Raw genomic sequence first — 72,089 nt, 5'->3', positions numbered from 1 at the left:
ACCCCAGGTCCCAGCCTGAATAATTTTAATGCTTCAAGCATAAGTCTCACTAGAAGGTCTTAAGCCAAACCTAATTATTAGTTTCAGGATATGTTTTAGTAACTTATCTTTTAAAATATTTTTCTGATAATAAAAAAATACACATTTATTGCCAAAATTAAGCCCACATAGGCACATCTGACTGGAGATAAAATTATGAATTCCTTATATTTTTCCCATAGTTGGCCCCATTTTCTGAAATATAAAAGAGGGTAGAGTTTGTAGCCTGAGAGACTTAGGCCCAAAATCTGTCTCTATCTTTTTACCCTTGAACTTCTTACTATCTTTTATTTGTTTATTCACCTAATAAAGCATTATGGAGTGCCCTCTGTGCCAGCATGGTGCTAAGCTCAGGAATACAAAGATGAATAAAACACAGTCCCTAACTTCTGGATTCATAGACCGGGGGCAGAGGACACTACAATGTACTCAGTAAGTGTGCTGACAAGGAGTGTGTAGGATACGTTGGGAATCTACCTGAGGGGATTTAAAAATGGGTCCCGGGACAGGTAATCACAAGATGAGTCTTTTAGGATGAATAGATGTCAGCTAGTTACACCATGGGTTTGGAGAGGAGGCATTTCAGGTATACAGAGCTGCAGAAGCAAAGTCATAAAGGAGGAAAAACACAGGAACTACAATTAGAGCTAACTTTTGAATCCATGCTTGTCTGGTGCCAAAGCTAGAAGATTTTTTTTTTTTTTAATGACAGGTGCTTCAAGACCTTATAACAGTGTTTTATAAGGTTACGAAATTTTTATCCAGGTTAATTAGGAAGATAATAGATGTTTTATAGACAGATAACAATATCTAAAATTTATAATTATATCAACCATTATTATATCCAATTACAAATACTCTTATAGAGATAATATGTGTAGGTATATTCATTTTATATAAATTATTTTTTAAAGAGATAAAAATTTCCATAATCTCTCAAACACACAATAACTTCACAGCACAAAAATACATAAATGTCTCACCAGGTTACATCTTTCTGCATAGACTTTTGAGAAAATTTGGCTATCCTTTACATAATTATTATAATTATGTCATTTATTAGGAAAATATGTTAAAATTCTACTTTTTTAAAGATAAGTAATATCTTCCTTTGTCAAGTTCTCTGTGTGTAGTGCCTTAACATCTACTGAGTGAGCATCACAATAGCACATACTAATAAAATGACCAGGGATGATGCTAAAAGTGTATGTTTGTAGACTGTTTTTGTGTGTGTGGCCAAAATATACTAGGCAGGGTCTTCCATCTAATATTCAACAGACTCATGAGGTAAGTAACATTATTATTTCATTTTGTACAAGAGTAAACAAGTGTTTGGGGTTCTGAAGTAACTCTGTCTGAATAACTGATAACTCCTCCCCAGTAGTAACCAGGGTTGAAAACACTACTTTACACATCATGTTGTAAAACTGTTGACTGAAAAACACATTTTTTATTAATAAACACATTTTTTTAGTTTATCACATTAGTTATTGCTTATCTGATTTAGGCATTTACCAAGAGGAATAACTGCCATTGATAAATCATTGAGTGGCTTATCTTTAAGCTCCTATGTCTATTTAACTTATAAATATGCTGAGAAAATTTAAATTTGTGTGAATTGACGATGTCTACTTCCTGGGAAAGGTCAAAGACAGAAACAGATGCAATGCTGATGTGACTCACAACAGAACGAGCCTCAATGGAATGAGCCAGGTGGAATGTCAGAACAGCATAAATTCACTGACAGCTTAGAGACTTAAAGATAGAATTTTAGGAAAAGAAGGGATGTGGAAAAAAATTTGAAGACATGTCAAAGACAAGTTTACTTTCTTTGAAAATTTCTTTCAGTTGGTTACATACTCAATGAGCTTTGTAAAATGCATATATATCACTTTTAAAAATACAAAAAGCAGAGCTGAGAATGTAGCTTGGTAGCAGAGTACTTTCCTAGCAAGTACGAGGCTCTTGGTTCAAACCCCAATACCACACACACACACACACACACACACACACACACACACAGACACACACACATATATACACACACACACAAAATCAATCAATTGATTAAATTATAATTTAAAAACAAAGCAAAAAGCAAAATAAAATTTCACTCTGATTCTTACAGCATGTTGATTATTTCAGTGTTGGTACTCTTGTAGCCTGTTAAATTTATAAACACAAATCATTCTTTATATATCCTTCCACATTTAATACCCAAGCTCTTTGTGATAGTGTACAAATAAACAGAAACTGTGGCTTATCAGAATCTACAGTGATTAAGAAATATTTGCAGAAAATTGATAACTGAATTCTGACTTCAAGGACCAAGTTTAAATTCATAATGGAACTTCCAGTCTAATGATCTCCAAAGATAGCATTAATATTTATAGTAAGTCATTTCCAACAAACTTCTTTGCTAGCGCATTTTTGTTTTGTCCCATCTAGAGTAGAAATTTGTATGGATATTCTCTTTGATTGGAGAGTGGAAAATGAGACTGTTCTAATTAGAAGATGTCTTGACTGAGAGAAAAAGTATCATGTATCATGTTGTTGCAATAGTTTTATTGGTATTTACTATATTCTCGTACATTAAATTAAGGTCCTTTTCATAGATACAACCAAAAACCATTCATAGAATTCTGTCTGGGTCTTGGAATCCATGAAGGTTGGGTAACTCACTTTGGAAATGGGCAGGCAGGTAGGCAGCTCTAAAGTTTGGGAAGCCAGAACTGTATCAATATACCAAGAGCAATCTGACCATGACCTTACCATGATCTTACCACTTGGAAGGAATGGAAGTTTTCCATGTTTTCAGCTAATGGTTCTGTAAAAGATTACTGTCTTTTTCTGTTTGCTAAACATTAAATTCTGGAGAAAGACCTGAAAATTTTAACTGGGGTTATCCATTCATGCATTTAAAGGAAAAGGAAGGAGGCCAGTCTCTTGATTATAGTTCCAGCAGACTCTAGTCTGTGGGAATGAGAAATTTCCCTAAAGCTTATTGGATTCCAGTTGGGAAATGGACTCTGGATGACCAAAAGATCCAAACAGCTTCTGCCTGAGGAAACACAAGTTATGGTAAAGTAGGAAATATGGACAGAAAAAGCCAACCTTTCTGCATGCTTTGATGAAAGTTTTGGTTATTTCTTACTATGAGCATTAAAAATAGAGCCTACAGGGCTGGGGATATAGCTCAGCTGGTAGAGTATTTGCGTCGAAAGCACAAGGCCGTGGGTTCAACCCCCAGCACCACAAAACAAAACAATAATAGAGCTTACAAAAAAAGAATGGCAGTAAGGGCTCTATTCATACTAAACAAACAATATAGAATTACCTGGGTCATGATCTTGTTCCAAGAAAAACATAAAATCTATTAAAGCTTGAGTAATTTAAAAGAAGTGTAGGATAAAGATGACTCTTTTATCACCATTATCAGAATTGCTCTAGAAATTCTGATTAGTAGAGCATAGTAAGGAATATGCATAAGAATCATTATTAAATCATTATTATTTCAAAGGAGATAAAACTTAGTATTATAGATAACATCAATATCTATAATGAAAACCTAAACAAGTCAACTGGAAAGTTAAAATAAACTTTATTATATACCAGCAATAATGTTTACATAAAAACAAAATGATTTCAGAAATTTATTCAACATTTAGAAATAATCCTAGAGGAATATGTTGGAGCAAATGAACCTCATTTGCTGTAAAGGATAAAAATCTCTCAAAGTGCTTTTTTTACTTTAAAATTTTGACACATTGGTCTCACAGGTAAATAAATTCAAGGTAGTGTTTTAAAAAGAAGTGATTATAGGCAACTTGTCTTACCACATACTAAATTAGAAGGTCACTCATAAACTTTTTGTATGTATTAGAAAAACAGTCTAGCCAGATCAATGAGACAAAATATAGTTCGGAAACAGAGTATAATAGATGAAAAGATTTAATATATCCCCAGAAGATCATCAGATTTGTGAACAGACAGATATAGGTAGGAGTGTGCATTTTAGTTTCATTTAAAATTGGCCACCTTGCCCTAACTCACTTGAGCAAAAATTGCTATTATTGAATAAATTCAAATTGATGATACTTAACCTGAAACAAACCACGTAAAGTCTATGTAAGAAATAGTTCAATTGCAGATCAATGTATATAATTTAGAATGTTTCCCATTTCCTATTAAGGCACATTTTTGGAAACCACTATTTGTTTCTTTTTTTTTTCTTTTTGTAGATACTGTTTTAGTAGGCATGGTATGTATATTCTGACCTTAAAATAAGTGACCTTGTTTTATTCTGGATATATTTTGAGTCCACCATGCAAGATATAACCTTAAAATATGGTTAAATCCTTTCAGACATTTCCATGGCCTCAGTAGCAAGTAACAGACAGAACATAATTTAACTGTTATTATTTAAGAAATTAGAAACATCTGAAATAGTAGATGATAGGGAAATGGTTATAAAAATCCTTATACACAAAAAAGACACATGCAGTTGTCCCTCAGTATCCTTGTGGTATTTGTTTCAGGATCTTCAGCAGATACAAAAATCCATGGATGTGACATCTCCTATATAAAATAGCATATCATTTGCTTATTATCTGTGACATCCTCCCATATACTTCAAATCATCTGTAGATAACTTGCAATAGCTAATACTGTGTAAATGTCATGTAAATGGTTACTATATTGACAACTATAATAATGAAAAACCAAAAACATCTATAAGTGTTCTCTATAGGCACAAAGTTCTTTTTCCACAAAATTTTTGATCTAAGATTACTTAAATCTGCAGATGCAGAACCTGAATATATGGAGGGCCAACTGTACATATATGACAAATTTCTATATGCAAATGTGACAAAATCATTCCAATTTGTATCCCCAAATATAGTCTTATAGTTTCCACTACTGAACCACTTAGTAAGGTACCACTGTAAACTTATGTAAGTTCATCTAAGAGCAGGAGAAGTTCTTCAGAAGAAGAATTATCCTCCACCTCCTCCTCCTCCTTCTCCTCCTCACCACTACCCGCCTTTCATGTTGCTGGAGATCAAACTGGAGCCTTGTACATGCTAACCAAGCACTTTTCCACTGAGCTACAACCTAGTCCTAGGAAATGTTCTTTAAAATGTAGGTCCTTAAATACTAGGTTTTCAAAATTTGTGTATGTAACATAAGAAGGGCTAAGATTGCATCTACCATGTTCCATATAAGAGATGAAAAGCATAACTTGGCTCACCATAAGTATTTTGACTCAAATAACAAATGAAAGATCCATGTAGTTAGTGCATTCGGTTGTAATGTTGTGTTCATGAACTGGATCACTAACCATTTTGCAATAATAAAATTATTGTGGATTTAATTCTAAAAATAACTTACACCTAAATGAATCTCTTTGAAAAATTTTACCAAGTAGAATTGTCTTCAATGCTCTTCTGAACCAGGGATAGAAAAATGCATAAACCATTGGATTAAAAGTAGAGTTCAAGTAGCCAAACCAAATGAATGTATCATTCAAAGGAGGTAGAATTGTGTAGTTCAGGAAAGGATCCATGACTGTGCACACAAAGAAAGGGCTCCAGCATATCAGGAAAACACCCATCATGATCCCTAAAGTCTTCGCAGCTTTTCTTTTTTTGTTTTGTGAAATTCCATTTTTCTCTTCTAATCCAAAGTGAAGCTTCTGATTTGTATGATTAATTGATCTTGCTTGCCCTTTAGCTATGAAATATATTCTGTAGTAGACACACAACATAACAGAACCAGGTATATAGAAAGAAGTTAGAAAGGCCAATACCCCAGATGTTTTGCTAAAGACAATCGAACAGCCCCCTGTGCAGTGAAAATGTTTATAATATATCTCTTCAATTCCTTTGAAGTTTAGCTCCAGAAAGATCATTCCAAATGCAAAAATAGCAGGAATGCTCCAACTAATGAAGATCATCACAAGAATTACCAAGATATTGATCCTGGCTTTGTATCTCAATGGATCACACACTGCATAGTAGCGGTCAATGGAAATGAAGGACAAGTGAAAAATGGAGGCTGAACTCAGCATAATGTCAGTGCTAGTGTGAATTTTACAGAAGAACTCTCCAAAATACCAGCAGTGCTCAACTGACCTCACCATGCTATAAGGCATCACCAGGCACCCCAGCAGGAAGTCCACAATGGCCATGGAATGAATGAGCCAATTAGTGGGGGTGTGAAGTTGCTTGAAATGTGGTATGGAAATAATGACTATCAGATTGCCAACCAGAGTGATCAGAATTATCAGTACCATTAAGCTGTACAATGAAGCACGAACATGGCTTGACCAGTTGCTTTTCACACAGGAGATATTAATTATATTGTTGCAAAGGGGCAGCATGCCTGACAATTCTCCACCAAGTTTATTTTTCCCTTTGTGTGTCGCATAATCTTTTTCCAGATCCATGGTCAGTTTATAGTTCCTTCTCCTTTTATTTGCACATACCTATCCCAGAAAGATGGGAGGGGGGAAAAAAGAGAGAAAGGGTAAATCAGCAATTTGATTCCTTGCATTTTTAACACACTTGCCCATAGCTTCCTATTGATTGTTCCTACTGAAGAATAATCATTATGGAAGAAGCTTTATTTCCAAGTTCATTTCAATTCAATGATTTTTTTTGAAACTGCTAGTTGGATTTGGACATTTTGCTAAAGCAGAAAGCTGAATTATTAGGTTTAACTACATGAAACCTTCATGTTTACAGATCAGAGGTCAAATAATGATTATCATCATACACTTTGATATAGACCCCCCACACTCACTATTTCCCTTTTTTTTCTTCTTTCTTTTACTTATGCTATTTGTCTAAAAAGCCAGAACCTAGTTGTGATGCTTACATTCTAAAGGGAAGATACAAATTGCCAGAAAACTTACAAGTAAAATATATTAGCAAAAAGAAACAAATGTTTTAAACGTGTCTGTTATGTAGAATTAAGACCCACTAGTGCTGGCTTTTTGTGTTTAGTCATATATAAGATTCTTCTGATAACTGATTATAATGAAAGAAGCTTGCATAACTTTGTTTCCAGTTTGCAAAGCAATTCTACATATATTCCAGTCATTATTTCATTTAACATCTTGTTTACTTATCTGTAATATCAACATCATTCCTTGTGAGAAAGACATGGTATGTTTTGTTAGCCTTATTTCCTTGGCAGGAAATTGAGGTCTAGTTCATAAAATCATAAAAACCGGAATGAGATCTGAGGTCTTATCTCCTAGTTCGACTTCTTTTTTCAACCTGTAGAGTTTTTCTTTGCATTGTAGAAGGGATCAACTAAAAATAAACTAAAGAATATTGGGATGTAAATTTTCATATGAGAATTTATGTCTTAAATAACAACACTAATAATTAAGTAATTTTGTGGTCCTACCTATTAAGGAATGTTAATATGCACACCAACCTGTGGTGAGAAGTGATGCGTCATGGACAAAAGAACCCAGAGAGGACAGTAGGTGAAGCTGACCTTTGACACGGGCTGCAAGCAAGTCGTCCAGACCTCTTTTTGTTTTTATTGTTTTTTTTTTTTTAAAGCTCTGAAAACCTTTACTTTTTTTTTTTTTTTCAATGAAATCCCAATGTATGAAACAGGTAAAAGGAAAACTTCATCAAAATAGAGATGTCACCTTCTGCTAGGATTCCTCTTCAGAGATCTTATGAGACTCAGTTTGAAAATGTCCCTTTTGTTTTTATAGAATTATGTCATTTTAAGCCAATTTCTGAATGCACAGGGGGGAGAAAGAAGAGGGGGGAGGAGAAAGGAGGAAGGGAAATAATAGAGGAGAAGGGAAGAGAGTAGAGGAGAGGAAAGCTCCACAGGAAAAACATGACTTTCTGACAATCACTGAAGCCCTACAATCATCACTATGTTGTGAAAGTGCTAGAAAATTGCAAAAAGTCTCAGAATTCCAAGGGTATGCCTTTCTTTTCATCTCTTCCCCTCTCTCTCTGGGATGATGGTTTAGATCAACACCACACAGAAATTTAAATTTGCCCAAACTAGAATTGGAGGAATACAATATTTAGGTATAAAATTTCTATTTAATAAATTTGAAACTCCTCTCCCCCCCAATTCGCTACCATCTTCTATTCCTGGAAGAAAACATATTCACACAAATAAATGTGTAAGATTTACTTGAATAGACACGCAGGCTCAATACAAGACAGAACAAACAGCTAACTAAAACTATTAGATCATTTGAGCTAAACAATATTTGAATTATAACTAAAATTTAGATAAAAGAATGATGGCTCTTTTTACCAGGAAATTTAACTAAACTCAGTTACTCAAATTATAGAATTTCTATTTAGACTCTCTTTTAATTATGCTATTAAAAGAGTATGCTAGTATTGTATTACAAAAAAAAAAAAGTAGGGTTGTATATTGGTGGTAGAATGCATGCCTGGCAGGTATAAGCTATGAGCTGGATCCCCAGCAATGCAAAAAATAAAATAAAATAAAAATAATTTAAAGAACTATGTGAAACCCTAAATTGCGGTTTAGAAGTGCTTGCTAAGCAACATGGTACTGGCAACAAAATAGGCATGAAGATCAATGAAATAGAAGAGAAGACACAGAGACAAACCCACATAAATATATCATCTTATACTAGACAAAGGTGTAGAAAACATACATTGGAGAAAAGAAAGCCTTTTCAACAAAAGATGCTTGGCAAGCGGGAAATCCATATGTAGTAGAATGAAATTTAACCCCTATCTCTCTCACCTTGCACAAAACTCAGTTCAAAGTGGATCAAAGACCTAGACATAAGCCAAATAGCCTGTACCTGCTAGAAAAAAATGTAGGCCCAACACTCCAATATGCCAGCTAGGAACTTCCTGAAAAAGACATAAAGCACAAGAAATAAAATCAAGAATCAATGAATAGGATGGTATCAAACTAAAAAGCTTCTTCGCAACAAAGGAAAGCCTTCCAAATGGGAGAAAATCTTTACCACCCACACCTCAAATGAGGCTTTAATTTACAGGATATACAAAGAACTCAAAAAACAAACAAACAAACAAAAACAACAACAAAAAACAGCAAATGGGCAAAGGAACTAAACAGATACTTCTCAAAAGAAGACACACAGTCAACAGATCTATGAAAAAGTGTTGAACATCTGTAGCAATTTGAGAAATGCAAATTAAAACTACACCAAGATTTCACCTTACTCCAACCAGGAGTTTACTCATGCCATCTCTTTACTCAATTTAGAGTCCAATATTTTTTGACATTATCTTAAACTCTCTCTTGTGCAGCTAAAGTTCTCTTAAGAGTTGCATATATCTGAAGATTCTGCCGACTGTTTAAACTTGGCTGAGTTGAACATGGTTGGAATGTTGCTTGTGCAGAGCCAAAATCACCTCGAGCTATCTTAAACTCTTTTAGTAGCCTTTTCTTTCATCTTCTGCATCTGATCTAATATCCTCATGACTATTAAGTAAACCTCTGGGAATGTATCACTAAGCTTAGCAGGCTGCTAGCCCCCACAACCATGAAGCTAAGATTGCTATAACACTTCAAACCTATAGAAGAGGTTCTCCCACTCTGCTGCAATCACCTGATACTTCTACCCACTTATCTACCGAATGTATTAATTTATGATTTGGCTTGTTCTTTGGCTATGAATATTCATATGAAAGTTCTTTTACAGTGGAATATGCTTTCAGGGATATTTAAATCTGTGTTGCCATGCCACTCAAATTTGATTCAGGACAAAAAACAAAAACAAAAATAAAAACAAAAACAATTTTCTTATTTCCTTTAAAGTGAAGTTGCTATTTGATGTCAGCATTCAAAGACAATCCCTCCATTTTTCCTGAGTCCCCTGTCTCTTCACTGGTTCCCTTCTTGCAAACTATTTTAAACCTACATCTCCTCCTGATTATCACCTGTTTCTCTCCTTTATTATAAAAACATCTTTGAGTCATTTATACTCTCCATTTCCAATTCCTCTCCTCCTATACTTTTAAATCTACTTCAGTGAGATTTTTGTCTTCAACATTCCACCCCAACAAATCTTAATTATAAATTATTCTAGATTACTAAACCCAGTGGTAAATTTTCAGGCTACTTCTTTCTTGGACTCTCAGGTCCTTCTGAAACAATTCCTTTCCTTGGATTCCAGGTCAGTACCCACTACAGTTCTGCCACCTCACAGACTGCAGTCAGATGCCCTTCCTGGTTCTTCATCTCACCTACTCTAAGACTCAGTCCTTGATTGCCTTCTATAACTACTCCCAAGGTGATCTCTTACTGTCTTGTGGCTTTGGATTATTCTCTATGCTGATGAGTCTCACATGAACCTCCAGCTTTGACTTCACCACTGAATGCTGGACTAGGGTTTCCTGCTTGCTAGAGGTTACCACCTCCTAATGTGTCTAAGCAAGCCCTTGAGCTCCCTCCTAACATGTGCCTAGCTCTGTACGCTTTTAGAAGATAGCAGCTCCATTCTTGCAAGTCCTTTTGAAGACTTTACCTCAGATGTAACAATATATCTGATCTATCAGTAAGCCTTTTTGGCTCTTCATGGACTATAGATCCAGAATCAGTCCACTAATTATTTCTGTTATGACTGTTCTGGTCCAAGCCACCAACTGTCAGATTATTTTAATAATCTCTCCAATAGTTTCCTCTCCTCTTCTCCTCACAAAGACTATCCCCAACACAGCAGCCAAAATTATCCCAGGACCACATATATGTTTTAATGTCAATTCTCCCAGAAATAAAGGAATAATAACACAAAAGACATTCTCAGAGCCAATACTGGGGCCTGGCAGCCATATGTCCCTATCAGGAGTTGGAGGCTAAGGAAAGCTGTACAGTGATATGCTACATCTATTCCTGCCAGGGTGAAGATCACAGGTCTAATGAAGTTTCCCCTAGAACTTGATCTCATCCTACAATGTGTTTGTGTGTGTGTGTGTGTGTGTGTGTGTGTGTGTGTGTGTGTGTGGTTTCATCCTGCTGATGTACAATTTTAGGTATATCAAACTTTGTATATGAGTATATATAGCTTTTTCAGTTATGAGTGAATTTATTTCAACATGAATGAGCTACTACTGTTATTTTTATAGATAAGGCCAAAAGAACTAAGAAACTAGAGTTCTGTGATTTGTGCAAGGTAGGTAATTTTTTTCACTGATATCTAGGGTACAGGATCTGTAAAATAATTTTGAACTTACAGGTAAAACCCAAAAAAGCTACAAATAATGCTTCTGAATGTCAGGTATAATTATTTTTAGGAAGACGACTTTACTGGATTAGAGACATATAAGATAAAAGAAAAGGTTTCTCCTAGGCTATGTATTTGACCAGTTGAAATTGCTTATTCCTTCCCCCTTCTTTTCTAGTTTACTTTAGATTCTTGACTTGAGGACACAGCTTCCAAGACAAGAAGGACTGTGTTTGTCCTAGTCTCATCATTCTTTTATGACAGGTGAAGAATGAATTTCATGGAATATAAAGTCAGTCTTATGTTAATATGGGTATTGGGGTCAGTGGCTGGATAGAATTTACCATAGTGTGACTGCATTATTAAAGAAATGTCTCTTCTGAAATACGCTGAGAAACCTGTGCTCATAAATCCTAATTTTGCAATGACCTCAGTAGACAGTGTCATGAGTTAACCTCATTGATTTTTCTTTCTTGACATATTTTCTAATTGACTCCCTTTGTTTCCACCTATTTGTTCTCAAGGTTTGTGCACCTGTTGTTTTTCTATAAGTTACTCAATTGTTTATAAAATGTAATTCAAAGAAATTCTATGACCCTACTATGTTATTGGTTCTTATTTTATTGCTATTTGCTAACTACTACTTAACAGGGACCACTTCATATCTCAAAGGAAACCAATTGCAAACAAATGTCCTTGATCCAGATAGAAGCTAGATACAATACCTGGTTGGCTTATTTGGACTTTTATGCTGTACTGTGTGTGTTTAAGTAACACTGATTTTCTTCTGTGTGCTAATTTTGCCATTACTACATAATACAAAATTTGAGACAAAGATATAGGGCGTGAGAACTTATACAAGGATTTAATGTTTTGTTCTAGAACTTCCTCTAGCTATTCTGTACTTGCTTTCATAAAAAATACTATAAAGCGTATGACACCACAATTGATTTGGTGTTGGGGGCATTTTAAAGGTATCATGGGCCAAGACTGAAACTAAAGTTTGTTTAAATCCATATATATTGTTTAATGGTTTTTTATTGATCCTAGATAATTACAAAAAAAATATGGATCTACAGAAAGTATTACACTCACACTTTTGGTAAATTTAAAGTTTGAGTTGTTTTTTGTCCATTGGTAGCCATTGGAGCATCATAAAGGAAACATTGGCCACCAGTGCAACTCACTGAATCTCTGATGCTCAAAGGAAACAAATAGAAAAAAGTCACACACAGTAGATGAGTCTATCAAATAGCCTAGAATGGAAAATATTTGTTCAGAGACACCTGTCCCTAGCTGCTTTCTTCCTGCAGATGGTGCTGGAAATCCATTGACTGCATTTTGTTCAGAACAAGGAAAAGCTCCAGATATTAACATGCCCTTACCTGGAAGAATAAATGTTAGCACAAGATCTCTTGAAAAGGTGTTTCAAGTCCCAATTGAAAGAGCAGTGGGTATAACCATGGCTGAATTTGCAAATCTTGTAAAATCCTACCCTGGATGAGTGTTGTAAGCTGCAGAGTATACGTTTCAGTGTTGCTGGGGAAATGCAGACTGCTGAAATGTGCTGATCTTCCATGCTCTGTGTGGCTCTCTTGCTCTCATCTAATGAAAGACAGCTGGTATGTACTTTCACTTGAAGCTATCACAATCCGGAATTTAACTTTACAATAGGTATAGTTTAACCTCTTCCTACAAATCCATAGCTCCAAAGTAATGAGTAACAGGAATGCAAATAGACTGAATAGAACTTCTCAGAAACATGGAATCCTTCAATTTAATGGAACACACTATACAGATCAAGGAGAAAGTGTTGAAACTGTGGGATGTTAAATGTGGAAAACATGTCTTTGAGTGACTATGAACAATGGTTCCATATGTTAAGGGATTTATAAAATAGAGCACTACATGTTCTTTTTGAAAAAATAAAAAAATTTCTTGAGAAAAGTGTTGGTTGCTGGAGAAAGGTATGGGGATTAGGGTCTTAAGAACTGGGAAGCTGAACCATAAAAAGACCATAATCAGCTCTATGCAAATCAAACATAGAACTGGGTTTTGAAAAGAATATGACAAGAATTCATGTGACATATACTATGCTTATTAAATATAGGTTTTGAGGGGTGGTAAAGCACTTGCCTAGCACGAGTGAGGCACTGGGTTCTATCCTCAACACTACATAAATAAAATAAAGGTATTGTGCCCATCTACTATAATTTTTTTTTTGTAGTTGGACATGATACCTTTATTTTACTTATTTATTTTTTTGTGGTGCTGAGGATCAAACTCAGGGCCTTGCACATGTGAGGCAAGTAGCGCTACCGCTGAGCCACAACCCCAGCCCCAACTATAAAAATCTTTTTTAAAAAAATAAATAAGCAAATAAATAAAGGTTTTAAGTTTAAAAAGGTAAATCTAAGGAGACCTTAACATCAGCCTGGAACTAGAGCTTTAATCATCTCAGTACCCTCCAGTTGTTAGCAGGGTTGGTGAGGGCTCAATAAATTATACTTCTTCTTTGAAACTCAAGAAACTACAACTAAATTTTGGCCCATTGTTCTACCAGCATTTTTTTAAACTTTAAAATGCTCACACTGAGTGACTCGGCAACCATTCAGTGTGGTGGTTTTTATAAGAATAAAAGCTAAAAGTGCAATAATCTGAACTTATATGTGACATAAATAAGTACATATATGGTACATATTCAACAAAATGTTGTATAGTATAAGAAACAACAGAAATATGTCAATGATATCTTAATAAGCAAAAAAGATACATATATATTTATATATGTATGCATTTTTTCCTAAGCATGAAAAATGTGTATCAAGTACTCCAAATTCTCATTTCCTGTTTCTACAATACAAATTTGAAAAGAAAATGGAAATGGACTTAATAATGATTTTATTCCAAAAATAGTTTGAGGTCTGTAACTTAGCCAGTATTTTATTAAAACACTAAAGGCACTTTTGGAAAAAAACTTATTTTTAAAGAAGGAAAGAGATAAAGGACAGGAAAAAACAACCTTTTGCCAAATGCTTAAGTCATGATTCTTTTTATTTTTTTTAAGAAGGATGTACTATGATTTATTTGTCCAATACTCTCCCAAACTGTGAAGGTCAAGGTCAAAGACCTAAGGAAATATGAAAGCTAAATGTATATAGAATCCTAAATGGAATTCTGAGACGAACAAAAAGGACACTAGCTAAGAGCTAAGGTGATCTAAATAAACTATAGATTATAATAAGTTAATAATATGTATCAATATCAGTTCATTAATTATAATATATTTACCTTCTGATGAAGAAAAGGTAAAGAAATTGAAGCATAAAAAGATTAGGATGCTGAGGGAATAAAGTCCATCAATAAAATATTGTGATCCTGGCATCATAATTTAAATCTGGATAATTTCCGCCATCTCTCAAACATATGAAGGTATAATAGCAGCTCCAAAAACACAATATTTAGACTCTCAAAATAGTTCTTTTGATATTTCACTAGCAGACAAGGACAGAATAGAGTACAGGACATTGCAGGATTACCTTTATAAGAGATGGAACTACTTTTTCACACATGTATATGGAGAGGATAATTCTGAAGATACATTCTTCCCATCAGGCTCTGTTTCTGGGGCAATTGTGAAAATCAGACTGTTCTCTTTTACTTGTGGATGCTAAACCAAAATGAGGGAAATTGGAGAAGGGAACAATAGAAATTCATTGGATTAGACAAAGGGAAATGAAGGGATAGGAGCAGGGAGGGGGACAGGAAAGACAGTAGAATGAATCGGACATAACTTTCCTAGCCTTTTATTTGTATACACGACCAGGATAAATCCACATCATGTACAACCCACAAGAGTGGGATCCTAAATAGAGTAAGTTATACTCCATATATGTATAATTTGCCAAAATACATTCTACTTTCATGTATTACTAAAAAGAACAAATAAAATAATAATTTTTTAAATGCCAACATTTGGAATTTTGCAACATACAGGTAGTAGTTAGTTGGATCGCTCCAAAACAGTTGTATCAGGATGTCTAAGGAACCCTTGAGTTAAGTTGGAAGGGAGATTTGAAAACATCTGTTTTTTGTTACTGTTTTCCATTAATCTTTCTAGGAATATATAAAAGTATTGAACTTCAATCTCTGTGGGTGGTTAAACACTAAAGATATGTCATGATTCTTGAGATGAAACATTACCAGAAGCCAACCATCTCCATCACTAAGAAACAGGAAATGTAGCAAAATCTATTTGTTTATAGACCAACAATAAAACAGGCAAAAAATCTCCAGCAGTACCATGGTAGTCTATACACAAAAGTATTTCTGCTATTTTAACATGCATAACACAACTTGAATCAGATTTTTGTAATTATTTATGTAACTAAAAGATTTTTATGCAAGTTGACCTAATATAGAGCATGTAAACACAAAGACACACACACACACACACACACACACACACACCCTCAAACATGAAACCATTTAGGATTTTTCCCACCAATTAGTATTTGGACAAAGATGACTTCAGTTCTGTACCTTAGTAAATAGTAGTGTTAAGATACGTTATAATTTCAAACTCTCTAAAATTAATCTCTACAAAACCTTCTTGTATTAAGTTAAAACTAGCCAATGCATATGTTACTTTATTTACACAAAAAAAAGTAGACCCAGAAAAATATGTTTCAAATTTTCAAATTTCCTACCTGTCCATAGCTGATTTTTTAAATTTAAAAATCACACCTGAAGCAAGTTATTTAAAAATATACAACTATTTTTAGCTTCACTGTCTAAAGTAGATACTTAGTAACTAAACTACAGAACACTCATTTTATCTTTTTACTAAACACAATCTTGCATCTTAATTTATAAATAAGTAACAGACCATTAAATATTCTCACTATCTTTAGCATTCTCCCTGTAAATAAAAGACTAGTCCAGGCCTCTGGTTTCTCTCCAGAATCTGCAGGAGCGTTCAGACCTACCTTCTCTGGCAAGAGTGGACAGAGCCTGGATGAACTAAGGGTAGCAACACTGCTTGGACTGGGCTGTCCACCTGTGTCCTATACCTGGCTAGAGCCCACTGCTGCTCTGGGGCAGGCTGCAGTTAACATAGACAGAATGACGCAAATATTAAAATCTGAAGATAAGCTGATAATAAATCTTTCTGAAATAAGGTAACAGAATGTTATCAAGAAATATAACTGGGGGGAGATTTGATTCTAAACCATCATCAGGAAGCCAGCCGTGCACAAGCTAAATAGAGAAGGTAAATATTGCCATTACTTTAAAAAACTAATTCCAAGCGTGGGCCACCCATCCCCACAGTCATGATTGCTAATAGTATATAAATGAAAACACAGGTCCATTAAACCTGCCTCAATTGTTGATTGATTTGAAAGAAAAGTAATCTTTTATTAAACATTTGCATAAAGGAAATGAGCACTTAAAAAACCATCCACTTTCAAAGAAGATGACGTGTCCATCAAATGAAAACTTTTACAAATTAGAATGTACTTAAACTAAATATCTTATAATTATAAAATATTATACCATAAATAAGTACAGCTATGCATCAATAAAAAATAAATATGTTAAAATATTTTATATCATTGGCTTTCAAACTTTAAAAAAATTCATAAACCTAGTCAAAGAAAAATATTTTTATCTTGACTCAATACACATGTAGGTAAAACAAAAGCAAATTTTTTCATTAAAAGTAATCTTTATTTAATTTACTCTGATATTTTCTTCTTTTTTTAACTACTGGGGTTTATAAACTAATAAGTCACCGCAATTAGATAAATCTTGCTTAGAGATTATAATCACAAATATTTAGTCACAAATATTTTTCCCATTTGCTTTTTAGTTGCTATATACAAAATTTTCAAAATGACTTTCTTTTTTAAAAATTTTTTCATAGATGGACAGCATGTCTTTTATTTGCTTATTTTTATATGCACTGCTAAGGATTGAACCTAGTGCCTCACATGTGCAAGACAAGCACTCTGCCACTAAACCCCAGCCCCAGCCCCAAAATGACATTCTCATATATGGATTCAGAACCTTCAAAGTAGGAAAAATGAATAGCAAGCAAGGATAGTTTCTCATCTATTTATTGCTATTATTCTGCAACAGGAAATAATAGGATTATTATGATAGATTGCCAGTCTCAATGTCTTTGCTTCCTTAGGGATAGAGGTTCTTTCCTACCCTTCAGGCCTGAATTTTGCTCTTTTACTTATCTTGGCTAAAAGAATCTGAATATAAATAAAAATGTGCCAATTCCAAACCCAGGAGGACTGTATGTTTCTGTTCCATCACCATAAGAAAAACATATACTTTTGTTAGCCCACTCGTCCAAGAAGGATGAGAGCCCTGAGAGCCCTGTGGAAAGACTGGGACACAAGGATATAGAGCATGTGGCAGAGCCACTTCTGCTGACCTCACAGGTTGATCAGTTTAAGTTGCTATTATTTTTTGATACTGAGTTTTGGGATGTTTTGTTATACAGCACTACCAGGTGTATACTTAACTATGTCAAGTATAGTTCTGAAACAAACCATTATAGTCTACTACTCTGTTCTCTTGCGACTAGTGAGACATTGGCATCCCACAATGTGCCACTTGTGGTCTAAATAAGTGTTATTAAAAGAAGTCCCAGCAAAAACAAAAGCACTAAATGAAATTATTTCTTACTATGTGAAACTGAATTTTCCCTAAAGTGAATAGAAATTCTTCAAAACCTACAGATGTTAAAAATTGTTTTAAAACATTATCCCAAGTTTGGTTTCTGGTTAACAGTACATAGACAATCACAGTGTTTATTTGAAAATGATTTCAGTGTTTGCCAGAATCATGCAGGTACCTGTCATTATGTAAACGAGTTTTCTTTGCAAGGAAGCACGTACCTCATATGTTGGAGTTTTAACTAAGCTCTAGGAAATTGAAGCTCTTGTCTGCATTAATGTTTTGTAGTCTAAAAGAGTTTCTGGGAAAACATAGATGCGCAATAAAGATTGAAAGAGATTGAGTTATTGAATGAATTCATTTTTCATTTTTAAAAGTTTTTAAGTCAAATTATTTCACTGATATGGAATTCTTATAGTTTTCTTTGGGTTAATATCAAAACTGTACTAGAAGTAGAGTTTTCATTTTGTGTACTTTTTTTTTTTCTTTTAACTGCAAAGTTTATTTAATTGAATAATGATGGCTCGTTCTCCCAGGAATATATAAACACAGAAGCAGATCTTACAGTGCAGGAGGGAGATTGCTGAAAGGAAAATGAAGGATGTTATGGGAGCACAGAAGAAGAGTGGGAAACCACACATGGCAGCCAGGACAGGCTTCGCACATGAGGTCACATGGAGCTAACTCTGCAGAGTGTCTCAGACTTCACAACACTGCTACATTTAGAACAGAGAAATATGAGCAAAAACTTCATACTTCTTCTTTTTTTAAAGTGAGAGATAATTTTTAATATTTATTTTTTAGTTTTCAGTAGACACAACATCTGTATTTTATTTTTATGTGATTCTGAAGATCGAACCCAGTGCCCCGCGCATGCCAGGCAAGCGTGTTACCACTTGAGCCACATCCCCAGCCCAATATACTTCTTCTTAATAAGTCTATTTCATAGTGGACTATTTCTTCAGTTAACAACAATCACCTTTTTAAAATATATTCTCATTCCAGCATTATTTTTATCAATAGAAGTATATCCAGTAGATTCAAAATAAAACTTTTCTCTCCTTCCAATTAAACACACACAAACACTTACCCTCAAATATAATAAAAGCTAGAAAATGTCTTCATCCTCACTATCCAAGTTAATGATTTTCTTTATCCCTACAATCTCATTTGCAAAGAATAAAATCAAAGTATCTTGGTTTCTACTTGTAACAACTTAATATCATTTTCATAGATGATATAATTATGTAAGTATGTTAATGGCATTATCAATACTTATCTTTAGAAATTATTTCTATGTGAATAATAATCAAATTGATTCCTTGCTATGAAATATATTATCCTAAGAGCCTAAATATCCTTACAAAAATCAAAAGAAATAGATACTATTATTTGTGCTTTACAAATTATGATGCTTGAGAGAATTTTAAATGGCTTTTCCAACATCATAACACTGGTGAAGGGCAAACCAAAAATCAAGCTAATGATTGCCTAATGCCCAAACTTACACCACTAAAGATGATTTTTTTGCTGCCTCTAAAGACCAGTTTTTAAACATTTTAAGCAGCTGATTATTGAAAAAGATTGTGATGGCACATACCCATGTAAGAAAGGGAAGAAAAATTTTGTAAAATGAACTAAGTAAAGAGAAGATGGAATTAATAAAGGCAATTATTCTCAGTAGTGTTATTGCTTTCTATATACATTTCTTCAATATGAGATAAAGATCTTTAAGAAAGGTGAGAATAGGTCTCTCCCCTGCACAGGCTACAGTGCAGCAGTTTGCAATGGCAGAGATAGGGTGGGTAGGCTGTAGCATCCGGCAATGTCTGGAGATGTTTTTTGTTACCACAACCAGAAAAAGGTGAGTGCAATGACTATATAATATGCAGAGGTTAGGGATGCTGTCAGACACATAAGCAGAATGCTCACTACCTTTATCTGGCCCCAAATGCTAGTAAAGCAGATTCAAGAGATTAGAAATATATATATATATATATATATATATATATATATATAGAGAGAGAGAGAGAGAGAGAGAGAGAGAGAGAGAGAGAGATCATCCAATATATATAAGAAGTATATGTTATTATATATAAGTAGAAATTCTTTGAGGATTATATCCACTGACATTAACAGGCAATTTAGCACAAGTTACCTTATAAAAAGAGAATTTTTGGATAACAGAATATTATCAGGGGAGAAATTCAGGATAAATTTAGAGCTTGTTGCACTCTAATTGAAGGTGTTGGTTCCACTGGAGGATTAGCATGTCAACACAAACACTTAAAATACATTGAACTGTTAAAAAGCATCTAGTGAAAGCAGATACACAGAGCAGAATGCACCTGGCACAAATATTGACTATTTTCTATTGTAATGAAGAAACGTACCATAAACAACCTATACTGCACAAACCAAATCCTTACAGATGGTGACAGATGGTGAAATGCATAATAAAGAATTAGAGTGTGCCTTTATATTCAAGAAAGTTTTCAGGGGCTAGGGTTGTAGTTCAGTGGTAGAGTGCTTGCCTCGCATGTGTGAGGCCCTGGGTTCTATCCTCAGTACCACATAAAAATAAGCAAATAAAAATAAAGATAAAAAAATAAAAAGGTTTTTCTTATCATACAAAGAATGCATAAGATTGTGTTTGTGAAATAAATATCTTAAGCTTTGTGGGCCATAGTTCTGTGACAACTATTCAACTTTGCCATTATAACATGAAAAAAAAAAAAACACAGTCAATAGTATATGAATGAATGCGGTTGTGTTCTAATAAAACTTTTTTAACAGCAAATAGGATTTTGCTCCTGGAGACTACAAAAGAAATACTATAAGATTTTCTACCACCAAACAAAGCAAGAAGATGGAAATTTTAAGCCATTTTGCTGATATCCTTTTCTCTATTCTAAAACTACAGTAAACAAGTAGTATACGAAGAACATATTGCACACAAAAAAATGGCTGATTGAATAAAACTGAAGAAGCAGATGTCAATTTTTATAATTGCATTAAACATTTACATATGGGGTTGGTAATTTTCTGTTAACATAAAAATAAAATGATTTTTATCTCAACACAAAACTGCATATAAACCACTTTGTTAGTAGTTATTTCTCTGAAAATGTTCTGGAAGTGTCTCAGGCTTCAGGAGAATAACTGATATGAGGATCTTCCCCTTTCCTATTCACCCCTCAATTTTTTTAAATTTTTTTTAGTTTTTGATGGATCTTTATTTTATTCATTTGTTTATATGAGGTGCTGGGAATGGAACCCAGTGCCTCACACACACATGTGAGGCAAGTGCTCTGCCACTGAGCTACAACTCCAGCCCCTCACTCCTCAATTTTTAAAGCATTTTTATTTGCTCTTTTTAGATGGATATGACAGTAGAGCATATTTTGATATATTGAACACACATGAATTATAACTTTTCCAATTAGGATCCCATTCTTGTGGCCGTACATGACGTGGAGTTTCACTGGTCATAGTTTCAAAGATAAACATAGGAAAGTTATGTCCAATTTATTCTGCTGTCATTCCTAATCCCATCCCCATCTATTCCTTGTCTAATCCAATGAACTTCTATTCTCACATCCCCTTATTGTGTGTTACCATCCACATACAGAGAGAACATTTGGCCTTTTGTTTCTGGAGACTAGCTTGTTTCACTCAGCATAATAGTATCCATTCCATCCATTTACCAGCAAATGCCATAATTTTATTCGTATTTCAGGCTGAGTAATATTCTATTGTGTATAGATACTATACGTAGTTGAACATTTTTTCATATATTTGTTGACCACTCATATTTCTTCTTTTGTGATGTGCCTGTTCAGTCACATTGTCCATCTATTTATTGGGCTATTTGCATTTTTTGATGTTGAGTTTTTTGAGTTCTTTGAATACCCTGGAAATTAATGCTCTTTCTGAGATACAGCTGGCAAAGATTTTCTCCTATTCTGCAAGTTCTCTCTTCACATTCTTGATTATTTCCTTTGCTGTGAAGAAGCTATTTAGTTTACTACCATTTCTTGATTTTACTTCTTGCCCTTTCAGAGTCTTATTGAGGAAGTCAGTTCCTAGGCTGACATGATGGAGAGTTGAGCCTACATTTTCTTCTAGTAGGCTCAGAGTCTCTGATTTGAGTTGAGTGATAGGGGTTTAATGTCATTCTACTAAATATAGAGTTCCAGTTTTCCCAACACCACTTGTTGAGTAGGCTATCTTTTCTCCGCTGTATGTTTATAGCACCTTTGTCTTATGAGCTAACTGTATGTATGTGGGTTTGTCTCTGTGTCTTCTCTTCTGTTTGATTGGTCTTCATATCTGGTTTTTTTTTTCTTTTTTACACCATCATGCTGTTTTATTACTACAGCTCTGTAGTACAATACTTCCTGCTTCACTTTTGTCACTAAGGATTGCTTTTCACGCCTCAATTTTTATAGTAAAGCTAGTGAAGTTTTGGCCTGATACCTGCCCACCTCTCTCTTTCCTCAAAACTTCTCCCATGTCTTTCCATTTTGAGAGCTCTTCTTTTTAGGGACACAGCATGAATGGCTGTCCAATGACCAAGTGCTCAAGAGAAAAATGAGTATGACTATGCCCAAAGACATTTCCCATCATAGCACATAAGCAAGCCATCCTTCAATGAGACAGAACTGTGCTGGTTGGAAAGTGGTCTTGGTATAAAAGCTGCAGCATTAAGTGCCTGAATTGTGTGGCATAGCCTGGTATTTTCCAGGCTGAAGTGTTTCCTGATACAGGACATGCACATGGTCAGCTGATAGCTCTAACCTATTGTAGAGAAAGATGATTCAAAAGACTACCAGAGCTTCCTGAAAAGTATGAGAAAATGAATTCCCTTACTTCCATTTTTAACTTCTTTTTAGCAAGCTACCTATAAGTTTTATTAGGCTTTCAAAGCAGCTTGATATTGTGAAGCTATTACTATTCTAAAATGAGCATCCAGTGGACTTTGTGGTAAGCAATCAAACCCTTATGGAGTGCCTAGTCTATGCTAGACACTATATATTGTTTTGTCACATTTAATCCTCATGCCAACCCCAAGAGTCTGGAAACATTATTCCCATTTCTACTAAAGAGACTGGTTCTCAAGGCAACCAAGGAATTTGATCTCATCACAAGTTGGAAAGTCAGGAATCAAAGGTAGGCCTAACACCAAAATTCCATCCTTTTGGACTGCCATTTGATTTTCCCATTTGTGAAAATGACCAGACTCATCTTTAATGAGCTCAGTTCAAATGGTTCAATTTTCAAGATTGTGATCAGTTCTGTTAGAATTAAGAGAAACAAGCCTCTGAACTTGTAGTATAGAGAAAAAGAAAGGGAATATACCTCCAATATAAGGCAACTTTATATAACCTACAAGTCAGAGTAAACTTTAAATTTTCTTTAAGTCACAGTTCAGTTCAGCACAAATAACCATTATGATTAACAGAGTGTATAAGTGCAGAAGATTTCAGCCATGCCCTGAAGGGGCCCTGCAAAAGACAGGAAGCTACTCTTAGGTGTGGAATCTTACAGCCCCTGTGTTGATTCACTGTGTAGAAAATTTCATGTACATCCCTCAGTGAAATCAAAATAGTATGCCATGGTCCTATATATGTAAATATCTTATTATATCTGGAACAGTCGTATTTAAATATCTTAGCATATTTGGAATCTTTACATGTACAGGGTACATGTACAGGCACTTAGTAGAAACTCGATAAATAATAGTTATGGAAGCTCATAATAATATGAAGGCTAGAAAACAAGGTGGCATATCAAAGGTTGTGTTTAGTTCAGAGTCACGAGGAAAGACCAAATGTCATCAATTCTTATATATCTAAAGTGCTTTTGGGGAAACAGGTTGACTAAACTTATCCCAACATCTCCACCTTTGAACCTCTCCATGACTATCACAGGGTAGATCTTTAGGGGACTGTCTTTTTATCCATTCTTTGGTCACCACAAATCATAGCATGTCATGTTAACAAGGCAGCTTATACATTTCAGGAGGTGATTTTTTCTCTTTCTGAACCATTCCTAAGAAACTATAGCTTGAATGTTAATTTCTTAGTGAACTTGAATCTCTGACTCAGCTGTGATATATGGACACACCTACCTACAGAGGGCAGTGTTCTACAAATTTTTCTAGAATTTTTTTTTTTTTTTTTAAACTTGGTTCCTCCTCCAAAAGACAAAGAATGGAGTGGCCTCTTATGAAATGACTTTATCTTTCTCACTTTTTATTTTCTCCTGTGAGATGGAAAAGTGAGGAAAACAGCCACATTGATAAGAGTGGATTCCCCACAGGGTCTGTCAGGTCCTTCTCTGGTTTTAGGAACTCCTGTAGAACCTGGACATCCTGTGTGCAGTGTCTGCAATAATAGAGGATTAATAAGCAAAAATAGGAGGGTACAAAAGAGAGGAGAAGTGAAGGCAAACAGGAAAGGAGAAAAATAGAGGGGAAAAAGACAGAGAAGGGAAGAAGAGGATGACAAGGAGTTTCAATGACCCTGTACCAGTCATTGGGCTTCAGGCATTACATGAAATCCCAAGTTTATTTCCACAACAAATTCAAAGGATAGAAACTATTTTATAAACAAATTTTTTTACAAACGGATGAACTAAGAACTAGATAAAATAACTTACTATTAAGGGCAGCATTGGAATTTGATTTCTGATTTGTCTGACTTCAGAGTTCTACCTCCTAACTACCACCAAGAATTTGGAAAGGGGGAAAAAAAAGGTCCTAGAGTCTAATTCCTCCCACAGATCCTCCAAATATCTGGGTAGGGAAAACTGAGATTACTACATTAGTGAGAACTTTACTTATCTGTCAATAGGTGGGCTGGGTAATCTTATTAACTATATACTAGGCAAATGAGATAACATACTAATTGTAATTTCCAAACATTTTCAAAATAGTATTCACAACTGTCTTAATCACCAAAAGTATTCCATTTTTAGCAGAAATATCTGAAGATAATTTTAGCATATCTCTTTGTTAAAATTAAGATATGTGTAGATACATAGATATATATACACACACATACACATACATATATACATACTTAGGGAGCTATTTTCAGGCCACTGAATTTATTTTTTTGTACAGTGCTTTTATAAACAAGGTCTATAACACCTAGTTTCCTGGTATAAGTACACACAACTGCAGTCTTTTCGATTAATTTTTACTCATATTATGACAACAAATAAGCCTTTAGTTAATTATCTTTGATAGGGCAAGGTGAGGTTTTATCATAGACAGAAAGGGAAAAGTCAGTTGGTTCACAACTAATTTCATTAAGTCAACATCATAGTCTGTCAAAATAGCACATTTGTGATCCTAACATCTTCATAATTCAATTCAAAGCCTATCCAATCAACATGTCTACAATACACAGTGCCCAAACCTTATCAGATAATGTACCACCATGGTGACAGGTGGGTCCTGTTTACTTTGTCATGTAGTCACAGTTTCTAGAAAGTATTGAAGGCTAAACAGGGGGTTCAAGCTGATAAGAGCTTTTGATGTGTTTCTATAGCTCCATCACTATGGAGAGTGATTTCAAAACAGGATTTAAAAACTCACTCTTCGGTTCACAGATGCTCCTAAATTTACCTTTCAAGTCTGAAAAACTCCCATTTTTTATGTTACAATATTCTCCAGGAAAATTTTTATTCTCTGTGCCATGTTGACAGATAAGATCAACTTTGATTTTTATTTCAGGACATATATATATACTTTCATATTAATCCTGTACTTTCACCTTAGCCCTCACTCTCTATTCTCTCAAAGTCTGAAGCAATTAAAGATAAAAATTAACTATGAGGAATGTGACATGTCTCTCATATGAAAGGAAAAATATAATTAAAATTTGACATTAATAATCATTGAGCAAGAAATCAGTATCCAATACTTAACTCAATCAGGACTAACATTGCATCCTTCAAAAAACAAAAACCAGCTTCCCATGGCTCTATGAAAGAAAAAACAATAACAATAATAATAGCAATGTACAATGGTAGATAAAGCATGAAGTTAATAGATTCTGGTTTGAGGAATTATACACATTTTAAAAGATCTGAACTGAACATTTTGCTTTCTAATGCAAAGTAGAGAAAAATGTGCTACTCTGTGAAATTAAAATAAAAGTATGTACAAATGTCTAGTAAACTATGAAGTATTTACAGAAAAATGTCAATGATACCTTTATATCCTCTCAACAAGCAGATATAAGTAAAATAACCTTCAGGTCCATGGAAAGGGAAGGGAATGGAAAACCCTGGCCTTAACCTTCTCCTTGAAGAAAAAGGAGATTACAATTGACGTGTACTTGAGGCTGACAACAAAATAATGAATCAGAAGGTAAGAAGTACAATGTTATTACAGGTGGAAAATAAGGGCAACTCACGGAAGATATTTAACATTTGTAAAGTAATTTCTGCAAGCTGGATTTGAAGAAGAATGCAAGATATATATCTTTGAGAAAGTCACATTCGGTGATAGATATTTCTAGCACTCAAAGCATTTATTAATCTCTTCCCTTTCCTAGATCTACAATGGAATTATACTTCCTACCCCAGTTGAATTTGGCATGATCGTATGACCTGCATTAGCCAAAGAAATATGAATGGAAAAGGTATGTATCATTCTGTCTGATGGGATTCCGGAGGGAATGTACAATTTCACCATATTCTTTTCTCATGCTCAAGAAATTGTGAAAGCACAGGTTTTTTGTTTCTTTGTTTGTTTGTTTTTTGTCTGTTATTGTTTTTGTGTTGCTGGGGATTAAACCCAGAATCTTCTACATGCTGAACATGTACTCTACCACTGTGCTATATATATCCTCACTTTGGAAGCAAATGTTGATAAGGAGGTCATATAATATGAAAAAAGCCTGTGATCCTGAGCTATGACCCAGTGGCAAATTTCCCTGGAAATAACTTCACATAAGGAAAACACTTTTGTTGCATTAAGCTTTGAGAGTTTTGGTATTATTTGTTATAGCACCATAACCTACTTTATGCTAAACAATACACATTCTAAAGAGAAAGTATGGCCCAGTGAAAGAGTATATACATATGAAGTAGAAGAAGCTTGGCATTTTATCCAAGTTCAACTATTTATTATTTGTTAACCTTGAATATATTACTCAACTTCCCTATGCTTCAGTGTTATTGCTTTAAAATAAATAAAATAGTGCTTGCTTAAGGGCAGGTTGTTTTTTTTGAGGAAGTGCATGACTTTAGCATGTACTTGAAAATGCTTTTTATTATTTTTATAGCTCAAAAATAATAGAATGCACTTGAAATATTATTTAAAAATGCATTAATTCTTGCCAGGGCCACGACACACCTAAGACATGCACTGAGCAGAATGCTGGGGTCTATCAAGCACAGGAAACAGTGACTATACTTTGAGGATATGAGGAGTTAAATATGCTCTGGCTTCAGGATATTAGGATGAATAGGCTATAGAATCCTGCAGGAGTGTTTTTTAGTTTATAATTGTTTGTTTTTCTCCTTTTTTTGTAATTTTGAGTATTTTGCAGAATCATGAGTTCAAGGCAAGAAGGAGCACCCTTCACTCCAGACAGTAGACACAGGCACTTTGGAATCTTCTCCAAGGGCAGGCTGTTCTTAGGATCTGAAACTTCTGTGATTTTACTCTTAATTTTTATACCAGTTTATTTATATAGATACAAAATTTTTTTTCCAGAAACCCAGAGTGAATTGAAATGAAGAAAATATCCCAGCCTGGAGTCCATATTCATCCTTCTCCTACCCTCCACTGCCTCCCTAAGTCTCTGTTGCAGAATCTCTGAAGCTCTTCCATCATCAGAGAAGTACATTTGTAAATAATAAAGAAAATGACAAAAGGCTGGATGAAGGGCCACAGCCAATGACTCTCCAGTCAGCATTCTTGCACCCCACCTTATGGCACAAAATTCCAGAATGTGTAAATGGTGTCATTGTGATCATGGCCCCCACATTTCCAAGAGGCATTCAACTGCTCAGCTGGCCTTTCTGTACTGGTCCCACACCTGACTTCCATCCACCCCAGTGTCCTGTCTCAAAACTGTATTCAGAACTTCATCAGTCTAGGTCAGTGTTGTTAGCAAACCACCAGCTGCAGGATTCCATTGATCTGAGAGCATTCATGTCCCTGTGGGGTAAGAGTCAGACCAGAGAGATCTTGCTCTCCAGCACTCATGCTCAGGAAATGTTTAACTTTAATGTTTAAAATTTTACTTGTCCCAAGTGTTGAAGAGACAATACAATGGTCAGGTGCTCCCAAGTTGCAGGAGGCTAGAAGAAGTGAGATTACCTCACTTGTTGAGCAAGAGAACTCATCCTTCTGTGTACACACGACAGGCACATCTTCCAGTCAGATGGCATTTCTGAGAGTTGGCCTTTGAAGTGATCCACGGTTTGTTTCCTATCAGCACCACACCCAAACAAACCTTTTTGTCATAAGCATTTTTCTAGAAGTATAAACACAGCTGGCCTATCTTAATCTCCATCCGTGTCCAAGTTTGGGTTCCTATGTTGGTTAGCTTTTTATTGTTGTGATCAAAATACCAAGAATGACTTAAAAGAGGAAAGATTTATTTTGGCTCACAGTTTCTGAGACTCAGTCCATGGTTGGCTGGCTTTGGTCTTGTGGTGAGGCAAAATATCATGGTGAAAAGGTATGGCAGAGCAAAGCTGCTTAATTCATTGCAGCCAGGAAGCGGGCAGGGGTGTGAGAGGGAGGACCTCTTACATGATATAGTTCTCAAAGGCACATCCACAGTGACCTACTTTCTCCAACCATGCCCCACTGCCTGCAGCTTTTGCCCTCTCCCAGTGATCTATTCAGCTATTAAAGGACGAATCCACAGATGAAGCCAGAGTCCTCGAGATACAATCAGTCCCCCAAAGTCTACCTATGAGCACTACTGCATTGGGGAGCAAAGCTTCAACACATGTGCCTTTGTGGGACATTTCAGATCTAAATCACGACAGTCCCCACTTGTGCTTTGGCAGGTGTATGGTCATCAGGGTGTGGACATACTTACGTGTGCATGTATTAGTAAGCAGGTGGTCTTTTGCATTGCCATTTTAAGAAGCTCTGTCTTTTAGATTTTAAAAAATGCTGTTTTTATTGGATTTTGGAGCACTCTCATGGATTTTCTTCTCCTTCCATACACAGATAGCACCTGTGATGCGTGTGTTTTCATAATAATGGTGGTGGAGGTTATGTCTCAAGGAATTGAAGGCCACATTTGCTGAAAAACACAGACTCTTCCTTTGGGCCTGCAGATGTTTGATGGGCAACTCAAACGGGATGAAAACGTTTGGCCTGTCTTCATGTGAAGTTTGTTCCCTTTGGTGCCATCACTTTTTGATCAGATTCTACTTGGCTTGTCATGTGGATATGTTGATTGCTCTTGGGGGCTGCTATGGTTTTTACTACCCCAGCTTTGTGGGATTTTTTAGTAGATATATCAGCCCAAGCACTCAAAGTTTTTCAGCCCCATTATAAGACCCATATCCAGCCACAATGCCAGGATGTTTGCCCAGGATGATGGCAAAGTAACTGAGAAATTCTCCGGACAAGTTGACTGACTGCCTGCTGTGAGTGGACCCATGGAGGAACCTGAGGAGCTGAAGGAACCCAAGGAGTCAGAGTGAGGCAGCCATGGTGATTCCTACCCTGGATTCTTACGTTCTTGCTTGAAAGGATTTCAGGAAAGACACAAGACTGAGTAAAAGAGGAGCAAAGTTTATTAGAAGGGATAGGAAATGGGAAAATGGGGACACACTCAAGGGACATTGTCGGTCCTCTCAGAGACAAGAAGTATGATGTTTTAGTCAGCTTTTTGGTTTGTTTGTTTGTGCGGGTTTTTTTTCCTACTGTGACTAAAAGAATAGTTTTAGAAGAGAAAAAAAAAAGCTTATTTGGGGGCACACAGAAGAGGTCTCAGTTCATAGAAGGCCAACTCCATTGCTCTGGGCCTGAGGTGAAGTAGAACATCATGGCAGAACAGTGTGGCAGAGAAAATTGTTTCAGAATGTCACACTAGGAAGAAGAAAGAGAGAGAGTGAGCTCCCCTCACCATGAAAAAAATATATAAACCACAAAGGCATGCCCTAATGGACCCCCCTCCTTTAGCCACTCCCTAACTGCCTACAGTAACCACCCAGTTAATTCCTACCAAGGGATTAACACACTGATTAAGTTAAGACTCTCATAACCCAATCATTTCACATCTAAACTTTCTGCATTGTCTCACATATGAACTTTAGGGGAGCACCTAATATCTAAACCATAATGAAAGCATGCCCCTTCTGCCCTCTAGTTTTATTGGGGGTCCCAGGGAAGTTTCCAGAGAATCCTGCCCAGGTCCATCTCTTGACTTTTAACTGACAACAGGATTGCATTAGACTTCCAAGTCTCTGCTGTACACAGTAAATGTCTGATGGAACTCTAGGTCATTTTGTCCCATGCTGACCAGTTCTAATTGAAACCTGTTCTGACAGATTTTATGATTAGAAGAATTATCCTTGTCTCCTGGCATTCTGGAACCTGGTCTTTGTAAGGGTCACAAATATCTCCCAAAGATAATTTCTGTTGTTCTTATTGCCATTTCTGGCCTGCATTTCTTCAGCAGATAATAGGTTGTTATTAAAGGAATATAACATTCTATTGATGTAAGCCAGACAGGGCTGCAGGTAAGTTGTTTCTTAAAAGAAAGCATGTCGGGGTAGGCACAGTAGCCAGTTTATAGAAATATCCCACTACCTTCGTGTTTCCACTGCTCACATCTGAATCCTGTCACACCCAGTGGTCTGAGTCTCACAAAAGAAGAAACGTCTCTTGGAACCATGCCTCTGACTAATGGAAAAATGCCCAGGCTTTAGCCCACTAAGGCAAATCAAATCAATAAAGCTCACATTCCCCTCTGTTTGGAGAGGAGGCAGGTCCCTTGATCAGTGTCCCAAGCAAAGTAATGCAAAGCCCTATCTGCCTTTCTTTTCTGCCCCTACGTCCCACCATTTTGCACCATATGGTGGGGGACAGGCAGAGAGGGAGGATGGGATGTATTATTGTGGTAGGGCTGCCACAACAAAGTACCACAGACTGGGTGATTTAAGCAACAGAAATTTATTTTCTTATGACTCTGTGGCTTAGAAGTTGAAGATCAATGTGTTGTTAGGTTTGGTTTCTCCTAACGCTCTCCTTGGCTTTCAGGTGTTCACAGTCTTCACCTGTGCATGTCTGTGTCCTTACTGACTCTTCTAATATGAAAACGAGTCATATTGGATTGGAGTCCACCTTAATGATCTCATTTTACCTCTTTTAAGACCATATTTACAAATACAATCACATTCTCAGATATGAGGTGTTAATGACTTCAATTTATGAGTTTTTGGTGACATATTTAGCCCATAAGAGAATTGAAATTTGATGTGGATGTAAATAATAAACACAGCAAACAAATAAAACCATTGAAAATCTTAAGCAGAACTGAGTAAGAGATATGTTATAATAGAAGTGACAAGAGATTCAAACTTCTTGTAAGTGTATTTTGTAATGGTTTTATTGTAGGTTTGTTTTTTTAAATATTTTTTTTAGTTGCCAATGGACCTTTATTTATATGTGGTACTGAGAATGGAACCCAGTGCCGCACACATGCTAGGCAAGTGCTCTATCACTGAGCTATAACCCCAGCCCTTGTTATGTTTTTTAACCATAATTTTTATTTCTCTTGCATAAAACATTCATGATATTCATTTGGCACAAACAATCCAGTTCCTAGAAAGACCAAAATTTAAATACAGACAAATTTTATAGGTAGATATTAATAGATATTATATTAATCTTACATAATCTGTTGTGTGTGTTTGTCTAAATAAAGAGAAATATTAGTCATTTACTTACACCAGAGGCCACTGTTAGCAAAAGCTATTTTTAAAATTATCCCAAATAAGAGAGAAAATGTAAATATTCTACCAACATAACGAGAACACAATAGGTATCATAACTACTAACATTATCTTTACTGAATATGTTGAGAGGTCAGGTGACCCATTTGATGCCATATCCTTCTCGTACACCCTCCCAAAGAGAGTGACCGTTAACAGAGGTCCAGATGTTGGCTTCAAGCTAAACAAACGTCCATCACTTGACACCTAATAAAAACAGAATAGTACACAAGGTCAACCTTTAAGTCATATAATTCCAGAACACTTCTCAAATACAGTACAACTGAATGAAGAAATATTTTTTTTTAAATACTGGCTGAAATTTTGTTTCATTAGAAATATTTGAAGGCCTGGGGTGTAGCTCCCTGGTAGAGTGCGTGTACAGCATGTGTGAGGCCCTGGGTTCAATCTCAAGCACCACATAAATAAATAAATAAATAAATAAGAAGAAACCTTAGAAATATTTGAAGTGTTGTTTGTTAAACATAAATAAATGGAAGCTATGAAACTGGCACTCATTCACTTATTATTGAAATGTCTATTTCAATTTGTTAAAATTAACTTACCCAAGGAAGTATTAGTGAGTTAATAAACATAAAACAATGGATTTGGTAGTATGTAAGAGACAGATGTAGTCCTCTCCAACAAAATAAAGATTGTTGCAAATGGTCAGTAGTGATTGACCCATGGGAGGTTTGAAATGAACATCAATCATCCCCTGCCACTTATCACAGTCTCCTAGCCTCTGTATGGTCCTCCCTCACCCTAGAAGTTGTTTCTGCCTAGAAAGGGAAATGAGACGGGAACCTATAGGAAGCATCAGTGGAATAATGTGGCTGAGAAGAACACTGGCAAAGCAAGCAATTTTTTATAAATTTTAAAATTTTTGCTTCCTTGCCAACATCAGCCACTGATAAATTCTCTCTTCTTTAGCTTTTTTCTTTCCTTTCTGCCTATTGTCACACCAGATCTTGACCCATACAACTGGAAAGATTCACTTAAACTTCCCTAGGCCATCAGTCCCCAGAGATCCAAAGGGACCTGTGGTAGGACTGGTCCTGTACTCTTCTTGTTGAATATTCTTCCTAATCAACAGAGCTTAAATAGTCCAGTTTTTTTTTCCCTAGAACTCCTCAAGTGAGATTTCTTTCTTTATTTTCAAGGACGCCCGTTATTACATTAAGAACTTCCAGGTAAGAAATTCAGCCCACTCAGTATCCTTCGTGATCCCCCAAATAACCATACCTTTTTCAAATGGAGACTTTTATGGTTTTTGGAGGCACTTGGGGGTTTTGAGGTCAAAAAATACTTCCTCTTACATGAAATTAATTGGCAATATCAAGCAAAGATTGTTACCTGAAATTCTTTAGGTGCAAGCTGAACGTCACTCAGCAGTACTTCAGGGAAGACATATTGGGTTCCGAAAGTGCCACTGAGGGAGAACGATTCAAACCTAGTGGAAGCTGTGTCAACTGAACCACCACAGGTGTGCAAGTCAGTGGTTTCACATTTCAGCAGAGTACAAATCTAGAGAAGTAAAATGCAAATCAAGAAGTTATAGGAAGTCGTGATGCACATGTAATTAGCTTTCTCTAATCATTGCACAATGCTGAAACATCATGTTATACACCACACAATGCTTACCTGTTAGTCACATTTTAATATAGAAGCAGAAAAAATTTTAAATGAATTGGTTAGTTTAATGCTTGCTGCACTAAAAATAAAAAGTCATAAGAAAGTCATTTGAAATACTCTGTACTTCAAAAATGACTGTGCCCCCTTAGTTGAAAAAAATAATGCTGTTTCCTCATAGAGTTGTCATGCTTATTTCTGAATAATGAATAACTAATGTACCCATCAATAAAATAAGGACTTTAGGTTCCAGTGCTTCCTGAAATTTGCTGTTGAACAGATAACCACATAAGAAAATCGAATCTTTGACCATGAAGAACTGTATCTTTATTCTTCAAGTTAGCAATGTTTTTAATTATCAAGAATGTTCCATATTTTAAAAATATTTAATCTCAACACTAGTGAAACTTCTTATTGCTTATTTCACATGATTAAAAAAAATAGGATTGTAATGAGCTGCAAAGTTGATCTAGAGACAACCTCCATAATCCAGAAATGTCATGTCTTTTATTTCCGAACACAGACTGAAAAAGTCAGTTAAGTTCTTCTCCCACTATATGACATGGTCATTTCAATGTAAAAATCTAAGTATATAACTCATTTCACCATGCAGAGGGAACATTCCCTCTAGGGGGATTCAGAGTCACTTAACTCTATCTGCAGCATCTTCCAAACTAATATCATTTTTTGCCTGACTGAAGCATTAGTCTCTAACTGGTCTCCCTAATTTCCATTTTGGCAGATAGAAGGCAAGCACTTCAAAACAAGTATTAAGTGTCTTTCATGTTAAGATGAGAGACAAATAATTTTCAAGTATGGGAGAATGAAAACACACTTCTATTTTGTTCCCTTAAAATCCTATAAAAAACAACACTAATTTTTTAAAAACAAGAAAATCCCTTGAAATCCTATAAAACCAACATTAATTTTTTAAAAAGAAACAAAAGGAAGAAAGGATAGAAAACAGGAGGACGGACCATAGTATAGCTTTAGAATCTGCATTTGATGCAAAATGTGGTTACTAACTGACTCAACAGACCTCTAAAAGCCACATCCTAAACTGGCCGGTGGAGAAAGGCAAGAATCATCCATCTTCACTTCAGAATGCCCAATAGATTGTATCAATGGAACCTAGGTACTAGGTACCTCAAGTGTGCATAAAGTTGTGGGGACTAAATTAAGAAAAATTAGTAGCAAGTTGTGAAGATTGCCTTAGATACTAAGAGAGGCCACAGTCCCTCCCCTACTCTGGTAAAAGTTTGGGAATTTATTTTCAGAGAGATAAAGCAGTTGGTTTTTACAAGGAGGTATGAAAGATGTGGTTAAAAGGGATTATATGAATGAATCACAGTGAATATTTGAAACATCTCCCTCAGCCATTCCCCGCAAATACCTTGCAAAGTCATTTCCCTGAGATGGCTCCAGTGCAATTATTAATTTCAGGAGAAACAAAGAGGAAAATAATATGCAGCCAACGCTTCCCTCTGAATATTTGCATAGTCATAGTAATGCAAATAAAAGTATAGTGGAAGGATGGCAAATGGGATGCAGGTAGAATGATGTAGCAAAGCTAAGTGTTCATCTACCAGAGCAGAATATAAAAGATAATAGCTAAAAATGGTGAATTTTAAAGAACATAAGTACCATGAGGAAACATGAATTGGATTGTAATAAAAAAAATGAGTCAACGTGTCTCTGAAAAAGGGAGCTAGGTGCATTATGGATGACACAACTGTTTTATCACATATTTTAGTGCTCTTCATCTTCTTAACTATGTGCATACAGTACTTTCTTGAAGATAAATGATAAAAGAGAATGAATCCACGTGACCAGGTGCAGTGACAGACGCCTATAATCCCAGCAACTTGGGAGGCTGAGGCAGGAGGATCACAAGTTCATGACCAACCTCAACAACTTAGCAAGGCCCTAAGCAACTTAGTAAGACACTGTCTCAAAATTTTACAAAAAGGGCTGGGGATGTGACTGAGTAGTTAAATGCCCCAGGTTCAATCACCAGTACCAAAACAACAACAAAAAAATAATCATTTTGGAAGTAAGACATAGAAAGACTTGCATATGGGAAGAAATGAAGGGATAAGAGAATTTATCCCTTCATTTAATTAGGACTAAAATTTATGAATAAAACATAGCAGTGGTGTATAGAAATAGAGAGAAGAGTAAATTCCAGAAAAAACAACAGCTAAAATATTGACAAGTATTTGCCCCCTGAAAGGGGGAGGAGGCAGACTCAAAAGTGAACTAGAGTTTCATAAACCCCCAGTGCTATTTGTCTTTTTAATTATGCCCATGAATTACTTTGATTAAAATTAGTGAGATAGGGAGGGCTGGAACCAATCCAGGAAATAAAAAGGGACAGGACATCCGGCATATGAAAAGGACTAAGGGAGGAAAGAAATTGAATAGGCAGCTACTTGCAATGTGGTTGGTGTTGAAACCTGGTGGTGCTGCTCTGGTGATGGAAAGGATAAGTTGCGATTATTTTTATTGGCAACACTACTAATAAAATAAACATTTATTAAGGACTTTTTACATGCTGATCTTAATGCATAACATGAATTTATTAAATCAAACTTCCTCAAAACCTTATAAAGAATTGTCTCAGAAAAAAAACAGCATATGAGGACTAAAGGCAGAAGGTGCTGAGAGACCCAAGAAAGATCCAGAGAATATGCTGTTTTGTCATCCTTTCTGCAGAACTAGGAGAGGTTCCACAGTAGTGTACTCTAAGTTTGCAGGTACTTTTCCTTTGCAGCATTTGTCACAACTAAAACTAACTAGTAATTTTCTTTATTTTCTGTGCAATGACTGGCTCCCCCCTCTCAGGCTTAAGGGGATTACAGCCCTCTTACTCATCTTAACATCCCCATCCTCTAGCAAGTGCCTAAATATAGCAGGCATTGCATAAGAATTTGGTTGAAGACAGTGAGTCCACATATTATAGGTGAACAGCTAGAGACTTAAGGAAGTTGAAGGGTTGGCTCGAAGCCAGGTGGCTACAATGTAGTAAGTCAGAGATCACCCAGGATTTTATTTCATTTTTTCTTTTCCATTCTTCCTTCTCCTTCTTTTTCTCCTTCTTTTTAAAATTTTTAAGTACTGAGGATTAAACCCAGGGGTCCTTAACCACTGAACCATATTACCAGTCCTCTTTATTTTTCTTTTTAAGACAAGGTCTCACTAAGTTGCTTAGGGCCTTGCTAAACTACTGAGGCTGACTTTGAACTTTCTCCTGCCTCAGGCTCCCAAGCCACTGGGAGTACACGTGTACCACCACACTTCACTCACCCAGGATTCTGATACCAAAATCTATATTCTCAATTTGCTAATCAAACTTTTGCACTTTATTTTTTATTTTTAGCAGAGTTCTTGGTCCCTAATTCCTTACACTGTTGGAGAGTCGAAAGCCCCAGAAGTTGGTGGTTTGGAGGACTGTCACAGTGGAGGGAGGTTACAGAGGGAGGGTACAGATAATAATTTAAAGAGGAAAAACTCCTAAATGCCCTTGGTAAAGGTAATTAATTTCTTTCATTTGCCTATTCCTTTTTCATTGAATTGCTCAATAATTCTTTAAAATATGTAGGCTGCTCCCTCTCCCACTCTTTTCTAGCAACTGCTCCAAATCTTGTCTTCCTTCAAAGACTTCTTCAAGTTGTTTATCCAACCTTTTACCACTTTAGAATTCTTCTTTAGAATGCCACCACTTCCGTTTTTTGCCCACATCCTTAAGTCTTACGAAATTGTGTGTCTTTACCAAAGAATACATAGAAAATTTGTGAGGCAAGATGGGGGTTTATTTCATGCTTACCTCTTTGTCTTTTTCTTCTTAGTTAGGAAGTAGTTTTTAGTAATACTAGAGATTTTTTTTTCTAGCATAATATAGCATCGCAGACTATGAAAGATTATCAATGTCACACAATACCAAAGTTCCTTATCTTCAACACCAATATCCAAAATTTTTTGAAAATCAGAATTTTTTTATAAACCATTTGGCATTAAAACCAAAGTGTAATTAATGTAACTCTATAATCTAATTATTTAGGCTATTTAAGGTGAATATTACCATGTTTTCCAATAGCTAAACTTATATGCTTGATGCTGGGTATTGTCCCAGATTCCGCTGGCTATATGTTCACAAGACATGGTCTTTGTGAAATTAGAAATTTCCAAATTCCAAAATGTGTGGTACCAACAGAGGTAGCTACCCAGCAATAACAACAGAGAGCTAAGTTTTACTTGACAGAGCCAACCCACCACCCAACATTAAGAAGGGATTTCTTGATGATCCAAGATGATAGACCAGAGGGAGGCAGCATTCTGTGCCGCTCTGTGACCTGGGACTCAAGCAGTGAGAATACTATTTCTCTCTGAGTGATATTCCTGCTCCCTCTCAGGAATCACGGTCACTTTTGAATAGTGAGTTTAGGCCATTAACATTCAGGGTTATTATTGAGACATGATTTGTATTCCCAGCCTTTTTTGTTATTTAACTTTTTTGTTATTTTTGTTATTTAACACAATCCATTCCCATGCAGGGCTCCAGGCCTCAACGTCAGAGTAGGTCTCCCAACTACTTGCCCATGCTGGACTACCAAGTGCCCAAGCAGGACCATAGGCATCAGCATGCATGCAGAACTTTTGGCCACACACCTGAACAGAAATCCTAGACGCCACTTCTACGCAGGACACCCAGCAGCTACCCGCGTGCAAGAACTCTGGCCGCCACTCCTGTGTGAACCCTCATTTACCAATGTGGGGCTCCCCCAGTGGCCTTCATCTTGGGACTCTGCAGCAACAGAGATAGTCCCCTACAAGTGGTGCCTTGGCCTTCCTGCACCAAAGAACTTCACATAGGGTCTTCACACAGCTGAAACCACACGCTGCATGCCACGGAGCTCTCTCTGAACACATGGCCCATGTCCAACGCTATCAGTTGGATACCCCCATCCCACCTGACACTCCATCACTGAAAGCAGATGCCTCCATCTTGGAGCACCATCATCACCATGTTTAGTGGGAGCAACTCCCAGTTTGTAACTCTGCCTTGGCAGGTACCCAGTTTCTAACTCCCCCCACTCCCCAGCAGCTGCTAACCTGGCACAGTGACACCTTGGTTACCTTCACCACCCTGAGGGCAGAGATACCAGCTAACAACAGATGATCCCACCTATTGGATGAAAAGGGAAGCAGGAAAGATACTGATCTTCAACCAAATCAAGCCTTGTTTCTTTGAGATTTTTTTTTCTTTTTTTATTCTCCTTTCCTATTATCCCACATTCATACCCCCTACACATGTGAAACCAAGTACTTTGCATGAATTAGGATTTTGAGGTCTGGGACTTCTGAATAGTATATTACAGTTGTGTTGTATATTCTTGTTTTTCCCCCACCAATTTTTACTATTTTAACTTTTTTTTCTTAATATATATCTGTGTTTGTTTTATGTACTATACTGTCTTCCTTCTTTCTTGTCTACCCAAAATTACTTCCTCTCTAGTCTCTTCTACTAACCTTCTTCTTTTTTTACTTTAAAAAATGTTTTTATTAGTGCTTCCTAGTTATCCATGATAATTACTAACCTTCTTCTTTACATTTCTCTTCCACACTTCCTAAGATACAATAACTCTATAACCTCACCTCCTACCTCCTCAGCATATCATCCTACATATAGCCCCCCATTCTTTGTCCACCATCAGAAACTGTAAACCCTTTTACAAACCTATTGATTATATTGTAGATAATAATTGAATTCACCATTTCTGTACATTGTGACCCAACTGTAAACATATTTATAGCAACTAATTGTTTCTAAGGCTGTATATTGATTATATTGGAATCTGTTAACATTGTCCTTCACCTCAAAGGATAAGTATTGGGGCCCCACTGAAACACTATAAGCCTGTAGGGTAAAAATGGTAATGCCTCAGATTCACAGTACTAGAAGGGAAGACATAAAAGAAATATGAAAAGACAAGGTAAGAAAGTGCCCCAAACAAATCAAAATACCACATTAAATTAGAATCCATGGCCAGAACAACAGAAGAAATTACAAAGAAGGAGTTCAGAAAGTACATAATTAAAAAGTTCTGTGAATTAAAGGATGACATAAGAGAGCAAAAGATGATCTTGACAAAGAGCTACATAAATAAATACAGGAAGCAAAATATTACTTCATTGGGGAGATAGAGGTTCTAAATACAAACAAACAGAAATCCTTGAAATGAAAGAAAATAACCAAATTAAAAGCATTACCAATTAGATTAGATTAGATCACTTGGAAGATAGGATCTCAGACAATGAAGGCAAAATGTATAATCTTGAAAAGAATGTAGACCACACAGTGAAAATGGTAAAAAATCATGAACAGAACATTCAAGAAATATGGGATAGCATAAAAATACCAAATTTAAGAGTTATTGGGATAGAAGAAAGCATAGAGTTCCAAAACAAAGAAATGAACAATCTATTCAATAAAATAATATCAGATAATTTTCCAAATATGAAGAATGAATTGGGAAACCAAATTCAAGAAGCTTCAAGGACACCAAATGTACAAAATCACAACAGATCCACACCAAGACGCATTATAATGAAAATGCCTAACATACAGAATGAGGAGAGAATATTAAAAGCCACAAGAGAAAGGAATCAGATTACATATAGTGGGAGAACAATTAGGTTATGTACAAGTTTTTCAAACCAGACCCTGAAAGCTATAAGATCCTGGTAAAACATATATCAAGCTCTGAAAGAAAATGGATGCCAACCAAGAATCTTATATCCAGCAAAATTATGCTTTAGATTTGATAATAAAATAAAAACCTTCAATGATAACAAAAGTTAAAAGAATTTACAGCTAGAAAACCTGCACTACAGAACATCCTTAGCAAAATATTTCATGAAAAGGAAATGAAAAACAACAATGACAATCAACAGAGGGCGGTACTACACAAAAGGAAAAAGTAACCAAATAAGAAACCAAATCAAGTTAAATAACAAAAAAGGCTGGGAATACAAATCATGTCTCAATAATAACCCTGAATGTTAATGGCCTAAACTCACTATTCAAAAGATATAGACTGGCAGATTGGATTTTAAAGAAATTCCAAAAATATGCTGCCTTCAGGAGACTCATCTTATAGGAAAAGACATCCACAGACTGAAGGTGAAAGGTTGGGAAAAATCATACCACTCACATGGACTGCAAAAGCAAGCAGGGGTTTCCATCCTCAAATAAAGTAGACTTCAAGTTAAAGTTACCCAAAAGGGATAAAGAAGGACATTTCATACTGCTCAACAGAACCAGACACCAACAAAACATGACAATTATAAATATATATGCCACAAATAAGGAAGCATCTATGTTCATGAAACAAATTCTTCTTAAGAGTCAAATTGACCACAACACAATAATTTGGGTTGGCTTTAACACACCTGTTTCACCACTGGATAGATCTTTCAAACAAAATCTGAAAAAAGAAACTATAGAACTCAATAATAAAACTAATAACTTAGACTTAATTGACATGTATAGAATATTTCATCCTTTAACAAGCGAATACACTTTCTTCTCAACAGCCCATGGATCCTTCTCTAAAATAGACCATATATAATGCCACAAAAAAACTCTTGGCAAATACAAAAAAAGTAGAGATAATACCTGAATTTTATCAGATCATAATGGAATGAAATTAGAAATCAATGACAAAATGAAACATAAAAGCTACTCCAACACCTGGAAACTAAATAAAATGCTACTGAATGAACAATGGGTTGCAAAAGACATTGAGGACAAGATTTAAAAATTCTTAGAGGTAAATGAAAACACTGATACAACATATTGAAATCTCTGAGACACTATGAAGGCAGCACTAAGAGTAAAGTTCATTGCATGGAGTTCATTCCTTAAAAGAAAAAAAAAGCCAACAGATAAATGACTTAACATCTCAAAGCCCTGGAAAAAGAAAAACAAATCAACACCAAAAGCAGAAGACAAGAAATAATTAAAATCAGAAATAAAATCAATAAAACCAAAATAAATTGATAAAACAAAAAGTTGGTTAATAAACAAATAGAATTGACAAAACTTACCCATGCCAAAGAAGAAAAGGAGAGAGAAAACTGAAATTACTAACATATGTGATGAAAAAGGAAATATCCCAACAGACATTACAAAAATACAGAAGATAATTAGAAATTATTTTGAAAATTTGTACTCCAATAAAATAGAAAATATTGAAGGCACTGACAAATTTCTAGAGTCATATGATTGGCCCAAATTGAATCAGGATGATATACATAATTCAAAAAGATCAGTTTCAAGCAATGAAATAGAAGATATCATCAGAAGCCTAACAACCAAGAAAAGCCCAGGACATGATGGATACACAGCCAATTTCTACAAGAACTTTGAAGCTGAACTAATATGAATACTCTTTAATTTATTTTAGGAAATAGAAAAAAAAGGGAGCACTTCCAAACTCATTCTATAAGGCCAATATCACCCTGATTCCAAAACCAGGCAAAGACACATCAAAGAAAGAAAACTTCAGACCAACATCTCTAATGAACACAGATGCAACAATTCTCAAAAAATTCTGGCAAATCAAATACAAAAACATATCAAAAAGACAGTGCACCATGATCAAGTGAGATTCATCCCAGGGATGCAATGTCAGTTCAACATATGGAAATCAATATATGTAATTCATCACATCAATTGCCTAAAAGATAAGATCCATATGATCATCTCAATAGATGCAGAAAAAGCATTTGACAAAATACATCACCCTTTCATGTTCAAAACACTAAAAATACTAGGGATTACAGGAGAATATCTGAACATCGTAAAAGCTATCTATGCTAAGCCATAGGCCTACATCATTCTAAATGGAGAAAAATTGGAAGCATTCCCTCTAAAAACTGGAACAAGACAGGGATGCCCTCTTTCACCACTTCTATTTAAAATAGTTTTTGAAACACTGGCCAGAGCAATTAGACAGATGAAAGAAATTAAAGGGATTCAGATAGGAAAAGAAGATCTCAAATTACCACTATTTGTTGACAATATGACGCTATACCTAGAAGACCCAAAACATTCCACCACAAAGCTTTCAGAACTATAAAATGAATTGAGAAAAGTAGCAGTATATATAATCAACACTGATAAATCAAAGGCATTTTCTGTTTATCAGTGACAAATCCTCTGAAAGGCAAATGAGGAAAACTACCCCATTTACAATAGCCTCAATAAAATAAAATACTTGGGAATCAACCTAACAAAAGAGGTGAAAGCCCTCTACAACAAAAACTACAGAACACTAAAGAAAGAAATGAAAGAAGACCTTAGAAGATGGAAAGATCTCCCTTGTTCTTGGATAGGCAGAATTAATATTGTCAAAATGACCATACTATCAAAAGCATTATAGAGATTCAATGCAAATCCAATCAAAATCCCAATGACATTCCTCATAGAAATAGAAAAGGCAGTCATGAAATTCATCTGGAAAAATAAGAGACTCAGAATAGCCAAAGCAATCCTTAGCAAGAAGAGTGAAGCAAGTGGCATCACAACACCAGACCTTAAACGATACTACAGAGCATCAGTAACAAAAACAGCATGGTATTGTCAGCAAAGTATATGGGTAGACCAATGGTACAGAAAAGAATACACACAGACTAATTCACATAATTACAGTTACATTAGAAAAAGGCTCCAAAAACATACATTGGGGAAAAGATAGCCTCTTCAACAAATGGTGCTGGAAATCAATATGCAACAAAATGAAATTAAACCCCTATCTCTCACCATGCACAAATCTCAACTCAAAGTAAATCAAGGACCTAGGAATTAAACCAGAGACCCTGCGCCTAATAGAAGAAAAAGTAGGCCCAAATCTCCATCATGTCAGATTAGGGCCCTACTTCCTCAATAAGACTCCTTTAGTGTAATAATTAAAATTTTAAAAATCAATAAATGGGATGGACTCAAACTAAAAAGTTTCTTCTGAGCAAAAGAAACAATCTATAAGGTGAATAGAGAGCCTACATCTTGGGAACAAATTTTTACCACTCATACATCAGATAGAGCACTTATTTCTAGGGTATATAAAGAATTCAAAGCTAAACACACATACACACACACACACAAAAAAAAAACATCCAAATAACCCAATTAATAAATGGGCCAAGGAACTAAAGAGACACTTCTTATAAGATGATATACAATCAACAAATATGTGAAAAAATATTCAATATCTCTAGCAATTAGAGAAATACAAATCAAAACTACTCTAAGATTTCATCTTACTCCAGTCAGAATGGCAGCTATTAAGAATACAAACAACAATAAGTATTGGCAAGAATGTGAGAGAAAAGGCACACTCATACATTGCTGGTTGGACTGCAAATTGGTGCAGCCAATATGGAAAGCAGTATGGAGATTCCTTGGAAAATTAAAAATGAAACCACCATTTGACCCAGCTATTCCACTCCTCAGTCTATACCCAAAGGACTTAAAAACACCATACTATGGGAACACAGCCACATCAATGTTTATAGCAGCACAATGCACAGTAGCTAAACTGTGGAACCAACCTATATGCCCTTCAGTAGATGAATAGATAATAAAAATGTGGTACATATACACACTGGAATATTACTCAGCAATAAAAGAGAATAAAATCATGGCATTCATAGTGGAATTGGGAGGAGGAGCATGGGAGGATTAAATGAACTCTAGATTGGGCAAAAGGCGGGGACAAGAAGGGAGGGGACATGGGAGTAGAAAAGACAGTGAAATGAGATGAACATCTTTACCCGAAGTACATGTATGAAGATATGAATGGTGTGAATATACTTTGTATACAACCAGAGATACGAAAAATTATATTCTACATGTGTAATATGAATTGTAATGCATCCTGCTGTCATACATGGCAAAGTAAAATTTTAAAAATTTGAAAAAGGATGGGACTTCCTGATTCTCTCCTTGAGTGAACCTGAGACTGAGAGAAGCAGAAAGATAGAACAAGACTGAAAGGGAAGACAAAGAGTTGAGAGACTGCTGTCTTGCATGGTAGCTGGCTTTTTACTTTAAAAATACATCACACACACAAAAAAACCCACTGTTATTTAACTTAAAATTTTTCTATGACTATATAGTACCAAATATATGCTTCATATTTAACTTAATATGTTAATATTCTATATAATACATGGCAATAAATATTCTTCTATAATATAGTTTGTTCATCTGATTTTCAATTATTGGATATATTATACTTATATTCACAATACTATTTTTCCCTTTCCTCTAGAACCTTAAAGAACTGATTAGGAGTATTGGTTCCTCCTGTATTTTCATCATTTTCTTCTTTTGCTGTTCTCTGCCTTAGACCTATACAGATAATCAAGGCTTTCTCATCTACTAGAAGAAAAAAAATTTTTTTCCCTGACCATAAGTCTCTGTTCAGCCCCTGACTAGTTTCTCTTTTTCCTGTCTCAGACAAGGTTTCTTTCCGAAGAAAAATTATTCACCATCCTTCTCTATATTCTTATTACCCTTTAACTTCTCAACCACTATAATCTGTCCTCCACTCTCTCAAATGAACAGATAAAATTCCACCAAGACTCTACCTATTAATGCCCATCTGTAAAAATAGAACACAAATATACCTCACAGTTTCCCCCTTTGAAGAGTTTCTACATCCTTTTTGTCCATTAGAGTTTTTTTTTTTTTTAATTCTCTTTCATTGCTCAATCTTATCTGAAAGTTCCTATTCTTTTATTCATTCCATGCCCCAAGCACTGGAGCTTCAGAAAGCTCCATTTGTTTAGTATTTTTGAGTACTTCTCTATATAGTCTCCTTTGCAATGTCATTCTCTCTTTCAGGGCTTCTCCTCCTGTTTCTCAAAAACAGTGTTTCTAAATCTAATATTTCCTAAGCATCAGACCCATACATTCAATAGCCTCGCTGGTGGTTACAGTTGAGTGACCCATAATAACTTCAAGACCAGCAGATCCCAAACTGAACTCAGTATCTTCCCATTTCCATCCAATCTGCTCCTCTTGCATCCTGATCTGTCAGAAGCATCACAACCACCCAGCCACTATTTCCAGAAAACAGAAGTTTTCTAGACCCATCATTCCACTTTCCTGTTTCACATTAAATTAACCACTGAGTTCAGTTTACTAAATATTTATTGACTGTATACTTTTCCCTTATTCCTACTAACATAACCTTGGTTCAGGAATTTTTTTAAAAACTATTTTAATAATCTATCTCATCTTTTTATCTTAGTTTCATTGTGCAGAGTATGCAAAAAAAACTACTCCAAGTAGATCTGACCATTTTATTTCTTTGCTGAACACCTTCCAAGAGCTGACCAACACCCAGAGAATAAAAGTGTGCCGTGGAGGGGCTGGATATGTAGCTCAATGATAGAGCACTTGCCCTACCCAGTGCTGAGGTTCAGGTTTGTTTTCCAACACCACAGAAAGTAAAGGAAACAAAAGAAGAGATGAATTGCTATTAAATGTGTCATGTTAAATCTTTCAGGATGTGATGTTCCTTCCAGGATTTCCCCCACCGATTCTTGCTTCTCCTATTATTCCTTGGTAACAGCAAATACCTTGCTCTTTCTACACACCCTGCTTTTTCACACATCCAATTCCTTATTCATGCTCTTCACTCCACTGAGAATTCCCTCCCACTCTTCTTCATCTGGATACTAGCACCATCTCTAGAAACTTCCCTGGATCCCTAATTAGACTAAGTTCAGCTCCTTAGCACCTACAGCAAGGTGTGCCTTCTATGTTCTCTCACCTGTAAACCTGCACTGCAGTTATCTATCCAAATGTATATCCTGAAATTCAATGAGAGGTACTTACAACACTAATTAAAGGGATCACTCCTGGTTTTTCTTTAGCAAAGTAGGGTAACCATTGGGCAGAACAACCTATAATATATTTCAAAAAACTAGGAAAGAAGACTATGAAATTTTCAATATATAAAAATGATTAATGATTGAAGAGGTGGAAATGCTTATTACCCAATATGATTAATGCATAATGTGTACATGTATTGTATTACTATAATGTACTCCATAATATGCAGTTAGGTATCTGCGGGTCATGAAGTTATTATGGGCCACTCAACTGTAACCACCAGAGAGGCTATTGAATGTATGAAGTACATTCCTGTTCCACATTAAATTAACCACTGAGTTCAGTTTTCTAAATATTTATTGACTGTATGGGTCTGATGCTTAAGAAATATTAGATTTAGAAACACTGTTTTTGAGAAACTGGGGGATAAGATGTGCAAGAGAGAATGACATTGCAAAGGAGACTATACAGAGAAGTAGAAAAAAAATACTAGACTAAAAATGGAGCTTTCTGAAGCTCCAGTGTTTGGGGCACAAAATGAACAAAGAATGCTCGTTTTAAAATAATATTTTTTAAAATAAAAAACTACAAAAGACACATGTGTTTCTCCTCTACCAAGAGACTAAATTCCTCAAGGGGAAGTTCAATATTATTCATCTTTCTATAATTAGCAATGAATAGGTACCCAGTATATGGTAGGAACTCAATAAATGTTTATGAAAATGAATAATCACTGGTATAGCACCAATGGCAGAGTAAATAAAATGTTTGCAATAGGCATAGTTCCAGCATTCAGGGGCTCAGTCTCAAACAAGTATGTGAATAATATGACATGATATGACTTTGATAAGCTAAGCATAGGGTGTTCTGGGAGGACATGAAAGAGGTACCCAACCCAGCTGGGGCATGGCTGTGGTACTACAGAAGTGTCAGGTAAAATTTCTTAGTGGAGTAACAACAGGAATGTTCTATGGGAAATTATTAGATGTGGGTCACCACAGACAAAGGAAATAAACTGCAAATGCACAAAGGCCCCACACACTTTTCAAATTGGAGATGGGAAAATGTCTTCATATTACAGAAGCTTAAGGCACATGTGGGTACAGGTGAAAGAAGAAGAGGATAGAGAAACAGAAAGGACCGAACATCAAGACTGACAGTCTGTTCTGCTGGGGAACTTAGTTGTCAATTTGTAGTCACTGAGGAATTTTAAGCAGGAGAGTAATAAAATCAGAAATGGCATTTTATAATTTTTGTGATTGTAGCACTGAAAATGGAGTGAATGGACCTGAGACTGTGTACAGAAAGCTGTGTTAGAAGACTATTGCAATAATTTGAGTGAGATAGGATGGGGGCCAGACCAAGAAAGAAAAGAGCAGAATGAGAGGAACATAGAGGTCACTTGTTCTTTGGGATTTCATCTTACCAAATTATAATAGCCCCCCTTTTTTAAATGTTGAGGATTGTGAGATATCTGATTTTTGAAGGAATAAATCATTCTACTGAAAAATCTCAGACAACAGCTTCGTCTGTTTCCAGTACATACTTAAAAGTCAACGTTGTTATAAACAGGATAGGAATAAGTGAACATATAGGGAAAATGTCTAAATTTGTTCAGGTAGAATATATCATAAGTATTTAATTATCTGTTAAAATTATCTGCAATTTGAATAATTTTTATTAATGTTGGCACTCCAAATAATGTTCTACTTTGATCCGATCTATTTAAAATTGTACTGACAACTAAGATTGCAAGATTTAGAAAATAAAAGTGCAGACTGCCCATCCAAATTTGAATTTCCAATAAAGAATTATTTTTAGGAAATATTTGTTCAAAAAAAATGAAACATATTTAAACAATACTAAGAAATCATTCACTGTTTATCTCACACTTAAATTTACCTGAGTGTTTGTATTTGACCTTGCAATTTCCGACACCAAAAATTACCTGTAGGTAATAGCGCCCTTCAACAACGTGCAGTCCATCAAATGCTCCTAAGGCATAAACTTCATCTGATCTCTTTTCAGACATTTCGTAGCTTAAATGACAGCAGAGCTCTTTCTGACAAACTGTGTAATTTCCTGCGATTTCTGTGAGCTCCACAAAGGTGAATTCATCAAAAAAGACAGTGCCCTTGAATTCTTGGTTTCCTGTTGGGAATGCATGTATACTGCTGGCGTAAGAAGACCAATTCACTATGGAATGGGATGGGTGAGAATCCAGTGTTGAGATGATAAGTTTTCCCTCTGGTGTCTTCATATCATAATGAAATGCTCTTGGAAAATCAGGTGCATAAATACCACTTCCTGAAAGTAATCAGTTGGAGATGCCATTTAAATTAGGAAAGTGGAGAAAGGTTTCATAATGCTCATTTTAAACTCATCAGTTCAAGCCAACCTACGTATTTCATTAATTTCAGTAAAATGTGCTGATAAGGGGGCAGAGATGAGAGGATCCAATAAAACGTGAAAATGAGAAATCAAGAAGGATGTAGAAGTGATAGATTTTGAAAAAAAAGAAAAAGTATGCATGCATTCAGGAAATAAGATCGATCAAATAAATAAAATAAAATAAAATAAATCTATAAAACAGTTTAGATTGGGAGTGATCCTGAAGTGTGTCACCAGCTAAATGTTCAAAAGCTAAAAATTGGAAAACAATTGTATTAAGGAGTACATGTTAGTCATGTTAGTGTTCAAAAAACAATTTTCGTTTTTCTGATTATATCAAGTTTAAAAATGTTTTTGATATGTTTTATTGTTGTATTATAATTTGCATACTTATTGGTAGAATTCAAAGTCTATATATCTTAAAGACCACATGTTACCTGTCATTCTATTTGAGGGGTTATGTAAATTAGATGCAAGGAAATTGACTCCCATGCCCATAGCCCAAGCTGAGTGGAACTCAACCGCTGACAAATGTGGCAGGACATTCATCCAAGCTGTTGGGAAGAGTACGGTGTCCACGTGGAGGTCTTTCACCAGGGCAACAGCAGGATCATGGAAGAGAATATCAAAGCAAGTGAAAATGCCAAACTTCCCAAAGGTTGTGTTAAATGTCACCATCTCAGGCTCTTTAGGTGCATTGAATTGGTCTTCCCCCATGAAAAGGTTTTGCTGAGAAAAACAGAAGATGAAGGGAAATTAAATTTTTTAAGATGTGGGCATGGACATCAGTGTACCTGAAAAAATGCAAGCTCACATCAATTTAACATTGCCAGTTTCACCTATCATGGCTGCCTTCATGGGAAGAGCAGTGCTTTGGAGAACCTGAGGCCCCTCCACTTAAATAGAGCCTTTGGCTCCATCTTCCCATTACAGCCATTTGTATGTGTATTCTCATCTGCAAAGACCATCTTGAATTTCACAAAGTAAAGAAGTAAAATAGATCATCTCTGTTTGCCAAGAACACTTAACTATTGCCTGTGAGCCAAGAGCTTTATTTTGTCCATTGTCAAGACTGAGTTTATCTGATAAGGAGTTTTTCATTCTTTGACTCATCAAGAGGGCAGATTTTTAAAAGAACAAAGCCTAAAAATTAACCTTATATTTCAATGTAGGTAACTCCTGCTGACTCTCACATACACCTACAACAAACTCATGTGCTCCCAAATGTACAGCAAATTACAAGAACTTACCAAACCTAATCATTACTTTCCATGTACACTTATTATCAATACCAAGAGGGTTTTTGTCTTGTTCACTGTAATTCATTAAGCATTCAATAACTCAATTATTTGCAAATTAAATTTACCTTATGGTAGCGGGCCACTAGTTTTCCCTGAGAATCAAACACCACGTTAGTATTGTATTGGTAACGGCCATCAGGAGGACACTGAGGCTCACTGGCTTTGCATGACTTCTTGTCCCCTATATTTGCCACCACATAGATAGAGTTATTCTTGGCCAGGCAGCTGAGTCTTTCTTGTACTGGGTTGTAGCCAAATCTGGTATATGTTCATTGAAAGAAAAAAAATTAATCAAGTTTAGTTTTTTATGATATTTTCAACTTAATTTTGCTTTGAAAAAAAATTCAGAATGATAGTTGTCTGAACCTATCATTTGATATATACAAAAATGTTCTTAATATCAATAGGTAGAAGAGACATATTTAGACGAGAAAAAGGTTTAGAGAAAATTTGGCTGTAGAAAACTACTCCAGTGTAAAACTCCAAGCCATGTATTTTTTTTTTCACAGCATGGATTATAACCTATAATCACATGTCCATTTATGTGTTCATCTCTCAATGTCTGTAGTATCCTATAGATAATTGAGGCAAAGACCTGCATACCCTGAATATTTAACCCATGCCTGACAGCAGCAAAGAAGCATTACAAAATATTTTGAATGAGTGAACCAAAACTTGTAACAAGGAGGATCCTGGAAAGATGGTGGAGTAGAAAGTAGAAAGCACCAGGGATCTAACTACCCAACTACACTGGTAGAAACCATCTGATACAGTAGTTTGAAACTCTGAATTCCATTCAAAGACTGCAACTTCCAGTGGAAGTTTGGAAGGTAAATGGTGCTTAATTTTAGTCAATTTCCCCTCTAAGCTCAGCAGTGGTTTCCCATCCCACCCCAAGCCCTGTGTTAGGATGCTGCATGTGTGTTCCTGGAGAAGTTTGCAGGCAGTTTGCAGGATCAGGGTGAGCATTAAAACTCAGTCCTCTAGATATCAGGGATATGTTTTCTGATCAGTACTGGTTGCTTCAGAGTATGGAGTTACAGACACAGAGGCAAGCAGCATTGTTGCACACATACACATGCATTCAACTCATGGATATAACTGCTTCCTCTAGGACCAAAGTGACTGCCAAGGTGTTCAAAGGGCCTTCTCAAATATCCTTTCATTTTTCCCTTTTTTAGGAGCCATATAGTTAATAACTAAGACATACAGAATCAGACCAACATATATAGGAATTTAGAAAGTTGCCACCCAAACTCAGGAAAAGGCACAGGTATAGAAGAGACCTGAGATGATCTTATATTTATACTTCAAGCTGATCCTCAACAAAGGTCTGAAATAATGAAGAAGAAGAAAATAACAATACCAAAAACAAACCAAGAGAAATTACCCCTGAAAAAGATCAGAGTCAGACCTACTAGAAAAAGACTTTAAAACAATTGTGTTGCTGGCATGGTGGTGCACACCTATAATCCCAGCTGCTCAGGAGACTGAGGCAGGTGGATTACAACATCAAGGCCAGAGAATGTAGCTCAGTGGTAGAAATGTGTTAAAATTAAAAATTATGAGTATGTTTTGGGGAACACAATGTATGATGACAAAAATATGTGAAGTTAATAACTGAAATAGGCAGAGACAGAGATGTATAAGAGCAATTTTTATGTTATTGAAGTTAATTTCAAATTAGAGTATTATAACCTTATGATGCTAAATATAATCCCTATGGCAACTACAACGAAAACAGGTATAGATAGACACAAAAGAAAATGAGAAGGGAATTTAAATGTCTCATAAAAATCAACTGAATACAAAATAAAACAGTAATGCAGGAAATGAGAAACAAAAAGCTATAAGGGATATTGAAAACAAAATGACACAGAAAACACCAAATTGACCGAGGTAAGTCCCTCCTTGTCTTTAATCACATTATATGTAAATGCATTAAACTCTCCAATAAAATATCAGAGATTGACAGAATGAAACTCCAAAAAAATATAATTCAACTCCATGCTGTCCCCAAAGTTCCTTTAACTCCAAAGAAATAAATAGGTTGAAAGTGAAAGGATGGAAAAAGATATTTTATGCAAATGGTTATGAGGATGACTATACAGATGATCCATTATCGATAATGTGTAGTTGTACAATTTTTCAATTTACAATGGTGCAAATGTATACTCACACAACCATTCTGTTTTTTGTTGTCAGTACAGTATTTAGTAAATTACACGGGATATTCAACACTATATTACAAAATAGGCTTTATATTAGATGATTTTGCCCAACCATAGGTTAATGCAAATGTTTTGAGCACATTTATGTAGTCTAGACTAATATACAATGTTCAGTAAATCTGGCCCACTAAAAGCATTTTTCACATAACATTTTATTTAATCATGACATAGTCCCATCAAAAATCAAGGAGCACCATTCTTATTATCAGACAAAATAGACTTTAAGTCAAAAAAAGTTACAAGGTACAAAGAAAAATATGTAATAATATTAATATCCAGAATACATATAGCTCTCCTAAAAGGCAACAGTAACAACAATGATTCAAAAATGAGCAAAAGGGTTGAATAGATATTTCTTCAAAGAAAATACACAAATGAACAATAAACACATGAAAAGATGCTCAGCATGACTAATCATTAATGAAATGCAAATCTAAACCATAATGACATACCAACTTTACACCCCATCAGGATGGCTACTACCAGTAAATAATACTTAATAATAATAACAAGAGTTTGTGAGAATGTGGAAAAATTGGAACCCTGCATACTGGTGGTGGAGTACCTGCCATTATAGAAAGCAGTTTATTAGTTTCTCAAAAAAATTTTAAAAAAACTATTCCAATTTCATTTTGGGATATAAACCCAAAAGTGTTAAAATAGAAAGCTATCAAAGAGATGTTCATATACCCATGTTCATAGAGTAAAACAAGAAAGGGTCTATGGATGAATAAATAAGCAAAATGTGGCGTACGCGCACACACACACACACACACACATGCATGCGGACATCATTCAGCCTTTAAAAAAAAAGAAATTCAACAAGGATGATTAAGAACATTAAGTAAAATCAGCCAATCACAAAAAGACAAATACTATATGATTCCATTATGTAAAATTCCTAGAGTAGTCAAACTCATAGAGAAGGGAAATGCCATTCAGAAGCAAAATCAATTCAATTCATAATGAAAGTAATAATAGAATTCTGGTCTTTAAGATACTGAAGGTCTGGCATGGGACATGGTTATATAAGAAATAATTATGATATAATGGAATGAGAATAAAGTGATTGATTAAGATAAGTACTACTGAACTTTGTCAAAATCAAGGTGACTTTATCAGTAGCTATAGTATTTGGTTTTTGTGGTTTTGAGAGCTGATTCAAAAGAGGAATTCCTAAAACAATGTTAGCCATGGTGCATTCGGAAAGAAGTGTTTTCACTAACGTGATTCTCCCAGGTATGTAAAATATTGGCTTTCTACATATTTTTAATATTAAAAGTACTATTTTAATGTTTCTTTAGTCTATTCCAGATTTAAGCAATATGCACAATTCTGCTAGATCACCTCCTAGGTTAAAATCAGCCTATACAACCAGAAAAATGGGAAGTTGTACTCCATGTATGTGTAATTTGTCAAAATATATTCTATTGTCATGTATAACTAAAATGTGGCATATATACACAATGGAATTTTACTCAGCAATAAAAAAGAATAAAATCGTGGCATTTGCAGGTAAATGGAGGGCGTTGGAGAAGATAATGTTAAGTGAAGTTAGCCAGTCCCATAAAAACAAATGCCAGATGTTTTCTGTGATATAAGAAGGCTGACTCATAGTGGGGTAGGGAGGGGGAGCATGGAAGGAATAGATGAATTCTAGATAGGGCAGAGGGGTGGGAGGGAAAGGAAGGGGGCAAGGGATTAGCAAGGATGGTGGAATGTGATGGACATCATTATCCAAAGTACATGTATGAAGACAAAAATTGGGTTGTCAACATACTTTATATACAACCAGAGATATGAAAAATTGTGCTATATATGTGTAATAAGAATTGTAATGCATTCTGCTGTTATTTATTTATTATTTATTTATTCATTAAAAATCAATTTAAAAAATCAGCCTAAGCTTTAAGGGTTTTAATACCTTAGCCTCATCAACTATTTGACCAATGAAATAGGAAAATCATTCATTCTAAATGGACACATGCCTCTCTTTTGTGATCTGCTCATACAGTTTCAAATTACAAATGTGCACAGGAAAATATTTTTCTTTTCACAGGCAAGAATTTAGAGACTAAGATTTGGATCTTGTTTCACCCCCTAAATACCTCCTTCCTCAGCCTCCCAAGTCACTGATATTGCATTGTGTGCCACCAAATCTGGCTGAAATGTGATGATTTCTAAGCCTTTTTCTAACACTAATTTCTGTGATTTCACAATTCACATTTCTGATCAATACATCCATAATAATGAAAAATAAAGTATTTTGAAGCATAGAGTTCACAACACGTCTATGCAAAGTTTGCCCAGGCAAAAGAAGTTGATGTTCATGATTGACTTTTTCACATTCTCTTTCTTTACCTGTTAGGATTATTACAGGGAATCCAGTTCACTTGAGGGTCTGGGATATCCTCCAAGTATGGGTAGATAGATTCCCTGCTGAAATTGTAACCATAAATACCATCTTCTGGAGTCACAATTATGTGTGCTCCCTGTTTAAAACAATATATATAGTTAATTAAAACATTTCTCAAATAGGGAAAAATTGTAAGGGGTAGAGATGCAAGAGAAACTGAATGGTTAACATCCATTTGGGTCTTTTCTTCCCCTTTCAATCTTATTTGTTTGTTTTCTACATTGATCTAATTTGTTTTCTTTTCCCAAATTCTTTAATCTTCTAATCCTGCCATTGCTGTTCTAGCTAACTTTTTCATTCTCTCAAAGATGTTAATAATTTTCCAGACCATTATCTGCAGTCATGAATTATATAACTAGCTCTCCTGAAATCAATTCCTCCCTGAACTTTGGACAATTATCGTGACTACTGTGCCAGGATTGATTTATAACTCAAATTCTTTGTTTACTTTATCTTCTGCTCTAGCTTTCCCCTGCATGGCACCCTGAAAACCAGATTCCTGCTCCAATGAAGGAGGAGAGTCACACAACAGTTACCTGAATTGTGCTAAGGTTAGAAGTACTGCCTGCGCTAACATGAGCACTTTTGGATCGGAGGGTCACCTTGAAGGTCGCTGTGATCTTAAAAGAAATAATTGGAATAATTGAGAAACAGCATCAGATCTCCTGATAACCTCATGTTATAATATACATAAGAATATACTGGGGCTCTGCAGTAGCACATTTGCCTGGCACATGTGAGACACTGGGTTCGATTCTTAGCACCACATATAAATAAATAAAGGTCTATCAACAACTAAAAATATATTTTAAAAAATATATATACATCAACAGATTGTATAATATGTATTTGCCTATAAACTTCCTCTCTTATTTCTGATATATACCTGACCTATGAATATCTTATTTAAATCTTATTTGTCCAAACCACACATTTAAACTGCACGGGCTTTGCTTCAAACTTACATCTTCATTTAACTCCAGGACTTACTGTTCAATAATACATATACTTTTATCCTATAATTAGAATGAAGCATGTAGTATATAATACACACTTGCAAGTCATTTGTTAACTTAAATCATGTTTTCAGATTATAAACTTACCTGAAAACCTGCAAACTCTTAAGGACACAAGAGGACACTGAGGCTATGAATACTCTGAGGATAGTACCTGTTCTAATACTCTGAGGATAGTACCCATCTATCCTCCACCCCCATCTGTAGCAGAAAAAAGGAATATGTTGAATTTATAGCAAGTTCCTCAAAGGTCTGATATTTCTTAATGATGACCAAACCATTCCTTTCTTAGCTTTCCTCTCTTTGTTGGGAGTGTAAGAGTGTCCTTACTCTGTTGATTTTGAGAGTAAAGTGAGATTCTAACGGTAAAACAAAGGATCTTGGCTATTCTGATACATACATCACCCAAAATTGTAACTGACCCTGACAACGTCTCTCCCCTGGGACCCTATCTTTCTCATAGAATCTAGCACACTGGAGAGATGGCAGAGATGGTACCTGATTTGCAGCTAACGTGATCGCTCCTTCCAAAACATCAATATTCCTGTTCATGAATGCCAATGCTTCTTCAGGAGACACTAAGGTTAGGGGGTCATCAGGCAGTCTCACTGCATGTTCATAAACAGCTGCGATAAAAGTATCCAAGGAGTTGACTTCTAAGACACAGAAAACCGAAATTGCCGCATAAGCCAGAAACTGAGTAGTAGTCATGCTGAAGTCCAAAGAGTACTGCAAAACAGAAGTGTGTCTTACTATTTATAGACGAAAACACAAGTGGTCACATGGTTCCCGGAACTTAGTACTTTAAAAACTAAGTGCAAAGACTAATTTTAAGAAAACTTTGTGCCTTCATATTATCCTTAGGCAACAAAAGATCTTTTCATCCTTTTTGCAAGGATGATTAGGGAAGAGCAAATAAGGAAATGTATTCATATTAGTTTGCCAGGACTACAATATATCACAATTTGGGTGGTATAGATAATAAAAATGTTTTGTCTCATCATTCTTGAGGTGAGAAGTTCAGAGATGGTGTCAGCAGGGTTGGTTCCTATTCAGGTTCTGAGGGAAAGATGTGTTCCGGACTCCTGTCCCTGGCTATCTTTTCCCTGTGTCTCTTCAGATGGTGTTGTCCCTGTAAATTTCCCCTTTTTCATATTGGCATCAGTCATTCAATTTAATGTCTACCTGATTCCAGAATGACTCCATCTTAATAAATTGGCTCCCAACACTGTTTCCAAATAAGATCACATTCAGAGGCACTGGACTTCAACATTACTTTCTTTGCGTGAGCACTTGAGTTCCAGGCCTCCTGAGTCACACAATAAACACCAGCTCCCTCTGCTTGTTGGCCTCCTTTGGACCTGCCACCCATCCAGGTGAGCAAGGAAGGCTAGATACTTTGGAAGGAGATGTAATGGTTACATAACAATGGATAAAAGGAATCTTTGTATGAGTCAATAAGAGGTTAAAAAAATACTACTTTGAACTTCTTCGATTAAAAATATTAAATGAAGATCTCCCAATGAGTTTCCAATCCAATATGTAAAAAACTTAGCATCATCTCTCTCATCCTCACCACAAGAAAAAAGCCAAACTACTAGAAAATCAACAAACTTTTCTTAGAAGCATCAGAGAATTGAGGTCATAGGACAAATTGTCGCCCTTATAATTGGAGAGACAGGCAAATACAGAAGACAAAAAATTAAAGGACGAGAGTCTGATGTGGAGCAAGTGCTCTGACCTGCAGTGGATGAATTGCTAGAAACTCAGCAATATTGGACAATATTGACAGTTAAAACTCTTGAATGGGGTTATGGAATCTCTCTCTCTCTCTCTTTCTCTCTCTCTTTTTGTGTGTGAGTTTTACCTCTAGAAACCCTACCAGGTTCTCAGGGAAAATGGATAAATATTAGGATAAAAATCCCACTGTGCTTCCTGCGAGGAAAGGGAAAATAAGATGGTTGTGAAATATATCCAGAACACTCCCTTCTCTTCTCCTTAGCAAAAGCCTGCCCTTAAAGGAAAGCATATTACCAGGGCCTAATCTACCTGGGGGAAGGGACACTTCAAATCTATCTCCTTTTTCCCTTCCACAAGGGAGGATAAAATCTCAGCCCCAGCTGCCTCTACCTGGTTCCCGATCCTCCTAAGAATAGAAGAAAAAAGCTTAGATGCAATTGTGAAGTAAGGTTACAGCCCTGGCTGGGTACAGGCTCACTAGAAGAATGAGACGAATCATAGTACCATAGGACACTTCCCCTGCCCCTGAGGATTACCATGCTATCAATCCGTTTCTGACTTACCTGTCGTATATGAGACTCCAGATGAAACACTGCACTTCTTGCAACACCATGTCCCTCACAGGACCTGGAAACAGGAAGCACCAAGAGCCAATGAAATCAACTACCTCTTGAACGGAAAATGGACAGCTCACTGCCTAGACAGAGGGAAGACCCACTCTGCCTGAACTTTGCTGACAGAGCAGCAGGTCCCAGAAGGAACTCAGAAGCAAGTCCTGCCAGCTCAAGCAGGGAGAACCAGAACCAAGAGAAGGAGCTGAGAACAAAGACTGAGGGGGATTAACACTGCCTCTTGCACTTTGCCTGGTGACATCTGAAAAGCCATGTACACACTGGCCCACCTGTATATGTGGTGAAAGATTAGAAGTCTGCCTCTGTGTTGATGCTAAAATATATATAAAATATATAAGTATATATTATACAAACAATTTATAAAATATATAATTATGTATTTATTTGTAGATAATTAGTCATTGGAACTCCACGTCAATTTCCGGATTGACCTTAATTTGCCTGATAAGTTGTTTATGTGGTCAGAATATATATTCTTGACATAGGACTTAATAAAACTATTTTTGCATTTTTGAATGAAGCTCCTTAACATTATTGGTGGCCTTGTCACAGGACGAAATTACAACAATTTAGCTTAAAGATCTTGATTGCCTTTACTTTAAATTCCAGACTTGGGCAAAACTTTATTCCATAAAATAGAATAAGTGTTCCTGTGACCTGAGCAAAATAAGCTGGATTTATAGACACAGAAGGCTGAAGAAAGAAACAAAAGGACAAAAAATGGGCCTGTCATTTCACTTTACTTTCCTTGTAAAGTGAGACAGAACAATGGAAAAACAACTAACTGGTTAAGATCCAGTTATTTCAGGTCACTTCTTTTGTGTAAAGATTAAAGCAGAGAGATCTTTATTATACTACCAACTGAAACTGGTCTGTTTGGGAAATTTGGTTGTTATCGCTCTGATTCTGATTTTTCAGAGGGTCAGGTAAACAGTATAATTCCATTTGGTGACAATGAATTTTAGTAATAAGTGATTCCATTTTGATTTTTTTTTTTTGTCTGTTCTATTGGGGTCCAGGGCAGGAATTTAGTCCAAAACAATGGTTTCTTGTAATTTCTATTTAACACCCTAAACTGGCTCTCAGGAATTTGTTTGGTTGCTTGTTTGTTTTGCTAACCAAGGAGTTATATTCTTCAGTATCAGAAATACTAGATGAAGCCATGAGTGGCTTTACTCTCCAAAGAAAGAGAGAAAAGGAAGGGAGTCATGTCTGTGAACGTTGAGTTTAGTATGACTTACAAGTCACGGTAAATTAAATGGGAAGTGAGGAGAGGAAGGGAGGAAAGCCAAAGGTGAAAGAAAATAAAAAACATGAGTGGGTATTAAAAGATATGGGGTAAACGATCTTTAGGAGGAGTAGTTCAGTTGTTCTCTCATGGAAAGTAAGGGCTGAGAAACGACCATGAGATCTGATTTTTGAAACTTTCTTTGATAAAAAGAGTGCAGAAGTCTGCTTAGATAAGACTGCATGAAATAAAGGGTGGTGAAGAAGCTGGGGCCATTATGCATAACCACCTTCCAATGGTGGTTTATGAGAAACAAGCCTAAGAAGGAAGCAGTATAAGGCCATAAAGAGGGAAGGTACCCATATCCCACATGGATAGAAGAAATCCAGCCACAATGCGGTGTCATCTAGGATCTAAGGGTCATGGTTCCTATAACAAGAATCTAAGAAAGATGGAAATGGGGATACCAAAAACATTTTCTGCTGCTTAGAGCATCTCTGGTTTCCTGGTACTGGATTAAATTATATTGGGTGGGAATAAATACCTAGAAGAAGTCTAGAAATGCAATTATCATACATTTTGTAGGGGTAAAAGATATCTCTTAACTCAGTGATCCTCAACCACCCCCAAGGATTCCAGAGAATCCATGGGCTCTCATGTGAGTCTCTTCCCAGAGGTAATCAATGACCAGCCAGGTACAGGACTCAAAGAACTCGGGGAAATGCGCCAAAAGTTATTAGGGGAAGAGATGACAGGGTGGCCCTTTCTAAGAAAGCTCCTGGCCTCGCACATGCTGCAACAAATCTCTGAGTACTTCAAGAGGGCTTAATCAGATTTGGGTAGATCCTAGGTAGAAAAAAGTCAAGATGTAGTCTGAAGGAGATAATTTATTTTTATTTGCATTCCAAGTGTCTAATTTTCTTGCAAATAGACCATAAGAATCAAGTAAACTATGATAAAAAAGATAGTGGAACAATTCTAATTAGCTACAAAATTGTTCATGATTACTTGATGAGATGCCCTGATTTTTTATTTGATATTCAAAGTTCACCCTGTGTAGCGACAAGTGACATGTGTTAATTGGGATTCTTAGGAGCAATGAAGATGATAGGAGATATATAATGATAGGATAAAATGATAGCCTATATTTTATGTATGTCAATAAGTGATAGGACAGATATTCTATGTCTTATATTATTTATTATATTGATCATGATAATTAGGATAATTAGGACATATATGATACTGTTTTTCACAATTATAGAGACTGAAACATCTCATGAGCTGACATCTATCTGCAAGCTGGGGATCCAAGAAGGCTGGGGCAATAGTTTGAAGGCCTGAGAGATGGAGAATAGATGATGCCATTCCGATGCAATTTGAAGGCCTGAGCAACAGAAGCCAGAAGATCTACATTCTAACTGAAGCATTTGGGCAGAAAATCAACAAAACCTTCATCTGCCTTTCTGTTCTACTCAGGCCTTCAAGGGATTCATTGATGCCCACTCACATTGGGTAGGGTCATCTGATTAACTCAGTCCACCAATTCTAATGCTAATCTATTTTCAAGACACCCTGGCGTATACAACAGAAATAATGTCTAGCCAGCTATGTCCAGTAAAGTTAACACATAAAATTAACCATCATTGGATGGAGGCAATATTTGCCTACATAGAGTGATTGCTACAAAAGAATTTTTCTAGGCCCTCCTCCCACTTGAATATATGTTCAACTCATGCACAGACTTACAGGAACACATACATGGAATGAGTTTTTGCTGCATCAAATAGCACACACACTGTCATAGTCTTTTTCTATTGCTAATAAGATCACCAAAGCCTGGATAAATTTTAAAGAAGAGAAGTTTATTTGGGCTCATGGTGCAAAGCCAAGGACCTACATCTGGTGATGGACTTCTTACTGAGGAGGTGCAGGGCTCATGGATTGAGACAGAGAACATGTGTACCTATGTGTTCTGGTCTCCTCTTCTCATTAAGCCACCAAGAGTTTATCATGGAGGCTCTGCTCTCATGGTCATATCTAATTCTTATTACCTCTCAAAGGCCTGATTTTCCACCTTCTCGGTACTTCACAGTGGCAATTAAATTTCAACATAAGTTTTGGAAGGGCAAGCCATATCAAATCATTGCATACCCATTGCTTTTTTAAATCTTCTTTAGTTTATTTGCTGTTCCAATAAGTTTATGGCATGTATCCTGACTGGACACCAAGGGCTCGCTCTCTCTCTCTCTCTCTCTCTCTCTCTCTCTCTCTCTCTCTCTCTCTCTCTCTCTCTCTCCTGTCTCTTTGTCAGACTAATCCTGCAAGATCCTGGTGAAGGGGATCATTACAAATTCCCAGGTCCCTGTCATGAGCGCTAAGAAGGGTCTTTTCAAACGCTCCTCCATAGAGAGCCATAACTAAGACAGACAAAGAGACTCCAGTTTGGCTCCTTAGATGTCCATCTCTTGAAACCTAATCAAAGAAAGCAAAGGATTAATTCCAATGCAGAGCTTGGTTTCCAGCCCAGGGGCTTTGTTTCACAACATTCCTCCTAATGCAACACAAGGTTATAAAAAGCAGGCAAGATTTGGTATCCAAAGATTCAGCCTCTTGTTTTGGATCCAATACTAGAGGAACTTTGGGTGAAAGTGTGGCAAATAAATCCGTTTCACAGGTGATCAAATAAGATAATGCATTTTTTTTAAAAAAGTGCTCTCTAAGCTCATGAAACACTATACAAAGTATTAACTCTTACTATCACTACAACAAATTCTCAAACTAAAACACTCAAGAAATAAATCATAGATGTACCATTTTTAACTTGAACATTCTATACCATGCAAAGGTACAGGACATTAGTTGTCATTATCAGCAATCAATGCATCAATTTTGATTTCTCTGTGACTTCACTGTTGCCTTGCATTTCAACATCACACTTCTGAAAAAAAAAAAAGAATCCCAACTCCTCTATCACAGCACAAAGATAATCTAGAACCACAACTTTCATTCCTCTCATGGCTTCCATATGTCTTTAACGTGTGTCTCATAGAATGTGAATGATAATGCTTCCATATTGTACCTTTACTTTAAAGATTATCATTTTGCTGTTCTACCACATCTGCACAAAGAAAGTCATCGTCTTGAAAACCTCCTACCTTGTAATGTCTTTCAGGGACAAGCTGACTCCTACTTAGGACAATCTGTGGGAAAACAGCTTGTTGCAAATGTGATGCTGAGAGAGAACTCCTCAAACTTGGTAAAAGCTGAACCCACGGGCTCCCGGCAAGTTCTCAGGGCTGTGGTTTGGCATTTCAGTAATGTGTATATCTATACAGAAAATAAAAGTAGTCATAAAAATTTGAAAATATTCTCTCAGCTGAATTATTCTATTTCAGAGTAGAGGAATGTTTTAGTTGCCTTGTAAGCAATGTTGTTTAATTTCAATCAGAACTTATTTGTGAATTCTAATGCCAATTTAGTGAATCCAGATTTTATGTTTTTAGAGAAGACAAATGGAATAGAAACAAATTTTTTAAATCAGAGTGTATTTCACATAATCATAGCTATTTCAAGTTCTAATTTGATTATTTCATAAACTGTTTAATTAAATATCTCTTTTAGAGATATGGCCATGTGGCTAAACTGGGTCACAATTGAAAACAGGAGACCTCAGTTGAAGATGATCTGAAAAACACTATTTGACCTGGTGGGAAAAGAATGCACAGAAGTTTCATCTTTTTAAACTTAAACTTGACCTGCTAAGAACTAATCAATCTACTTTATTTTTTTACCTTGCCAAGAAAATTAACTCATTCTTGCTATGATGAAACATATTAAGTGTTCTGGGTGAAAAAAAAAAAGATTAATGTAACATTTTACCAATTTTGACTGACTCTAGCATAATTTTTAAAGAAAAGTAATGATGACCTGGAAGAAAAACTAATAATTATTAGTAATGCAACAAAAACACTTATGCATGTTTACCTATAATATTATAATACCTATAATAATATTGGCCTTCTACTGTGTGCAGTCCATCAAAAGCTCCCAGAGCATAGACCTCATCTACTCGCTTCTCAGACATCTTGTAAGATAAATGACAAACAGGTCCTTCTGGCAAACTGTGTAATTTCCTTAACTTCAGTGAAGGTGAACTCATCAAAATAAACCATCCCCAGAAAATCCTGCTGCTCAGAAGGGAAGAACTTGACACTTTTGGCATAAGCACTCCAGTCAAGGGCTGCAGGGTAGGTGTGTTTGCTGAGAGGCCAAGACTTCTGTTCTGATAGCATCAATTGGCCACTCTCTGTTTCCATGTCATAATGATACACACTGAGTGCTTCTGGGGCATAGATCCTACTCCCTATGGCCAACAACAACAACAACAACAACAAATGCAAATATTAATTTCAATTGTATTTATTTATTTATTTATTTATGTGTATGTGTGTGTGTGTGTGTGTGTGTGTGTTGCTGGAGATGGAACCCAGGCAGGGTCAGCCAAATGCTCTACCACCTCAAATTTTTTCGGGTGACATGCTACTAGACTAATCCCTTGTGAAATTAAAATTATTAAGTCATAAGCATTTTCAAAACAGTTAGGGAGATGGCTGTTATATTGAGCTGTGAAATTCTCATTTGTTTTTCTTATTCTTCCCTTTTCCAAGCAAATCCAACAAAAAAACGAGAACATTCTCCCAAATATGAAAGATAATTTCAGCTCTCCACTTATCTAGTCAATTTATTTTTGTCTGTGATTCCTTATTTTCATCAACAAACAAGTAGTCAGGAGGATAAGAGGGGAACATGCATTATCTTGAACTTGGATACTTTAAAGGATAAACTCTAAAAACCTGAGAAGTTGAAAATGATTTTATCATCCGAATAAGATTTATTTCATGATAACAATAGATGTTGGCTGGGATATTTCTTTTTGAAAAATATATTTATTTTTTAGCTGTGGATGGACACAATACCTTTATTTTATTTATTTATTTTCACGTGGTGCTGAGGATCGAACCCAGGGCCTCACACGTACTAAGCGAGTGCTCTACCTCAGAGCCACAACCCCAGCCGCGGCTGGGATATTTCTTAGACTGGCTCTGACTTTTTACTTATTTTGACTTCTCTCTTCCCCTCATATAAGATTGAGATAATGTTTGCTTCTTTTATTTACAAGAATTACGTTCTTAAGTAGAAGCCAGTATTGTTATTAATTTTGTGATGACAGAATTAATACATGCATCAATCACTGAAGAAAATTGTGGCTTCTTTCTTACAGTCCCTGCCCTTTGCCTCTCTGTCTTCTCTGTGTAGTGGGTAGCTCTCCTGTTGCCATTCCTTGCCCCTGAAAATGTATGCCTGCTCCAAGTCCATCTCCTCTCACTCTTTGATTGGGACCAATGCCAGATGAGAGCCTCAGCAGCTTGGCATTCCAGAGTCCCCTGATCTCACTTGTCACTAGCTTCCAAATCATTGCCATTTCAAGGGATGTCAATGTAACAGCCAAGCTCATTGGGGCTGGGGCTGCCGCATTTGGGGTGGCTGCTCTGGAGCTGAGATTAAGATTGTGCTTTGGAGCCTCACCACTAGTTATGCTAGGATCCTTCTCTGAACAAACAGCTCTTCTACACTACTCTGGAGTTTGACCCTAGGAGGCCATGGGCTCTTTTGCCTGATGCTGCTCTTTCTCATCCTCTTTGCCAAGTGAAGGCACTACTTCCCCTACCAGTAGGTGCTCCTGTCTCTCATGACTCCTCTGCCCTGTATCTTCCTTTTCCTAACTCTCTCCATACAGTCTGGGGAAAGTGGTTGGCTCAGGGTTTGACTGGGGGATGATAAATACTGTTAGGAAAGGGAAGAGAAGGGGAGGAGAGGGGAGGGGAGGACAGGGGAGGAGATAGAAGGGAGGGGAAGGGAAGGGAAGGGGAAGGGAGGGGAAAGTGTGGCTTGAAAATCAGTAAAGAGTTGCCAAGAGTGTCACTGCCGCTATGTGCATGACTGGCATGAGTGACCTGTCATGTGCATGCTGGTGTGTGGGTATTCACAGCAAGCGGGTTGACTCCCATGGCTCTAGCCCTTGCAGGATGGAACAGGACAGCAGAGAGGAGGGGCAGTGTGTTGTACCAGGTCCTGGGATACAGAACACTGTCGACTTGAAACTCCTTCACCACCACCATAGCTTGGTTGTAAGAAAAAAAAAATGTCAAAACAAGTCAAAGTGCCAAACTTCCCAAAGGGAGTGTCAAAAGTCACAAATTCTGCATCCTTAGGGAAGTCAAATTGAATTTCGGGGGCAAGAAGATTGTACTGTTATCAAAAAGCAGAGAAGGGGAAAGTAAGTATAAAGCAAACTGACAACAGATGTGGTCAACACCCATTTAAAAAAAAATCTTTCCTCCTATGTATGTTGAATTGCTCGTTTAAAACTGTTACACATGGATTTACATGACTCATGCCCACCATTATACCAATGAGGATTTTTCACTGTGACATTAATCAAAAAACTTCACTTTTGTCTGACCAATGAATGAAATCATATCTACAAGTGATATTTAAGACGTGAATATTTCTGTCCTAAAAATCACAGGATGAAATCTTTACTCTTATCATTTTCAGGTTATTTTCTATTCTTTAAATATCAACACCACTCCATATGTGAAGTCTAATGCATGTTAATAAAATAAACTTTGTCATGTCTCCCGGTGATACTGCTAACAAGTGAGATAGATTTAAAATTAATTTAGACAATGCAATAACTAAATCTTGTTAATTAGTAAGCCATTAGTAATTATTTTTCCACCTGATTATTGGTCCTAAAGTCCACTTAACCTCAGCTCAGGAGTTCAGCATATGCTTGGTTTGGGATTTTATTTGCCTGATATATGCGTAGGTGAGCTCTGTCATGAGCTATTTCTCCACTCCTACTGGACATGTCTAGTTCCTTCATTCACCCCCAGGTGGTAGTGCATTCTTCCTCCTTAGGTGAACAGCTCAGGAAAGGATGGGACCTAATTGAAATCAAGGAATGACGAGACTATGGATATTCTCCCCTTGGATTTTATTCACAAGGATGTGAACTCTGTGCTCCAAAAAAGTCACAGGCTTAAGTGGGGAAGATCAATAGGAGTTTTCAATCTGGAGATAATAAATGCGGTTTTCTAGGAAGAAAAGTTCAAGGAACTGAGCATAATCCCTAGTGGGCCCAGGCCAGCCAGTCTTCAAGCCCTCTTGCTTGAATGAATTTGAAATAGAGACAAAAAGTGGAATGGTGGTTGCCAGGGGCTGGGTAGTAGGGCAATAGGAGTTATTGCTTAATGGGCATAAAGTTTCAGATGTGCAAGATGAAAATAATTCTCGACAAAGATGATGAAAGTGATGGTTGTGCAGCAACATGAATACTGATACCACCTAAAATAGCTAAGATGATCCATTTTGTGTTATGTGTACTTGTCATAATTAATAATAATAATAGGTATGAACTTGGTGTTGCTGTAGTCTGTGGCTTCTAAAAGGAAAGTCACCCTGACAACAGATGTTAACAATAGCAAAAAGGGCTAGAGGGACAGATGATATGGTTTGACTCATTGAATGGCAGACTGCACCTGAAAGAAGATCTACCCTCATCATGACACTATTTGTTCAGGTACTGTTTTGGTTTGGACCTGGAATGTTCTCCAAAGGTTCACGTGTTGAAGGCTTGGTTTCCAAAGCAGCTATGTCCAGATGTGGGGCTTGGGGAAAGTGATTTTATCATGAGGGCTCTGACTGAATCAGTGGGTTCATAGCTGAATGGACCATTGGGAGGGGGTGGAAAATGTGGGAGGTGAGGACTAGTTGGAAGAAGTAGGATATCAAGGTGTTCTCTGAAAGAGTATCTCTTGTCTCTAGCCCCTTCCTTGCTCCCCCTCTCTCTCTCTTTTCTGTAGTCCTGGGGGTTGAACCCAGGACTTTGCACATGCTGGGTAAGCACTCCACCACTGAGCAACATCCCCACTGGTCTCTCTTTCTCTTTGTTTACTTGCCCTCATGAGGTGAGCAGCTCTGCTTCACCATGTGCTCTTCTTCAAGATATTTTGCCTCTCCAAAGGCACAAAGCAAGGGAGCCAAGTGACCACAAACTGAAACTCAGAAACTATGAGCCAAAATACATCTTTTATCCCTTAAGTTGATTTTCTCGGGTATTTTGTCACAGTGACAAAATTAGTTAGCACAGGTACCTAAGCAGAGAAATTCTCCTCTTTTTTAAAAGCCAATTTCTTTGCAATCAAATAAGTCCTAATGAAATAGATGGGAGCTTAGTATAAAATATTAACAAAATGGGCCCCCAAAATACTAACTCTGACACTAAATCATGGATGAAAAGGCTATTTCTCCTTTCTCAGAGAATATTAAAATATTTGTGAGGCTATTATCACATGTGCTTTCGTATTCTGCCATATTCTATTTTATGGCTAAATCAAACGTGGAATCCTTCTTTTGGATTGAAATAAATTAAATCCCCTTTCCAGCTAAAATGAGTAATGATTATAAGATGCATCCATAACCGTTATCTTGCCAACATTCAACAAACAAACATGCATGCATATCTTGACTGACAAGAAAGAAAGTCAGTCAGGTTTATCTAAGGCAAAAGTAATTCTCACTTAATGGTAGTGGGCTACCAGACTACCCTCAGAATCAAACATCACATCAGTATTGTATTGGTAACTGCCATCAGGGGGACACTGAGGGTCACTGGCATTGCAAAGTTTCTCGTCCCCAATATTTGCCACAACATAGATAGAGTTGTCCTTGGCGAGGCAACTGAGTCTCTCTTGCATTTGTGTGTGGAATAATTCAAAAAACATTGCTATGACTATATTTTAGTGATTTCCAGAATACCAAATAATACTTTATTTTCCTGCTTTTCTTTTGAGCTGTAGGTCAAGAATCAACAGAAAAGATTTTAAAACTCACAGGCAATATAGCGCTCATCTTCATGAAAGTTAACTTCTTGAATGTGCCAGACTCCAGGTTTCAGTGAAAAACTGAAGCACAGAAGGGATGGAGGAGGCACTGGAGTCTCTTAGAAGTGCACCTGGGAAGGCAAGGGAAGGGTTTGAAATTTAGCAGATTCTTCTGTGTGAATGACCTCATGTATAAACCATAATCCTACCCATTTGCTGATAGAAAGTGGGGCAAGAGACACAAGTACCAGATGACAGGAAATAGTTGGTCCTGTGCGGGCCATCTTCTATAGAGAACCAATGCAGCATTATGTGGGGGAGATGTAAACAAACAACACTTCACAGTGCTGGCTCAGTTTTCTCATTTGTCAAATATGACAAACGAGACCTATCTTAACACTCATGAGAAAAATATAGACCATGAAATGGCTTTTCAGAATAATGCTGAATTCATCCATATTTGGAGATATTTATCCTAGAAATAAGAAGGGAATGTGGTGAGGTGACAGCTAGCTTTAAATATTTAAAGGGCTCTCATTCAGGGATATGGGTCATGTATATGAATGTAATATACAATATACAAAGACCAAAGGAAGTTATAAGGGGGATAGATTTCAGTAGAAAATAAGATAATAAATGTTTGGAAACCAGACCACTGTGGGTGAATAATGGATTCTACTAGTCACTCAAAATTTCAGCATAACAAGGTGCAATCAGGCACCCAGTATGGCTTAATCCAAGTGGATATTTGAATTCCCACTGATATAATTATCATATACAAGGCCTTAAGCTTCTTTTTTTCTTGTAGTTAAAATGCAGAGTGATACCTCATATCACTAGTGATAAATTGAAGATGCACAGTACAACAGAGATAGCATCTGGAAATGCTCACTAAATAAATTACAGTAATAAACTAATTATAAGAAGGAGATCTAGCAAAGTGATGGCTTTATGCCTTCTGAGGCTGTACACAATCTCTCCAGGATTTCTCAGCCCCTCTGGAAGGGACAGATTAATGACTTATTGATTTAGACCTTTTCTTTTCTTCTTTTGGGAAAAAAATCAGGAAATAATATAAATATTTATGTTCATTAAAATCTTTAATAAGTCCATACTTTGTTTAATTTTTCTTTTGTTGGCAAAAATGCCCAAGAAAACGTTGGACATGTCACCATTTTCAGTAGTAGTATTTAAATTCATAAGCATGATCACGTTGCCCTTTATCAGGGATAAACATTACCAGGGAAAAAACTGTGCCTTTCTTTTCCAGTGTTATCATTATATTAAACACTGGATTTCTCCTTATTTAAAACACAGACTATGAGCTTGTCCACTGGACTTGCTAAAGTGTCATTGGTCATTTACCTTCTCAAGTTAAAATAATCGTCTAACACTCCCAGTCTAATGGCCATCTTTCTCTTAGGAAAGTTAGTTTTACCAGTCTAGACTAGTCAAATATAAGCCTTTTGAATTATGACAAATAGCAATTGCTTTCTGCTTTGAAAGTCTCATAGGCAAGTAGATTCGAATCATAGTTACATAGTTTCTGTAAACACAAACTATGAAAGGTTTACAGAATATCTTCTCAGTGGTGGAAATCCTGAGGCTTGACCCACATGGGACATTGGGCATCATAGCAATGCGAGGGATTTGCCCTCCCATTGATTCCATATGGTCAAAATTATTAAATTCCTCTTTTTATGCATATATGTGAACAGTGCATGTAAATTTAGAATTATCAAATGAAATTACTTTTGAAATTTTACCATTTAAAGAAATTACATAGGAACTATTTTAGAAGTAAACAACTACACCTAATATATAATTTTCCACAAATATTTCTTATTCAATGTACATATTTTCTTTTAAGAAAGTTATGCCTAAACCACAACTATTAATCAGGACAAACTACAAAAGTTTGGATTCAGTTCCTTTTGTTTAGGAAAAAAACAAAAACGCTATGGTATAGCTGACATTGAAGAGAGCACTGTAGTGCACAGGTCCCCTGTGTGTCACTTCATTTGAAACTCTTGTCTATTCTGTAAAGGAAATAGAGAAGAAATTTTATTACCCAATTTTTTGTGTGGTTTTTACAATTTTTTGTATCTTTTACAAATTAAGAAAAGAACAGAAATGCCAAGCATTTAGGTTATACACCTCCCATCACTCAGCATAGGAGGCAGTAAAATGTGGAATCAGAAACAGTGCTTCCTGCCGGGCGCCATGGCACACACCTATAATCCCAGTCGCTCAGGAAACTGAGGCAGGAGGATCCCAAGTTCAAAGCCAGCCTCAGCAAAAGCAATGCATGAAGCAACTCAGTGAGACCCTGTCTCTAAATAAAATACAAAATAAGGCTGGGGATGTGGATCAAGTGGTCAAGTGCCCTGAGTTCAATCCCTGGTAACCCCCTACCAAAAAAAGAGAAAGAGTTCTTCCTGCTTCAAGTCTCATGCAATTTCCATTCACCTTATTAGTTATGCTGTAAATCACAGTGACAGCAACACCCTTTGGAAATATAGACTCATTCTCCTTTTTACCATTCCTATGAAGGGCAAAGTTGTTCACAGATGATCAACTCACTTATATCTGACAACATAAGTCCTAGATAGTGCAACTTTCTTGCTTGCTAAAACACAATTAACCATGTTTGTTATATTAAAAATGTGTCTACACCAATTGTTAAGGAAATTGCAGAAAATCAAGGTTGGGCATAGTTTTTGTGCTATTAGCACATATCTTAAAAATCAACAGTTGCTCAAGAAGACTGCCTAATAGTCTGAAATATGGAAAACTTAAGCTGAGTACTTTGTGAAAACCTGGATGGTTTGTGACATGAATAAGGCTGAGTCTCTGGGTCTCTCCTGAACCTGGAGAGATCTGAAATTTATGTGTAGAAAACTGAGGAGACAAGATTTCAGCGGTATACATTATCGTTATATTTATAAAATATGCTTATATTTTTAATAAAACCCTCTTCCCTAAATATGTGCACTATTATATAACTCAAAAGTCCATTTTCAGGAGGTTATTTCTGTGTCTTTGAGTAAGCTAAACAATTTTAAGACATTAGATATAGATTGGTCCTACCTTCATGTTGTCTGGTTATTTAACCAGAGTCTCTAACATCTTCCTTTCCCTCTACTCCACATCCAATTCCTCATAATAATTCCTTTAAACTTATCCATTTTAATTTATTATACTAAGCTAGCTGTCAGATTTTTTTTACTTATCTTCTTATCTCCACAATGAAGGTGCCCATTCCACACATAACTACCAGAAAATTTCCTTCTGAATTACAACTCATCTTACATCCCTTATATTCCAAAACAGTCAATGATTCTCTATTTGTTAAAAATGCCGATTTCCCAGATGTATGCTCTGTTTTGGCTACTATAACAAAATGTCAGAGGCTGAATATTTTTATTGGGAAAAAATGTATAAATCTTTTATCAAACTCGCAGATAGTAGAGTTTGGGATGAAGAAATTTTAAAAAATTAAAAATAAGTAGAGCTAAGGGGATGACTCAGGGTTAGAGCACTAGCCTAATATGTGAAAGACCCTGAGTTCACTCCCCTGCACTGTAGGAAGAAAAAGAAAGAAAGAAATAGAAAAAGATCAAGTAAATAAAAACTGGTGCATAGTTAATGCAAAAATCATGAAAATGACCTGACACGATTGGCTGAAATTTCGGAAATGCT

At 36.1% G+C, this 72,089-nt stretch overlaps 3 protein-coding genes across 4 annotated transcripts; all 3 read right to left on the bottom strand.

The window, feature by feature from the left end:
- Positions 1-5,398: 5,398 nt before the first annotated feature.
- On the bottom strand, positions 5,399-6,421 carry Taar1 (trace amine associated receptor 1). Its single transcript, XM_005329819.2, has one exon. The coding sequence runs from the start codon at positions 6,419-6,421 to the stop codon at positions 5,399-5,401; it is 1,023 nt and encodes a 340-aa protein (XP_005329876.2).
- Positions 6,422-29,718: 23,297 nt separating this feature from the next.
- On the bottom strand, positions 29,719-56,581 carry Vnn1 (vanin 1). Of its 2 annotated transcripts, XM_040283331.2 has the most exons (8): positions 56,335-56,581; positions 54,766-54,896; positions 50,239-50,431; positions 49,310-49,601; positions 48,430-48,788; positions 33,299-33,469; positions 32,010-32,149; positions 29,719-30,035 (listed from the first exon to the last, which is right to left on the bottom strand). In XM_040283331.2, exons 1-8 carry the CDS (start codon positions 56,545-56,547, stop codon positions 30,023-30,025), a joined length of 1,512 nt encoding a protein of 503 aa, XP_040139265.1. In that variant the 5' UTR covers positions 56,548-56,581; the 3' UTR covers positions 29,719-30,022. The 2 variants fall into 2 exon arrangements, with proteins under 2 accessions (XP_040139265.1, XP_013215970.1); XM_013360516.3 differs by lacking the exon at positions 29,719-30,035 and having other exon boundaries at positions 31,103-32,149.
- Positions 56,582-61,746: 5,165 nt separating this feature from the next.
- On the bottom strand, positions 61,747-68,288 carry Vnn3 (vascular non-inflammatory molecule 3). Its single transcript, XM_078018503.1, is given in 11 exon segments — positions 61,747-61,911; positions 62,595-62,652; positions 62,654-62,766; positions 63,236-63,281; positions 63,441-63,543; positions 63,546-63,575; positions 63,578-63,802; positions 65,454-65,474; positions 65,477-65,639; positions 65,641-65,748; positions 68,085-68,288. Coding segments are annotated over 11 exon segments (1,236 nt in total).
- Between the last annotated feature and the right edge of the window lie 3,801 nt (positions 68,289-72,089).

Source organism: Ictidomys tridecemlineatus, chromosome 8 (assembly GCF_052094955.1).
Source record: "Ictidomys tridecemlineatus isolate mIctTri1 chromosome 8, mIctTri1.hap1, whole genome shotgun sequence".
NCBI lineage: Eukaryota > Metazoa > Chordata > Mammalia > Rodentia > Sciuridae > Ictidomys > Ictidomys tridecemlineatus.
This window is presented reverse-complemented; position numbering and strand designations above follow the sequence as displayed.

Excerpts from the sequence above, each read along its gene's own strand:
- Vnn1 (XM_013360516.3), bottom strand. The coding sequence starts at position 56,547 with ATGACTACTACTCAGTTTCTGGCTTATGCGGCAATTTCGGTTTTCTGT. Across the intron at positions 50,432-54,765 it reads CCCTGTAATAATCCTAACAG|ATTTGGCTACAACCCAGTAC; the intron begins GTAAAGAAAGAG and ends AACATATACCAG. Across the intron at positions 32,150-33,298 it reads TTGCACCTAAAGAATTTCAG|GTGTCAAGTGATGGACGTTT; the intron begins GTAACAATCTTT and ends TGTTTTTATTAG.
- Taar1 (XM_005329819.2), bottom strand. The coding sequence starts at position 6,421 with ATGCTGCCCCTTTGCAACAATATAATTAATATCTCCTGTGTGAAAAGC.